The sequence below is a fragment of the Ascaphus truei genome, chromosome 13 (assembly GCF_040206685.1).
Source record: "Ascaphus truei isolate aAscTru1 chromosome 13, aAscTru1.hap1, whole genome shotgun sequence".
NCBI classification, from domain to species: domain Eukaryota; kingdom Metazoa; phylum Chordata; class Amphibia; order Anura; family Ascaphidae; genus Ascaphus; species Ascaphus truei.
The window spans coordinates 28,214,857-28,286,945 of record NC_134495.1 but is presented as its reverse complement, the minus strand read 5'-3'; the positions used below and the strand labels follow the sequence as shown (position 1 = coordinate 28,286,945).

General features: G+C 42.1%; 2 protein-coding genes and 2 non-coding genes across 4 annotated transcripts; 1 reads left to right on the top strand and 3 right to left on the bottom strand.

The window, feature by feature from the left end:
- The first annotated feature begins 54,643 nt into the window (after positions 1 to 54,643).
- Positions 54,644 to 54,727, top strand: TRNAL-UAA (transfer RNA leucine (anticodon UAA)). The gene has a single exon. It is a non-coding gene; the product is annotated as a tRNA-Leu (tRNA).
- Positions 54,728 to 60,947: 6,220 nt separating this feature from the next.
- On the bottom strand, positions 60,948 to 63,112 carry LOC142465094 (uncharacterized). Its single transcript, XM_075569003.1, has 5 exons — positions 62,911 to 63,112; positions 62,738 to 62,815; positions 62,535 to 62,633; positions 62,113 to 62,274; positions 60,948 to 61,960 (listed from the first exon to the last, which is right to left on the bottom strand). Exons 1-5 carry the CDS (start codon positions 62,981 to 62,983, stop codon positions 60,951 to 60,953), a joined length of 1,422 nt encoding a protein of 473 aa, XP_075425118.1. The 5' UTR covers positions 62,984 to 63,112; the 3' UTR covers positions 60,948 to 60,950.
- A 2,092-nt stretch (positions 63,113 to 65,204) lies between these two features.
- LOC142464621 (uncharacterized protein F54H12.2-like) lies at positions 65,205 to 66,512 on the bottom strand. Its single transcript, XM_075567990.1, has one exon. It carries the CDS (start codon positions 66,510 to 66,512, stop codon positions 65,205 to 65,207), a length of 1,308 nt encoding a protein of 435 aa, XP_075424105.1.
- A 3,148-nt stretch (positions 66,513 to 69,660) lies between these two features.
- On the bottom strand, positions 69,661 to 69,744 carry TRNAL-UAA (transfer RNA leucine (anticodon UAA)). Its single transcript has one exon. It is a non-coding gene; the product is annotated as a tRNA-Leu (tRNA).
- Between the last annotated feature and the right edge of the window lie 2,345 nt (positions 69,745 to 72,089).

The following is a 72,089-nucleotide window of genomic DNA, read 5'->3' as shown; positions in this document are numbered from 1 at the left end:
TCTCTCCCAAAAGAACAGAGGGAGAAGGTAAAGCCCTCGAGGGCCCAGGTCCCCCCTGGGACAGCAGAAGATGTCGCTGCCCCATCTCGGGCGGTGACATATGCACCTCTCCCAAAAGAAAAGAGGGAGAAGGTAAAGCCCAAGAGGGCCCAGGTCCCCCCTGGGACCGCAGAAGATGTCGCTGCCCCATCTCTGGCGGTGACATCTTCACCTCTCCCTAAAGATCAGAGGAAGAAGGTAAAAGCCACCCTGAAACAGCAACCCTCTGTTGTCACTGTCCCCCCCAAGAACACCTTACCCCCATTGTAAGCACCGTACAGGGTGCGGGGGAGCAGAGAAAGCTCCTGCTGTGGAGGCAGTGGCACCCTCTCCTGGGGAATCAATCCCGAGGAAGAGCAAATTTAAAACTAAAAACAAGAGGGCGTTTGAGGAGGTCGAGGTGGGTGAACCGGATTACGTTCACCCGCGGATGTCTCCAAAAGAGAACGCAACATCAGTTCCGCACGAGGTGGCTCCATCCGGCCCACCGGTTGGGATTAACCAGTGTGAGCCGGATCTCATAAATGTACAGCCCCCCACCCCCCCTCGAAGATCTGGAGGGAATGCAAGAGGAGGTACCCGACATCTCTGGGGTGGAAGGCCAAAGTGCTCAACAGCATGAGGCCTTACCCCTAGAAATAGATGTTGGGGAGCCTCCCAACGCCCCTCTGGGTGGAGAGAATCCCCCGGAGACTTGTGTTTCGGTGAATTTACCCCACCGGACACAAAAAAGATACCTGTCTTCGAGAACCCGGGGTTCGACCGGGATCCCCTTCCGGTTGTACCGCCTTCGGATGACGCACATAGGGATAAAAAGCCCCGGTTTGCGTCACCAGAGGAAGGAGATGGGCTAGGACTGACCCCCGTGGGTGGGGGTTTGGAGGGTGTTTTGGTGAGCACTTCCGATTACATCTGGGAGTTGTCTGACCTGAACCCTCTTAGTGCGGAGTTTTGGGCAGGCACTTTATTGGGAGTGAATGCTGGGATAGACCCTCCCTTTGAGGTCCTTGCTAATGAGTGCCCTCCCATGGTGGGTGAGTGCCCTCCCGCGGATGGTGAGGGCCCTCCCACGGATGGTGAGGGCCCTCCCGCGGATGGTGAGGGCCCTCCCGCGGTTGGTGAGTGCCCTCCCGCAGGTGATGCAAATACCCGTGGCATGTGTGCTTCTGTGGCCCCCGAGGACTCTCGGGAGACCACTGCTTCTGCCATGTTGTCACCAGCTGCCCCTTAACATCCTGACTCGGGGATGGAGGTGGAGAGCACAGTGGACCCCCTCGTGGAAACACTGAGGAGGGGATCCAATCTAGGACTGAGAGAGGCACCCGCTGAGAAGGACGGGGGTCTTGAATTCTCCAGCCAAGAGGAGCCTGGGGAGATGGGGCTCAGAGGGGAGTCCTCTGGCACTATGGAGTCGGTGGACTCCTCGATCCCCGTTATCCCTGCCCGGGAGATAGATAGTTTCCTGGATGATACCCTCTGTAGACACGGACATACGAAGGTGCAGTTGGCCCTTGAGAGGTGGAAGGATGCTTCGGTCATTCTCCACTCTCTCAGGGTATATATCAAGGCTAACCACAAGGCCAAACTTTCCGGGACTATCGAACATGCTCGGGTCCTAAAGTTTAACAAAGTGTTGCGAGAGCACGTAAAGGCTTCTCAGGGTATAGTACCCTGAGCGCCTATGGGAAGCAAGACTCTTTATTACCAATGGCTTTGAGCATCGGTACGCTAAACGTAAATGGATGTAAGGACAGGTTTCGCAGGTTCCAGGTACTCTCCTTTTTACAAGCAAACACAAGAAAAATTCGTGCGCCTGGTGATCTGTTCCTGAAACCACTCACCGTAAAATGGATTATTAAATAAATCCAAGTGTGATTAAAAAAAAAAAAAAAAAAAAAAAAAAAAAAGGGGGGGGGGGGAATTTTTTTTTTTTTTTTTTAAATAATAAATTGAATGGAAACGAAAATACACCTTGATGATGTGAGTAGTTAAATCCTATGAATACATATACTTTTATACCATTAATAGGTTATGTGACATGAACCATTAGGAGTGAGAGGGGTTAATTGTGGTCAGACAGGGGCATTAACTTGCACTTACATCACCTGGACAATCTCCAACTGGCAGAGACTTGTGTTACTCATTTTATATATTATATTTTTGTGTATTCATTCATGCTATTTTATGCTATTGTTTTATATGTGGTTAATACATAAAATTGGCTGCTGAGCCTGATCCCAACTAATATAGCGCTTCCCTGGTTGTTTTCTTTACTCTCCTTTTTACAAAAGGGAAAGTACTCTGTGAGTTTCCTGCAGGAAACCCATACCACTCCAGATGCTGAAGCCAGCTGGCATCTGGAGTGGCGAGGCAAGGTTGTTTTCAGCCACCTCACTTCGACATCTTGTAGGGTGGTTACCCTGTTCTCCGAATCCTTTCAACCTGAGCTGCTGTTTGCCAAAACTGTTGTTCCAGGTCACCTGTTGCATCTCAGGGTCCGGCACGAGGACTACACGTTTAATTTCTTGAACGTGTATGCTCCTGCCACCGGACCCCTGAGAAGGCAGTTCTTCGTCAGATTGTCCGAATACCTGGGGACAGTCGACGCGGACGAACATGTGGTGCTCGGGGGTGATTTTAACTGCACCCTCGAGGCTCTGAGGGACCAGAATGGTCTGGAGCCACACCCGAGTTCTGCGTCGGCCTTGCGGGAGGTCATCACCCGCTACTCCTTGGTAGACGTCTGGCGGGAACAACATCCCGGGGTATCCACTGAGTTCACCTTTGTTAGAGTGTTTAGAGGTGGACGGATATCCTGGTCCCGGATCGATAGGCTGTACATATCCAGCCACAGCCTGTCGCGAGCTCAGTCCAGTACCAATAGGCTAGCGCCGTTTTTGGACCACAATTGTGTGTCCGTGATGGTGGCGCTAATACCAGCAGCGCCCTCGGCCGCCTATTGGCATTTCAACAATACGTTGTTGGAGGACAAGGGGTTTGCGACATCGGTCCGAGACTTTTGGATGGCCTGGAGAGGTTGCAGGTCAGACTTTGCCACGTTAGAGCAGTGGTGGGACGTGGGCAAGGTTCATCTGCGCCTCGTTTGTCAAGAGCACACTAAAGGTGCCAGCAGGCGGCGCGATGCTGAGATCAAGACCCTTAGGGAAGAGGTGCTCGATCTTGAGAGGCAGCTGTCTGTGGCAGGAGACCAATTCCTGCATTGTGCGTACGTGGAGAGGAAGTGCGCTCTCCGGGACTTGGAAGATCGGAGAGCTCGAGGGGCGTATGTGCGATCCTGTATCCACTTCCTTCGGGAGGAGGGTCGCGGGTCGCACCTCTTCTACGCACTGGAGAAAAAGAGGGGAAACCGTAAACATATCACCTGCTTGATAGCAGAGGACGGTACCCCTCTGACTGACCCGGAGAGCATCCAGGACAGAACCCGGAGGTTTTATGTAGATCTTTTCTCTCCGGAGTCCATCCAGCCGGATGCATGCAGGGTCTTATGGGAGGGGCTTCCCACGGTCGGCGAGGGTGGAAGAGAGCGGCTTGAGTTACCTTTGACTCTGGCCGAGCTCTCTGAAGCTCTTAATCTCATGTCCCACGGAAAAGCGCCGGGCTAGACGGGCTGACTGTGGAGTTCTTCCGGTTTTTTTGGGAGATGCTGGGACCTGATTTCACCGAGGTCCTGGCCGAAGCCCTGGAGACTGGTGAGATGCCCCTTTCATGTCGGTGGGCAATACTGTCTCTGCTGCCGAAGAAGGGGGATCACCACCAGATCTCTAACTGGCGAACGGTCTCACTGCTCAGCACGGATTATAAGATCGTAGCCAAAGCGCTCTCGCTGAGGCTCAAGTCCGTGCTGGCAGAAGTGATTCACCCTGACCAGTCCTATACTGTCCCGGGCTGGAGCATTCATGACAAAAAATTTCTGGTCCGGGACCTGCTACACCACGCGCAGAGGACTGGTCTGTCACTCGCCCTCCTGTCCCTAGATCAGGAGAAGGCGTTTGACAGGGTGGATCACCGTTACCTCATGCAGACCCTGCGGAAGTTTGGCTTTGGCCCACAATTTGTGGGCTTTCTCCGGATGCTGTACGCCTCTGCAGAATGTCTGGTAAAAATTAATTGGTCCCTGACGGCACCTTTTGTGTTTGGTCGGGGAGTACGTCAGGGGTGTCCCCTGTCTGGGCAACTATACGCGCTGGCCATCGAGCCCTTCCTCTGCCTAATGAGGAGGAGGCTCACCGGGCTGGTGCTGCGGGAGCCCAGCATGCGGGTAGTCCTGTCGGCTTATGCCGATGACGTGCTCCTCGTGGCCCAGGACCTAGATGATCTGGAGCGGGCACAAGCATGCCAAGAGGTCTACACCGCGGCCTCTTCTGCTTGGATCAACTGGTCCAAGTGCTCCGGCATTTTGGTGGGTCCCCTACAGGTGGACTCTTTGCCCCCCGTGTTTCATAATATCTCGTGGGGGAGCCATACTCTCAAATATCTGGGAGTCTACCTGTCTGCTGCGGAGGACCCAGCCCCAGAAAACTTCAGTGAACTTGAAGAACGAGTCATTGCTCGTCTGGGGTCATGGGTGTATCTGTCGAGAATGCTTTCCCTTAGGGGAAGAACCCTGGTGATCAACCAGCTGGTGGCCAGTCAGCTTTGGCACTGGCTGATAGCCATGGGTCCGCCCCCCAAATTTATCAACAAGATCCAGAGGAGATTGATGCATTTTCTCTGGATGGGGAAGCATTGGGTCTCTGTGGGGGTTGCGTGCCTTCCTTTGGAGGAGGGTGGACAGGGAGTGGTGTGTGTCTGCTCCCAGTTACACACTTTCCGCCTCCAATACCTGCAGAGATACCTATTCGCGTATTCGTCTCCGCAGTGGTGCCAGCTGGCGACCAGTTTTTTTCACCAGCTGTGCAGTATGAGGTATGACCGGCAACTGTTTATCATCAGGCCCGAGGGTTTAGGAAGAAACCTCTCGGAGCTGCCGGCATACTACCGGGACTTATTAAAGGCCTGGAAACTGGTCTCCGCGACCAGGATGGGGCAGGCGGTGGGGGTTGATTACCTCGCCGAGCCCCTGCTGTGTAATCCGGCAGTGGGGGCTTGGATGTTGGATTCACCCTCTATTTGCCGCCAGCTAATCCTGGCGCAAGTGACCAGTCGGGGATCTCCTGGACTATGAGCGGCGAGACTGGGTAAGCGCAGAGGTGCTTGCGCCCCGTATGGGTATGCTTACTGCCCGTGTCCCTTGTCGTTTGATCCGGGAGATTAAAGATGCCATCCACCCCGACTCACGTACCTTCATCGAGGGGGTATTGCAGACCGGAGAGCCTTGTCAACCTTTCAATCCTAGCTCTCCGGATCTTTGCGTGGAACCCAAACCACGGCAACCCCCTCGGGCTCCTCTTTCCCCCAACCTCAGCAGGTATGTCCCCGGCATGTTTCCGCGGCATGCCGAGGAAAGTCCTGTATTCTCTAGTGCTCCATATAGTGAATTACCTCGCCCTTTTCACCCGCCCAGACACCATCTGGAGGCGGGTATTCCCTGCGAACGAGGACGAGAGACCCCGGTGGAAGGAACTCTATTCATCTTTGGTTCCCCGTCCCGCCGGGGATTTGAGTTGGAGGGTCCTCCACAGAGCACTGAGCACAGGAGAGTATTTGGCACACTTCACGGACTCCCCCGCCGCCTGTCCTTTCTGTGGCGAGCGGGAGTCCGTATTTCACATTTATTTGAGTTGCACCAGACTGCAGCCCCTCTTGTCCTTCTTGAGGAGCCTTCTCCTGCAGTTCTGGTTAAACTTCTCTCCTCATCTTTTTATTTTTGGGTGCCCAGTGTCCCGAGACAATAAGCCTAGGGATCTCCTAGTCAACCTGCTCCTGGCAGTGGCTAAGGTAGCCATTTACAAGACCAGGAAGCAGCAATTGGAGAGGGGGGTCCCAACGAACATCGTGGCAGTGTTCCGGGCGCTGGTGCACTCCCGTATTCGGGCAGAGTTCACGTACGCCGAGTCCGCTGGGACGGTTTCGGAGTTTGCCTCCCAGTGGGCGTTAGGCGGAGTGCTCTGCTCGGTATCCCCCATCATGGCTTCTTTTGAGTTAACCCTTCTGTTTTAAGTGCACTTTTTACAGTGCACTTGTTGGTTCCCTTATATATTTGTTTGACTGGTTTTTCTTTGTTCTACTTGGCAACAAGTAGAATTGCTGTTTAACTGAATTGGCCGGCTTCGCCGGCCAATCAGTATTAAACCAGATCAAAATAGGCTGCTTCCCTCACCTCAACCCTATCACCTACTGCTGATTCCCTTACCTCAGCACTATCCCCTGCTGCTGCTTCCCTCACCTCAGCACTATCACCTGCTGCTGCTTCCCTTACCTCAGACCGAAAACACTACATCTGTATGAAAGAGTAAAAAAAAAATCTGTCTGGTAGGATTCATTTATTGCGTACGGCAGATGGTACATTAAATACAGTACAGTAGTATCTCTATAGGCAGCAGTGTTTCTTATGTATGAAATACAATGAATATAAATATGCCTTCAAGAAAATCGATCGAAACCTTAGAAATAGAAATATCTTTCGGTTTGAATGTTCAAGTACATAAATGACCATATTTATTATGTACTGTTACTCCAAAAGACACCTTCTGAGCGGAAAACCCCTATACGGCCCCATTTAAGTAATAGGACCATAAAGGGTCATATTTACTAAATAGTGTTCCTCCATAAGTTGATTTCTGGTGTTGGAAGAAAGTTACATATTTACTAAGCTGCACGTATAGGTGTCTTATGGAGTAGCACTTTTTAGTAAATATGTCCCGATTTATGTGTAACAAGGTTACCGTTAACAGATCTTATTGCACAGACGAAATGCAGTTATAGCATAGTACACAGGTGCTTCATTTGATAATAGCACACCCCGATCATCACTGGGGTTTAATTGCCTGTAGATTCTAAGAGCACTTTGAGGAAGAACGGATGCAAAGTGTCCTGGCACCTGGCTCAACAGTCTGGCAGAATTAATATAATAAATCAAACCATATCAAATAATAATTATTAATATCCACTCCTACAAAACTTGTGCAAAAAAAATAAGAGGGATCAGAGAGAAATAATTGTGCTCCGTTGAAGCAAATGTAAGGCATTCTTTAAATCTGGCACACATTGTTATTTATAGAGATAATGTTACCCCTTCAGTCATAATCAATTATTCGGTCCAGAAAAAAATTAAGACGAATACTGCACATAAACGCAACATTTTATGCATCTCACTATAATATACTCATTGGTAAACTCTTGTCCAACTCTCTATTGACACTTAAAATAGCAAGCCGTTAATGACTCTATTTTAATACGTTGATGCAAGTTTAGTGCACCAGTTTTGATCCAAACTGCAGTCATACCACTGTACTTGATACCTGACCTGTGCTAGACGAATCCGAGATTGATGATATTTTTCAAACTGTTTTGCCAATGCTTGGAGGCAACTGCTGTTGATTGCTTCCAAATTGGGACATCATTGCTAATCTCGACTGATCATTCTCCCTTGGAGTTGTAAGAGTTGTTGACCAGGAAACTTCAGCTGTCTTTTCCCTGCCTCCTCCATGTCGGCTGATACTGGTGTAGGAGGTGTGAATCGACTGCAATACTACAACGTTTAATGTGCTCAATAAGGTTAAAATGTAAGATATTCTTATCTATTCCAAGCATCGTTTCTTTCACATTCCAGATTCCATGCTGCTGTTGTCCACTATGATTTAGGAGTGAATTGCCTGTGTGATTGTGAGGATTACTGCAATGTTTTCTTGTTTTGTGATTTAGTTGTTTTTTTAAGAACCCTTAATATTGTTTTTTATTATTAACAATATTATTATTAACATGATTATTATTAATACTGTTCTATCAATAATATTATTATCAATATTATTATTTTTAGTATTATTATTATTATTATTATTACTGTTCTATCAATATTATTATTATCATTAATACTAGTAGCAGTGGTAGTAGTATATTTGATAGTTTATTATCATATACAAGTTTTGGATAGAGCTACATATATATTCAAATATTAAAAATATATGTGATACACTATAGTTTATCTATGGGGGGTTGACTGTTTTATTAAATTAATGTTCAAGATACCCCATATTACTATATCTGAAGTTTCAACGAAACCTTCCACATGGAGTATGCACATGTACAATTGCGTTTAATTCCTTTTACAGAATCTGTATGAAATGAGTTTTTATAACTCAACAAATATCCTTCCCTTACACAGAATGATTCAATGAGCTGCAATGTCTTCAGTGCAGTCTGTCTTTGTTAATTTTTCTATCACATATGATTTTACTTATAAGAGAAAAGGCACATTAAGCTGCAACGCTATTATCTGTCAACAGCTGCATCACCTGAGGTTTTACAATGCCGTGTAATGCTGTGTACGTTTAGACACAAAAAGGAATTCATTTGAGATTTCTTCTTTGCTATATCTCAAAATATGTTATGTCATTTATAGTTTTATTGCCCGAAATACAATCTAAAAAAGATTAGTTGCTCAAAACTTGGAGTTGCCCCAAGTAGCTGTGAGAGCTATTGGAGCAGGAAAAAAAAAATAGATGTAGAAAAAAATGGCTGGGTTCACTCGCAGTAAAGAATAACTGATTCAAATTACTTATAGATAAAAACACTTTCCTTCTTTGCTACTTGGCGCGAGGTCTCTTGAAAAATTGTTTAATGGCCATGAAATAAATGTGAAACAAAATGCGTTTTACCATGCTACTCATTGCAAAGATTACCCTTATTACCTCCGTAGAAATAAAATGCATGGGGCTCTCATATAAAAGTGTCATAAAATATAGCAATGTGAGGAAAGTAGGGGATTTGGAAGCAATAAACAACAAAAAAAAGTGAAATGAAAAATACATATCTTTTTTTTTTATCAAATCTGATATAGGAAAAAAGGCTTTCCATTTCTGTTAATAAGAACTGGTTTGCCGTCTAACAGAATATTAAGCTGGTGAAGTTCAAGGTTTTGTAGATGCTCAGAAGTATTTAAACTGTACAAAAAGTTTTTGTACATAAGTTATTTCTTCTTGATTTAATATTAGTCATGGTCTTATATATTTAACCACCAGATAATGCATTGCAAAAATGTAGCGGCAGGTAAAAAAGAAATGTAAAAAAATCATATTACTAATAACATAAATAAAAACAAAACTTCTACTGTTAAATGGCTTTCTTGAATGTTGTGGAAGCGGACGCTTCACTTTTATAATTGGTAAACTAGGTTTTAAGAAAGAAAAAGAAAGAGAGAGCGCAACCGCCCGTAGTTAAAACGTAATTTAATCCTAAATCAGAGAACGGTTAAAAATCACTAACAAGATGTCAGTAGTAAACCGGCATATAAGTGTAGTGAGGTGAGCTGTGACATCCATGCCGCGAGGCTCGTAGTGTCCCTGGTCTCCAGCTTGGTAAGCGTTTCCAAACGCTATAACCTTCCCTCTGCTATCGGAGCAGTCCCACTTCCGCGTCACATGTCGGAAGATGTCACTATGTTCGGCTTCGTGCGTGCTCCATCATTCAGGAGGTTGGGTTTAGGCTGGTGCTGATTCCCACGTAGGATGCCTGATCCACACCACAAGTCCTCCAGCGTGACTGACAGCTAATAGTCCATGGAAGACACAGCCCCACGCGTTTCAAGGATGAAACTCCTCTTCGTCAGGGGCACTGTGTCTCCATGGATGTTAGATACGCTATATATAGAGATTTCTATCCTCCTATATACCAATGAGAAGTAATCTAGTTATCAACCAATCGTAATTGTTGATAAATTAAAAAAAAACATATTACTAATAATATAAATAAAAACAAAACTTCTACTGTTTAGTGGCATTCTTGAATGTTGTGGAAGCGGATGCTTCACTTTTATAATTGGTAAACTAGGTTTTAGACCAGCAATGGCCCCAATTCAAAATATCATGGACGGGAATGTTGCCGAGCAAGGGAAAAACTGCTTGAAAATATATTCAATTCTAACCAATGAGAGAGAACCTTTCAAGACAAATCGATCAGGTTTTTGGTAATGTGCCACAATAGTGATGTTATCACTGTGTGGTACAGTAGCTATCATGGAATCCACAACCGTAACACTGAAGGGGATGTTAAGTGATATTAAGTGATTTTTGTTCATTATTAATTTCCATTTTGGTAATTTGTTTATAACCAAAAGCCGTTAATCTGCCTGGTGATTGTTATCTAGAAAGTTTGACTTTTTCATATCTCTGATTATTGGGGGTTTGATTAGATAAACTGGGACTAGTCACCATAACCCAGATTTACTAAGCAGTGCTGAGGCAAGATGCCTTATTGTTAATTCAAAAGAATGGACTACAATGTTCTGTAAAGCATAGCACTCTTTTGTAAACATGTCTCTATATCTGAATAAGCTACAGTACTTCTGAGTATTAAAAAACTTGCAGCTGTGGTGGTCGGATGCCACGGGAGTCGGAGGTAGAGAGACCAGTCACACCCCTCTCACTTCCCCCAAAAATATTACTCTGAAGAGCAATAACAGATTCCTCATCATGAAAATAATTTCCAATACACATATGAAGTCAAATCCTTTCATACTTGTGTTTTAGTTGGCAACCTATAAGGTAGGGACTCTGGGATAGGAAAACAACTAAACTGAGACTGTCTTGTTCATGGTTAGTAATTGGCCATTGGCCTAAAAGCATAAAAATAAGACGTCATATCTTAAAAGGGAGTTTAAGATTTTGTTCTCTTACAACTACAGACCTTTTGCATTTTTCACTTGGATTTCACGTTGGTACATTTCTGAAAACTCACAGTGATCAAAATTCAGCAATGTTTGCCATTTCTTCTAAGTGAATAAATTTGCATTGTTTTCAAAGTTTGAATTGTCCTAAGCCAATTCCATACCTGAAATGTCTTTTAGATTTTGATTTTAAACAGAAACGTCTTTTAAATCTCGATTATTATGTGAAAGTTTCCCTTGCTTAATACACTTAACAAGATTCCCCAAGTATAGTCAAAATATCAAGTATCTTGGTTTGGTAAACTCAATGAAAATTAATTAACTATCAAGAATAATGTATTTGATCCATACCCTTGCTCTTGCCTACAAAGATATTACAGAATTACAAACCAACATTTTCTAGATTTTTTGCCACGGTACAAAAACCAACAATTATCCTGCTCATTTTGAACAATCCAACCCACACTGGGCGTTTCTTCCTACCTTGCCCCACGTCTTAGTACGAAGCTGCCCATGCGAGTCAAGAAGCAAATATAATTTCTCCAATTGGACTACTGTGTATTGTGTACATATATTGGGTACTAATGTACCTGAATCATTTTAGATTTATCTTTATTGATTAGTTGTTGAATTATCACTCACTCTTTTATGCTCTTGAAATCTATTTGCCTAAAGCATAATCTTACTCAATAAAAACCTAATGAACACTCTTTGGAGATCTGATTTCTGACTTTGGATAGGCTTGAAACAACAAATCTTAAAACTATGGTATTCCAGGAAGATTATGTCAAAATATCTCTTTTAACACAGTCCAAATCCGTTGAAACAATCTCTAAGGATTTGGGTCTACCGAAAAGCTAGTTTGTTTTGGTATTTAAAATTAAGAAACTTCTTTCACTCTCTTAATCCTAACTCTTTTCTAACTTTGTTCATAGGTTACTGTACGTAACAAATAATGCTACCCGCCAATTTATTATTTCCCGATTATATAGTTTCTTTATTTCCTCTGATTCACATGGTAGATTTAAATATACGAAGGAATGAAAACTAGATTTAAATAGCTCATTAAAAATAAAAGACTGAGAAAATATTACAGAAGCTTATCAAGAGCCCGATGTACAGTACTCAATGATAATGCAAAATAACTATTATTTAGGTGGTACAGTGCCTAATAGAGATGGACAAATCTGCCCAAATCTGTTTCCGAGTGTTTATGTAACGCTTGCTCTGCCCACGAGCAAGACAGGACCCCGGTACTGAAGTGGGGAAGTAGTAAACCACGCACCCACAGCAGCGGAAGCGTGCCTGGCAGGTGGATTGTCAAACGTAGCCAGGTCTGGGTTGGAGAGTGGGTAAGTCGATACTTGCCAAGGTCTTGGAATGGAGAGTTCAGAATAGTCAAGTCCGTTAGCTGTGGTCTGGGTTGGAGAGGTCAGAATCGTGGATGTCCGTATAGCCGTGGTCTGGGTTGGAGATATCCACAGAGTCGAGGGTAAGCCAGGGTCAGTATCCAGTATCCAGAGGGGTCCAAAGTCAAGCCAGGTCGGTACATGAAAGGTTAACTGCAAGAGAACACAGGACAGGGAGCAAGGCACAACGGACGCAGGAGCTCAAGGCTACAACAAGTTATGCTCAGCGTAGTGTGAAAGGAACTGCAGGGTAGTTAACAGGAACAGGAACCAATAGCAAAGGAGCCGGAACGGAGGCATGGCCTCCGCGTAGGCAAGGATTGGGCTAAACGAGTACTTGCCACGCAGCTGGGGAGCGGTGCACATCATCACATGTGCGCGCCGCGCGTGAGAGAAGCGCGGCGCATCCGAGGTGGCGGAGCTAAGCTCCATGGTACACTATAAGAGCTGCGCGTGCTGGTGCCAGAGCGGAGGTCTGAGATAAGTCAGGTAAGGAGGGAACACGTCGCAAAGTTTTGCAGTGTAAAATTCGCAAACGGATTTCATCGGTTTTAATCCGAGCAGATTCATCAAACACCACCATTGGATACAATCTGCAGATTTAGCAACGTGTTGGCCGATTCTTAAAAAGCCACGGTGTATACTGGCAATAATAATAAAAAATATGTAAACCATTAATCACCCTTTTTGAGATTGATCCTTTGAACTCTGCGGACCAAAGGAACTGGCTGATCAGCTGCGGATTCAAATTTGCCCCCAAAATGTACTCATCTCTAGCACCTAGCCCCCGTTAGGATATCCAAAATCTTCCCTTGACTCTTTATTGTTTAAGAGGCTGCAGCAAAAATAATGGTAATCCACATGTGGTTGGATTTCTCCACTTTGGAGTAAAATTCAAGACTGAATTAATACAATTCTAAAATTAATGTTACCATTGGAACTTAGTGTGCTTTAAGCAGACCCATTTAAGGAATTAGAAAATAAATGTATTGCCTATACTGTATTTATACAGCTACCAGAACTTTAGTTGCTGCTTTTTGGAACAGACAAAAAAAAAACCTAGTTCTAAGAAAGATACCCAAAAGATTTAATTTGGGAGTTAAACCATTGACTTTTAAGACATAATTTAAGAGATAACCTACATCACATTTAGAAACCATAATATACAGTATTAAAAAAATATATATGTTTATATTTAAACAAGAGGTAGATACAGGAACGAGTTGGTGATTTAACCTTCATTAAAAGCAATTGAATAGATAGTTATTTTTTTAAGGTAATCTTCCAGAAAATACTGAATTAAAATGGCAATAGACCACATGAATAACAATAGATTAACTGGGTAGACTATGTGGCAGATAATAACAATGTATAACTATTATAATAATATTGTAACAAATTGATTTTGTCCACAATAACCAGCCTAAGGCTTCGGACATGGTGACATTCACAGCGCTGAGCAGCGCTGGCGCTCATGCTCTCCTGCTCAAGCAGGAGCTTTCTTGTGTCCCTGCATAAGCGTCAGCGTGAGCGCTTGTGAGCCGGGTAGGAGCCGGGTGGGAGGTGGGTCGGGAGGCGGGGCTAGCGCGCCACGTCACGGCGCCGATGTCACGGACTGCCATTGGCTTTTGGCGGTCACTTGACCGGCCCTGCACTTCCCTCAGCGGGAAAAATTAAATTGTGCTGTCGGCTGCAATTCTACACACCTCCGCACGCCTGTGGAAGCGCCATCTAAAGCCGTGCTCAATGGGGATGATGTTTCCTCTCAGCGCGGAAACTAGAGTTTTGAGACATTGAATCCATTCTGATTCCATGCACAGAAGTGTTTTTTTTTTAAAGCAAGTTGCCCCCCTCTTATTGTGCCTTTGATTACCACTATTGTGACCATTCACATGCCATAGGAGTATTCATTTCATTTTTAACAGACTTTACAAGAACAGGTCTCCGAAACTGTTGAATCATTGTACCCGTGTACTGTATCTTAGTCCACAGGTTCATATAATCATATATGGAAAACAAAAGAACATTTCCTGCGCTCCTACCAATTTGGGCTAAAATATACTAGTGACATGTTAACATTTAGAACCTAAGTTTGTGTAACAAAGGAGCCTTTTGGTTGCATCTTTTGATCAAAATATGATTTAAGCCTGTCAACCTCGTCAAGGTAGACTCCATTTAGCAGGTACCTACACTAAATATATTTCATTTTTTAATGTCCTGTGTTAGGACCAGTAGGTAAGCCAGAATCTGCACTTGTGTTAAGCCATCCATTTAGTCTAGAAAAGAAAAAGATGGCGCTAAATGAGCTTGCAACAATGTAAGTAATGGTATTATTATCACTATACAAAAGGAATGACGCCTGCTGCTGAATTATATTGGAAGGGAGTCTTCAATTCCAATACGAATATAAAGAATAGATGACAGGAAAATATATTTCAGCGCATGGGATCAAATTAAGGAGAGAACTTTATGTCTCAGAGGCCAGCAACACTCCAGGTGAAGGGTTAACACCTGCACATACTTAACCTGTCTATGCACAGTAACCCATTCTTTCACTCTGTGAGAGCTGCAAACAGTGTACAAGATATCTCTTTAAGGGATCTGTGTTTCCACTGCTCTCCTACCTCTTCCCTCTTACCCAGCCATATATACTACAAGTACAGAAATATAAAGATTGACTATCCTTACCACCACTTACACCAACTTATCTCTTATTTTTATATTTTTATAGCATGCTCTAAACGAAGAAGCTCATTAGTACTACTTTTTTCACCAACAAATTTGACTGCTATATACTATCAGTTAGACTTCATTGGTTTCATTGACAAGATATGTTAATATGATTTTTCCTTGGAGGCAAATATTTAGTGATCATCTGTTTTGGGTTCTGTCTGCAACACCTAGGGGGTTTACAAGGAGGATTTAATAGTCTTCATTGTTCCCCCAGGAAGGAAGTACAGGCTCACCACAGACATCACTAATATTGCAGACATTTTAAATGGTTATACACAGTGTTCGACAAATCACCCAAAAATCTACTCGCCCAACCAAAAAATCTACTCGCCACCTAGTCCCGCCCCCCAACCCCGCCCCTAGTCCCGCCCCCAACCCCGCCCCTAGTCCCGCCCCCAACCCCGCTTTAAAATAAAATATATAAATAAAATACATTTAATAAATTCCTAGTCAGAACAACATTCGTTTTTGACATAAATGTATTTATTGTATTACATTATACTACAATTAGTCCTTGTTACATGTGTGTGTGTAAATGTCGGATCTAGAAATAAAAGCCAGGTGTGAATGACTAGTTTCCTGAACCCCTTAACCAATGTCTGGATGTCCCCGCTTCACAATATCTAAAGCAGCAATCCCACCTGGGATCTTACCTGATCCGCAGTCCCTCAATGTCCAGGTACGCTCATTCCCGCAATGTTATACATTGGGGAGGTGTTCATTACCTGTCTTCTGGGTTAGGGGGGGGTTCCGATGTCTTCCGTGTGAAGCTTGAGCCAGATCTGGAAGAAAGCAGTATAGGGTAGTTAAGATTTCGGTGTAGTATAGGTCAGTTAAGATATATAGGGTAAACAGGAGATCCAGAGTGTGAGTGACAGAGAGAGAGAGTGTGGTAGTGACAGAGAGAGAGAGTGTGGGGGAGAGAGAGAGCGAGAGTGTGGGGGAGAGAGAGAGAGAGAGTGTGGGGAAGAGGGAGAGAGCGTGTGGGGGAGAGGGAGAGAGAGTGTTGGGGAGAGGGAGAGACAGTGTTGGGGAGAGAGGGAGAGAGAGTGTGGGGGAGAGAGAGAGAGTGTGGGGGAGAGAGAGAGAGAGTGGGGGGGGAGAGAGAGTGGGGGGGAGAGAGAGAGTGTGGGGGAGAGAGAGAGTGTGGGGGAGAGGGAGAGAGAGTGTGGGGGAGAGAGAGAGAGTGTGGGGGAGAGAGAGAGAGTGGGGGGGGAGAGAGAGTGGGGGGGAGAGAGAGAGTGTGGGGGAGAGGGAGAGAGAGTGTGGGGGAGAGAGAGTGTGGGGGAGAGAGTGTGGGGGAGAGAGGGAGAGAGAGTGTGGGGGAGAGAGAGAGAGAGTGTGGGGGAGAGAGAGAGAGAGTGGGGGAGAGAGAGAGTGGGGGGGGGAGAGAGAGAGAGAGTGGGGGGGGGGGAGAGAGAGTGGGGGGGAGAGAGAGAGTGTGGGGGAGAGGGAGAGAGAGTGTGGGGGAGAGAGAGTGTGGGGGAGAGAGAGTGTGGGGGAGAGAGGGAGAGAGAGTGTGGGGGAGAGAGGGAGAGAGAGTGTGGGGGAGAGAGAGTGTGGGGGAGAGAGGGAGAGAGAGTGTGGGGGAGAGAGGGAGAGAGAGTGTGGGGGAGAGAGAGAGTGTGGGGGGGAGAGAGAGAGAGTGGGGGGGAGAGAGAGAGTGTGGGGGAGAGAGAGAGAGAGTGTGTGGGGGAGAGAGGGAGAGAGAGGGAGGGAGAGTGTTGGGGAAAGAGAGAGTGTGGGGGGGAGAGAGAGAGAGTGGGGGGGAGAGAGAGATAGTGGGGGAGAGAGAGAGAGAGAGTGTGGGGGAGAGAGAGAGTGTGGGGGAGAGAGAGAGAGAGAGTGTGTGGGAGAGAGAGAGTGTGGGGGGGAGAGAGAGCATGTGGGGGGGAGAGAGAGCGTGTGGGGGGGAGAGAGAGTGTGGGGGGGAGAGAGAGAGTGTGGGGGAGAGAGAGAGAGTGTGGGGGGGAGAGAGAGAGTGTGGGGGGGAGAGAGAGTGTGGGGGAGACAGAGGAGAGAAACGGTGGGTGACACACACAGAGGGTGGGTGATACACAGAGAGAGAGGCTGGGTGAGTGACTGGCTGGTTGAGTGGTTTGCTGGGTGAGTGGCTGGGTGGGGCAGGGGTGACTGGGTGGGTGAGTGACTGACACTGACTGGGGGTGGGGGTGACTGACACTGACTGGGGGTGGGGGGGTGATTGACACTGACTGGGGGTGGGGGGGTGACTGACACTGACTGGGGGTGGGGGGGTGACTGACACTGACTGGGGGTGGGGGGGTGACTGACACTGACTGGGGGTGGGGGGGTGACTGACACTGACTGGGGGTGGGGGGGTGACTGACACTGACTGGGGGTGGGGGGGGTGACTGACACTGACTGGGGGTGGGGGGGTGACTGACACTGACTGGGGGTGGGGGGGTGACTGACACTGACTGGGGGTGGGGGGTGACTGACACTGACTGGGGGTGGGGGGTGACTGACACTGACTGGGGGTGGGGGGTGACTGACACTGACTGGGGTTGGGGGGTGACTGATACTGACTGGGGGGTGACTGACAGGGGGGGGGTGACTGACTGACTGGGGGGAAGGTTACTGACTGGGGGGGGGGTGACTGACTGGGGGGGGGTTACTGACTGGGGGGGACCTCTGGTGTCACATACTCCCATACACACATACATTCATTCACACACACACACATTCTCCCACACACACACACATACACATTCTCACACACACACAGGGGAGGAAAGGCCGCGACCAGCACCACGCAAATCCCCCACCCACCCGTGCCCATCTCCCGCTCGTGTGGGGGGCAGGCCGACATCCCCCCTCCACCCCCCAATCAGCAGGGTGGGTGGGAGGCACGTGGCGAGGTATCCCCCACTGGGCGCCCCAGGTGACAGTCAGCCCCGCCGTGGCCGCCACTGCCCTGCTCCCCTCGCCGGCATGTCACAGTGCCTGGCCAAGCTGCAGGCTGCTTCTTCCCCCCCAGCCCGCGGCGGCATGATGCTCGTGGCGGGGGGGGGGGGCCAGGCCGACATCCCCCCACCTCATGAGGCGGCTGCGCCATCATGAAGGTAGGGGACGCATGGGAGGCACGTGGTGAGGGCCGAGCCCCCCCCCCCCCCCGCAAGCCAACTGGGCCGCAGCAGCGGGGACCTCCCGCCCCTGACATCGATCAGTGGATCGAGGGGAAGGGGACAGGAGGAGGGGAAGGGGACAGGAGCAGGAAGAGGGGAAGGGAGCAGGAGGAGGGGACAGGGGACAGGAGCAGGAGGAGGGGACAGGAGCAGGGGACAGGAGGAGGGGAATGGGACAGGAGCAGGGGACAGGAGAGCTTCCGCGGTGGGGAGTAGGGAGCCATGTGGGGACCAGGGTGATCGCAGGGAAGGAGCAGAGGGGCCGCAGCATGGAGAGTACTTACCCTCCAACAGAGCTCCAGGCAGAATGGCCGCTCGTTGGGGGCGGGCTCATATAGAGCCTGGCCGCGCGCCCACAAAGCCTGGAGCGCGCGCCAATCAGGAGTCAGGTAGGGGAGTTTTTTTTTTTTTTTTTTTTCAGCGCGAGCAGGGAAATTTCAGCGCGAACGGGGGAATTTAAAAAAAAAACACGTGTGCTGCTTGGGCCAATAGTTACTCGCCCGGGGGTTAAATCCACCCGCCCCGGGCGAGTAAATGTATACAATTGTCGAACACTGGTTATACATATGCATGCAAATGTATGTACTGTATATAAGGGGTGCTTTTCAGAGTAACAAACGCCTGTTCTTTTAGAAGCTTAGTATAAGATGAATGTTTAATTTTAATTTAATATCCATTTTTGTGTTGGTGTAATTTTTTGCACCAAGCTGGGATAATTGTTTTATCAAGTTTTTGTTTTGTTTTATTTTATTAAGATTACTGTTTGTACCACACACATCTAGAGTGAGATCTCATTTGGAATCCCTTGGCCTTTGAGACATAAAGTTCTCTCCTTAATTTGATCCCATGCGCTGAAATATATTTTCCTGTCATCCATTTTGTCTGTTCATAACCAGTTAAGATTCTGTAGTCAGCCTTTTGCTGAAATATAATTTCTAATACACTCAGTATTCTGCCAAGTTACATTTCCTTTTAAAATAGACAAATGATTTTGTATAGGACTCCATACTAATTTCTTGTAACTCTTTGCGAAGTTTGCAGATTCTGGCCTACTGGTCCTAACAATTCCCTTCTATTTGAACTAAAGTTTTTGAGATATGTGAAAATGCCCTGATGGGGTTAAATAAATGAAGCATTTGCTTTTGTGATTTAGTTCAATTAAAAGCTGGCCAAAGCCAGTATCAGAGTTCAGAGTTGTGTGCACCCACAGTTCACCTTAATTATAAGGTAATAAGGTAATTGTAACATTTGTATTCTGTATATGATAATAAACTATCAAATATACTACTACCACTGCTACTAGTATTAATGATAATAATAATATTGATAGAACAGTAATAATAATAATAATAATAATAATAATAACAATAATAATATTGATAATAATATTATTGATAGAACAGTATTAATAATAATAATAATGTTATTAATAGTAATATTGTTAATAATAAAAAACAATATATTAAGGGTTCTTAAAAAAACAACTAAATCACAAAACAAGAAAACATTGCAGTAATCCTCACAATCACACAGGCAATTCACTCCTAAATCATAGTGGACAACAGCAGCATGGACAAGTAAGCAGGAGGAAAAGACTTGGAGCACAACTATAACAGAACGAGAACTGGAGGCTAATAGAAAAATAACAAAATATTTATTGGGACATAGCTAATTAAAAAGAGAAACCTCTAACGCGTTTCTCGCATGGTGCGCTTTATCAATTCTGTAATTAAGCACTGTACTTCTTTTGTATAGTAATTTAACTTTGCACGCTGTGAAGAGAGACACTGTATTTTCAGCCACATTTTGCTACAATAGATTGTTGTGTGTTAATCATATTTTTTCCTAGTAAACAGAGAATCCATTAACTTATTATTGATTGTTGCAGCGATTTAAGATATCGAGGCCTATTCTAGTACAGTAGCTTCGATAAGCAACTCATCGAGGATTTTGAGCAGTTCTCGCAACATTTTGCGAGGTTGCTATTCAGAAAGCCACGATGAGTTGGTCAAATCGTATGGGAAAGGCATTTTTTCCCTATTTCTCGCTCTTGCACAAACTCGCCAAGTAGGAGCTGCAAAACAGCTCCAACTCACATTTTTTCTGAAATCACGCTATTATAGTAGCTCCAATGAGATCATCGGAGCTCTGGAATTGCGAGTTTTTCAAAGATTCATCTCGCCAGGCCAAGGGTGCAGATGCATTTTTCCTGCATCAGATTGATGACGGGGGTCTCTGGATCTGATTCACATTAATATCAGCTCCAGAGACCCCCGGCTTCCATCCGATGCAATAAAAATACATTTACAAGCAGCTTCATTACCTTAGCGGCTAACCACTACGGCAAATAAGGGGCTAACTAACAGTACCCGGTTTATTGTGGGTAGTGGAGGTGGGTGAAGGTGGTATTTGGCCCACAATGGGTGTTTAGGCCTTGCGGGGGGGGGTGGTGTTGCAGGAGGAGTTAACCCTTCATTACCTTAGCGGTTACTATTGCTCCTGCTACCCACCCGGTAGGCATAAATACACACCGCGGGCCAAATGCCACCTTAACCCACCCCTGCTACCCACAATAAACATAAACATTACAACACAATACTAGTCAATACACACATTCATTGCCAGTGTGGTTATCTATGCCCTCAATGGGAGCAAATATAATCCCAATGGGAATGAATGGGCACCCCCTTTACCCCTAATAACCAGTGTTCGACAAACCTATACATTTGCACGCCCCGGGCGAATGGATTTAACTTCGTGGCGAACTCCTATTGGCCCAAGCAGCACACGTGTGGTACTAGGTGGCGAGTTTTTTGTTCGGCGAGTAGATTTTTTGGTGATTTGTCGGCCACTGCTAATAACCATAACATTACAGTAATGGGCAAAATTACTATTATTCAGATCTGGATAATAGTGCATTTTCCCATTCAAAATAAAACATTATTCAGACAGAATAAAGTAAATTAAACTTCTACTTACCTCTGCCATGATGAAGGCCGTCCTCGCCCTCCTCCCCATCCTTGTCCTCCGTTGGCAGGAACACAATAATCAAAAATACAATCTAATACAATCTAATGGCCCCTAACCCCTTAATCACCTTAGCGGTTAGTAACCACTGTAGTATTTAAGGCATTAACAACCCCCCCTCCCCGCTACCCAGCCGGATGGCCTAACCACCCACTCCAGGGCAACTAACCTCACCCTTTACACATTGATTGGCACAGAGGTATGTCATGCCCATATAATATGGGCATGATAAGCCACTATAGCAGTCAATGGGAAAACTAAAAAAAACAACAACACCTAAACAAAACAACAATAACAAAACCCAAGCACCTAAACAACACAACAATAAAATAAATCAAACGCTTAAGCAACACAACAAAAGAAATCAAACGCCTAAATAACACAACAATTTAAGAAATCAAACACTTAAACAACACAACAATTAAAGAAATCATACGCCTAAACAAACCAAAAAGTTATTAAAACAAGACAACAAATACCATAATAATTAACTCAAAATAAGAAACACAAATATAAAACATAACAATTAATTAAAAACAAACATTTGCCTAAAAATGCATTGCCGTAATGGGCATTGATACATACATTGGCAGTCAATAGACAAACAAAAAAATCAAATGTAAAAAATCCAATCAAAAAAACCTGAAAAATTAAAATTACATACAGTACATTCAATGTTTTTCTAACCTTTAGATGTCTTCACCCTCCGATTCCAGATGTATCAGGTAACTCTCGAACCACAACAAAATCCTCAGCATCAGGTAAATTCTTCTTTCTTCAATCTTCAATCTTCTTTACTTGTAATTCATAGAAATCCATAGGTAGATGTTGTCTCATCATCTTCTTAAGCTAAAATAAGATGGGACAGGCCTTATGTAAGGCTTTTGTCATGGATCGAGAGTTTCCTGATACATCTGGAATCGGAGGGTGAAGACATCTAAAGGTTAGAAAAACATTGAATGTACAGATGCAGCCACGAGTATCTGACCACTTGCCTTGGAAAATCTGGGGCTATCCCACAGTAATGCTGCAACATTTCTGTGAGATTTCTGCAGCCAGACTAATGACCCATCGGATTAACACAGCAGGGGTCCCTGCAGTCACATTTTAGGGTCAGATGGTACAGCTCCAATCCAATTGGATGCTGTACCATGTGACAGACTTAAAAAAAATTTTTTTATGGATCTGACGTGATCTTCAAGGGAGGTAGGTCACATCCTTAAAAATACATGGCTGCCATCACATGGCACAACAACCAATCGGATTGTCAGCAACTACCCCATCTGCCCCCAATAAACAGGCTATTCAGGTTTAACACCTTCATTGTCTTAGCGGCTAGCTGCTAAGGTAATTAAGCTGTTTTTATTTTAAATTTGTACACTAGTGTGCGGGAGCAGGGGGTCTCTGGAGCTGAACCACTTCGATTTCAGGTCAAGGGACCCCTGCTTCCTGATGTACAGGAACCATGTACCTTCCACATGTACCATGTGCATTATATTCCATGTTAACTGTGAAAGATTTGATTCATCAATTGAGAACAGGGTTGAAACTTTGTATATATTGGATCATTTTGTTTTCATGTTGCTGCAGTTCCACCAGGGTTTGCTCTAATGACATTGTTGCAGCTTGTATATATACATATATTGATATGTTCCGCTTTTGTGAGGCAAATTGATATTACAGCTAGCTACGCAGATATATCCCTTCTTTGGGAGGGCATATAAGGTTTTGCCCCCTCTCTAATTATTGGGATTACTGTGAGGTTCACTTACATTGTAGTGTCTTCAGTTGTACTAGAGCTTAAAATAGGATTTTTGTCCATCATCTGTTATACAAACAGGAGCTTCTAATATCACTTTATTGTTATTTGCACATTCCTGCATTTACAATGTTTAAAGGAGACGGTTCACTATATGTTTTTAGTGTTTTTATTATAGTACTTTAAGTCTGTTTTGACCAATTATTTTTATACCCATTTTTGAGTGCCCCATTTTGGAGTTCCAGTAATTCCTGTTCTATGGGACTTACAACTTTCTCTTTTTGAATACAGTGTTTTCATTGACTCCAGGAAGCTTCACCTGTAATATACAGGTTTACTATATGGGTGCTTTAATTATATTGGTAGAAGTGCTCTTTCAGCCCCTTTTGTATTGGTCACATTTTAGGATCAGATGGTACAGCTCCAATCCGATTGGATGCTGTACCATGTAACATACTTTTTTTTAATATAAAATGTTAAGGATCTGACATCATCTCCAAGGGAGGTACTTTTTAATGTCAATTTGTATACTAGTGTGCGGGAGCAGGGGGTCTCCGGAGCTGAACAACATTGATTTCAGGTCCAGGGACCCCCTGCTTCCTGAGGTACAGGCCTCGGTATGGGGTGCTGGTATACGCATGCAATGTTTACATGTCCCGCGTCATGTAACAGGGACATTTAAATGCATAGGAGATACCGGCACCCCATATCGGGGCCTGTAAATCGAGAAGCAGGGGTCCCCGGACCTGAAACTAATGCGATGTATGTAACATACATAATTTACATCAGGCTTGCACAACTCCAGTCATCGAGAGCCAGATTTTCAGGATACTGAGAATCAGTCATACTGAGCCACAAATTGAGCCAGCCACGAGTATCTGACCACTTGCCTTGGAAAATCTGGGGCTATCCCACAGTAATGCTGCAACATTTCTGTGAGATTTCTGCAGCCAGACTAATGACCCATCGGATTAACACAGCAGGGGTCCCTGCAGTCACATTTTAGGGTCAGATGGTACAGCTCCAATCCAATTGGATGCTGTACCATGTGACAGACTTAAAAAAAAATTTTTTATGGATCTGACGTGATCTTCAAGGGAGGTAGGTCACATCCTTAAAAATACATGGCTGCCATCACATGGCACAACAACCAATCGGATTGTCAGCAACTACCCCATCTGCCCCCAATAAACAGGCTATTCAGGTTTAACACCTTCATTGTCTTAGCGGCTAGCTGCTAAGGTAATTAAGCTGTTTTTATTTTAAATTTGTACACTAGTGTGCGGGAGCAGGGGGTCTCTGGAGCTGAACCACTTCGATTTCAGGTCAAGGGACCCCTGCTTCCTGATGTACAGGCCTTGGTATGGGGTGCCGGTATACGCATGCAATGTTTACATGTCCCGTGTCTCGTGAACGGGACATTTAAATGCATAGGAGATATCGGGCCTGTAAATCGAGAAGCAGGGTGACCTGAAATGAATGCTGTTCTGCTCCGGAGACACCCTGCTCCCGCATTCTAGTATACAAATTAAAATAAAATCAGCTTTTATTACCTTAAAATTACCTTTTATAACAACAAGAAACAATAAATAGATGTGGTGTTAAATATACTGTAAATAGGTTCTCACACCCATACCCTCTGCTCTCTTCAATTTAGCATTAAACTGCTTTATGTGCATGCTGCTTTTTAATTTTAATTTGTGCTATTTTTATGTCTCTGGTATTAATATCTCCATCTCTTATGTGTCTCCCACTATGTTTGAACACATACCCACCATTGCTAGTGGCGTCATTCGTTCACGTATATAGCCTATTGAATGGGGACAAGCAAACACACCCCTGACGAAGCGATTCCTGGTGAAACGCCGAGTTGGGTGTCTTCGCTCACCATCTCCACACTACCTTCACCTCCACCTTCACTTCAGTATCCAGTTTTGCCCCTCTATCAGACGCAAGCTAAAAAAGCAGACGCAAGCTAAACAGCAGCAGTAGTAGTCAGCAGTCACCGGCAGTGCAACCTTCCATAAAGGACTACGCATTTGTTATCTGACTGCTTCAGCAAAAAGCTGATGCCGCTTGGCTGCACTAAAGGATTCCGTGTATGCTATTGGAGTGCCCCGGATGTATACCACTGATGTTGTTTGGCACTAATAGTGTAACTCATGCACTGGGCTAGCCACCGATCTTTCTCAGCAGATCACAGGCTTGAACTTGTAGTTTAAATTATTTCTGTTTACCTGCAGCCCTCATATTCATTCACAGGCACTGCATGGACTGTACAAATGTACCTACAGAGCTAGCCCTAGGTTTCTATTCACTTTAGAGATTTGGTTATGTGTCCTTAGTGCCTTAGTATCTGATTTACTAAGAAGGTACTGTATCACTTACATACAGTATTGCTATATCATCCTTTATATGCTCCACATGTACCATGTGCATTATATTCCATGTTAACTGTGAAAGATTTGATTCATCAATTGAGAACAGGGTTGAAACTTTGTATATATTGGATCATTTTGTTTTCATGTTGCTGCAGTTCCACCAGGGTTTGCTCTAATGACATTGTTGCAGCTTGTATATATACATATATTGATATGTTCCGCTTTTGTGAGGCAAATTGATATTACAGCTAGCTACGCAGATATATCCCTTCTTTGGGAGGGCATATAAGGTTTTGCCCCCTCTCTAATTATTGGGATTACTGTGAGGTTCACTTACATTGTAGTGTCTTCAGTTGTACTAGAGCTTAAAATAGGATTTTTGTCCATCATCTGTTATACAAACAGGAGCTTCTAATATCACTTTATTGTTATTTGCACATTCCTGCATTTACAATGTTTAAAGGAGACGGTTCACTATATGTTTTTAGTGTTTTTATTATAGTACTTTAAGTCTGTTTTGACCAATTATTTTTATACCCATTTTTGAGTGCCCCATTTTGGAGTTCCAGTAATTCCTGTTCTATGGGACTTACAACTTTCTCTTTTTGAATACAGTGTTTTCATTGACTCCAGGAAGCTTCACCTGTAATATACAGGTTTACTATATGGGTGCTTTAATTATATTGGTAGAAGTGCTCTTTCAGCCCCTTTTGTATTGGTCACATTTTAGGATCAGATGGTACAGCTCCAATCCGATTGGATGCTGTACCATGTAACATACTTTTTTTTAATATAAAATGTTAAGGATCTGACATCATCTCCAAGGGAGGTACTTTTTAATGTCAATTTGTATACTAGTGTGCGGGAGCAGGGGGTCTCCGGAGCTGAACAACATTGATTTCAGGTCCAGGGACCCCCTGCTTCCTGAGGTACAGGCCTCGGTATGGGGTGCTGGTATACGCATGCAATGTTTACATGTCCCGCGTCATGTAACAGGGACATTTAAATGCATAGGAGATACCGGCACCCCATATCGGGGCCTGTAAATCGAGAAGCAGGGGTCCCCGGACCTGAAACTAATGCGATGTATGTAACATACATAATTTACATCAGGCTTGCACAACTCCAGTCATCGAGAGCCAGATTTTCAGGATACTGAGAATCAGTCATACTGAGCCACAAATTGAGCCAGCTGAAGTAGGGATATCCTGAAAACATTGCCAGTTTGCGGCCCTCAAGTACTGGAGTTGTGCAGGCCTGATTTACATGCTCAGAGGTGCCATTCGTGACAGTGACAGGGAAAAGTCTACAGAAATATCCTATAGACCAAAAGTGATACATTTAGCTACTCATGCTCAGAGGCTGAGAATATTTGGGAATGAAAATCTAGAGACAATATACAGACTAGGGATGGACGGGTAGTCCAAATCTGTTCCTCGGAATTCGCTGGAATGTTTCCCAAAATCTGTCCAACCCAGTAAATTGAGAGAGAGATTTCTAATTTTTATTAGTGGCCACCAGTTGTGTATATACTGTATAAACTCTCAAACGTCCCTCCAAAAAAATTAGAGAGACATGCCTGTGCTGAAAAAGGAGCACACCTGGGGTTCGTGGCAGTGAGATATGCTATGGATAGGCATATTATTTTTAAATGCATCCCATCCCACCCCACACTTCCTAAAAGGATTTCCATACCAACTATATAGACTTGATAGGCCTAAGGTACCAACATAATGTCTGGAATGGTCATATCCAACAGTACTGGAACCCACAACCACTTCTTTCCTAGGCCACATCTCTAGTATTGTGAGCTAAACTATCTGATAGTATCAATGTCAACCTTTGAGCTGCTCGCTACGCACACATGTAGCAAATCTAGCTATTAGCGTATCTCACAGGTATGTCAGGTGTGTCCCACAAGGAATAAGGTATTACAGAATAAGGACACAAATATTCACTGTGCCATCTCCAGAGTGCCAGGCACATACTGAATTGAAATACTTTGTTACAATAAATAAAAACTCTACAAACTACAGGCTTTCCACAGCACACAAAGTGTTATTGGGTTGACAAGTCTATGGTAACATAGGAATGGGGAATGATGTCAGACCCAACATGATCAAATATTGAACCCACACAATCTCTGTTGTTCAGAACAACAGCTCTAGCAGTGTGAGCTAAAACAGCTGATAGCTAGCACCATTGTCACAGTATACTTAGTTTTGAGCTCTACTTCTCATTATGGGCTCATACATCTACAAAGCAATTTACCCTCTTCAGGGATAGAGAAGCATATATAATAAACAATAGATGGGAGGAACGGGCACAGGCACCGCACCCATCAAGTTCCGGTCGCCTGATTGACTCCAGCCTGATTCCTGTCTACTGTGCAGCCCTGCGTTTGATGACCCTGCTATTTAGGTTCAGACCTTCTACCAGGAAGTTGGGTGAACATAATCACTTGTGACGTCATGCTGGTCACAAGCACTCTGTCTCGCCTTGCTTTGTTTGTGCCCTGCCTTGTCTTACCTTGTTCTGTCAGACTTTGCTGACTTCTCCTACCCTCGACCCGGCTAGTGACCCTTACGATCCGCAGCTCTCATACTCCGACCCGGCTACCCACAACTATGAAACCCGCAATCCGGATGTGGCATTGTGGTTGATGTATTCTATCCCTGCCTCGGCCTCGCAAAGTCATCCTGTTTGTGGCGAGCACCCATTACAGTAGAAATAGAATAAACTATTCATAGCACCCTAATACCTACTAAAAATAAAATCTAGTATAAAAATGTGCACAAATGAGTGATACAAATACAAGTGATTACTCAAAATACAGGTGATAATAAGCAGCGACAATATCAGCTCACCTGGTGCAACACTAATACCTTTCACAATAGCCAATTCTAAAAAGTCCAAAGAGTTTCAAAATTAGTGCGCTACCCAGGATTGCTAGATATAGGACAGGCCAGACAAAGACAATATAAACACAAAACAAACAAATAGAGACAACATATTTTAAAAAGGGGATGAAAAGAAGAGAGGAGAAAAATAAAATAAATAAAAAATATATATGCTGTATAATTATTTCAATTCTTTAAAGCAAGGAACAGGTAAGTCTCCCGGGTATAGGATCCCAGCATTGGTAATCAAAGCATGCAGAACAGGTTCCAGGTCGAGCTGCAGACACAATCCCCTCATGGTCTTGGTCCCGGTCAGCATTTTCCTGCAAGCTGTGTCTAATATCCTTGCCCTCTCATACCAGTAGCATCAAACGGCGCAGCCTGTGCATGAGTGTCCAGTAATAAGAAACTTCCTCCTTAAAGCACACACTCTGTATCTTGAGTCTAGTGTTGATAGAGCACTCCGGTAGGACCTGACTACACAATCCTTTGTGTTTTGCTAGTTAGATTAGCGACATCAGAGATTATATTAGCTTCATCATTGTCTCTATTTCTTTGTTTTGTGTTTGTCTATTTTTATCTGATCTATCCTATTTCTATCAGTCCTTGGTAGTGCACTAATTTTGGAACTCTTTAGACTTTTTAGACATATCTAATAAGCAATCTTCTTCCATGAGACACCTTCTGGCATGGGAAGACACCTATATGTTACTAGCATACTGTGGAATTTAGTTTCCTCCATAAAGAGATCTTTGGAGTTTTGAAATTGAGAACTCACAATTCTTCTTGGCATAAACACCCCTTGTTGAATTCTAAATCCCAAATGCATGGATTTTAACCTAAATGCCCTTGATTTGGAAAATGAATAAATCCACCTTATGGGGCATGTCCATCTTTCCCCTTAATCCCTCTCTGACATTGGTAAGTGTTGAGGAGAGAAAATTGTTTTTTTTTTAATTAAAAAATTCCCCATAACTGTCTTTCTATAAGGCCCAACAGAATGGGATCCAACTTATTGCATTCAGATGAGTTTGTCACAGGTGAAGAGATTTGTTTTGACAGAGCTACTCCTTATTATTAGGGGAAAACAAATATCTGACCTTATCACCCTCACCATTGTGGATTGTTATAATTTGCATAATTTAATCCATTCTATTTCAAATATCCCAAAGATATATTTGCTATTTTTGTGAATCATATTAGATCAAAGATATATTTTATTTTTAGTAAAGAGATTAGACTGGATGGTGGCCCCTTTTTCACCTTTCTCTGCTACTCAAAGGGTGGGGTGGAATTTAGGAATGTACAGTCCCCGTTGAGGATGTACCCAGGGACACCAGACACCAGACCCCCATAATATACACATAATTTTAGTGGGCCATCAATGATAACCCGATGTTAAGCTCTGGTACTCTCTGTACTTTTATCTGTTGCCCTCATCTAAACATCTACTTGTTTTATAGACCAATAAAAACCTATGCCTGTTTGACTTTATATAGAAGACAAATAGGTGTTTTAAAAATAAAATGTCTGTTGACCCTTCATGTACCAGATTATTAAAATACTGAATATTTTAATTGTATTCTAATGACATTAAAATCACATTTTTTTATTTTCTGTGTTTTCTATCTTTTAATTCGGTTTTAACTTTTTCAATATCCCTATACAATTTTGTCTCCAAATCCATGCATTTTTGTGAATGTATGTATGTTTTTTAGTTGTTGATCAAGTTCTAAATTGACTTGCTCCAAACAATTTATTTCATAATCAATTGAAAGTAATATAATTTTTTTTGAGCACTGTTAGAGGATAGATTCCCATCTTTGAACAAAATCTGTCAATGTGATATGGCGTGCTGCTGATATATTCCGTCTTAGACCTCTGGGAAACATATGACTCTTTATGTAATTTGGAGGGCTTGTCACCTCACACCATATATGTGTCAGTGATCTGAGAAGTTTAGAGACTGTTCAACAATATTCACCAATACTATCAGACTCAGTACGTAAAGTAAATGTACTATCTGTAGAAAATACATCACTGGCCTCATCTTGCCAGAGATTTACAGTAGGTCCCATTTATTGAATAAAAATCCTTCCATAGGAAACAATATTTAGCAGAGTTGGGCTGGTTTGGCAATGGGCATATCGAAGTACCCAACATTGCATAAATAACACACACACAAATAGCTCAAAACACTTAACTGATTTTAATAGTGTATAACTAGTATACAGTATAACTGTGGTGATGTACAACAGTAGAGTTACTGCTCTATAACATGGTCTTCTATTTAGATGTGGCAAAGATGTAAAAATTATGACAATGCCCTCATTGTAGTCCTATTGTCAACATACACGTAGATAGATTGTTATTCTGGGAATTGCAATAGTTAGGAGTAGGCTCTACTAATATGAGTTTCCATTAGATAGACACTCCTGTTGATTTCTTATAAGACTGTATCTAGGATCAATGTTAGGATAGTGGCAATCACATTAGTGTAACAACCTGGCACAATATATTGGTATTAGACATCTACTTTAAGCTGGTTGCTACTCTGTATAAGAATGAAGATGGACATTTTGTTACCAGCTACTGTTAGCTGTTATCAGGGCTGTTACCTGCTTCAGCAGCTACTGTTGCCTATTCCGTATCAGAATCAAGCTCAATGAGAGCAGGGTTCCCCCCACCCAACAAAATATAAAGTTGAGCTCTTCTTACAATAGCTTTTTAAATCAGATTTCATTTAATCCATTAGATTTACCCTCACAGTGCAATGCCAAGAAGTACATTTTTTAGACGTTACTGTTTCCAAAGTGGATAATGTGTTACAAACTGGCATACAGTATTTAATATCCAAAAGTTTGGGGTGTGCTTGCAAATCATGTGAACATATGTGAAAGATAAAAAACAAAAATATAGTGTAACCAGTAACAGGTGAAAAATTGGATATGTGAAAAAAGTGTAAGTCCACTCACAAATGAGAATAATAATTCCAGCAGATCAGAGATACACTCTCTCTGAGGGGAGCTCAGTGGCAGATGCACCTCTGTGTATTTTATCCTTGTGTATCGTGTGCCTCCAGTATTGTCCGTCAGTGGGAATTGTAATCATCAATAAGAGAGAGATATATGAACATAGGGTAGTATGTCCATGTATATATGTACTGTATTGGGTATCAATTTGCACAGAAGACCGAGGGGAATACCAATTTGTATTTATGTCGAGCAAATTAAAATATCACTTGTGAGCACATTCACATGTCTCGGACAGGTCTTCAACCCTGATCTCTTAGCATACAGTGCTGACACTGCAGCCAGGGATTCTGGGAAATGACATGCAAATGAGCAAGATTACAATGGGTAGGTTTGGGAAATTCTTCTCATAAATTTACATTGTGTTTAACAAACATTAGCGGCCAAAAGGCTAATTTGGTCTAGTTAAAGATGATGCCCACCTTTTTACATTCAGGCCTGAACATTTTAGATGTGAAAAGTCTTGCCCATTTGGGGTCTTTATTGGCCAAATAATATGTAAACCAATACATAACTAGTATCAGTGTAATGAGGAGGACAAAGGGCAATAATATTTAGTATTCATTTTAATTTAATTAATTAATTAATTTGTTTGCGATATCTCGGCCAATATTAATTCCAGATTTGTTTGACTTTTTTTCATATATTGATGACATCATATATTTGTCACAAGATATGCAATACACCCAAGAGATACTGTATCGAGCTATAAATGCAGCAATAAAACCGACAGGAGTACGTTCCCAAAATAAAAAGCTATTTAATGGGTCAGAACAAGGTTACAAAACACACCAACGCGTTTTGGACCTCTACAGTCCTTTATCAAGGTGATAAAAGACTGTTGAGGTCCGAAACACGTTGGTGTGTTTTGTAACCTTGTTCTGACCCATTAAATAGCTTTTTATTTTGGGAACGTACTCCTGTCGGTTTTATTGCTGCATTCACAGCTGGATATAGTGCTTCATTTTTTCCTCCTTCATTTCTGTATCAAGACCCTCTACTAACGGATGCACATTCAACCCTGGGACACTGGATACATTGGACTTGCTGTTTATGGTGGATGAAGATTCCCAAGTGAGTTTATTCCATGTTGTCCATGCCTTTATGTCTTTTCTAAGGATGTTTCATCTACCGGTCACCTGCAGGTGTCATTAATATTGTCCTTACTACCTGGCTTTGTGGGATAGTATTTCTACCGGGCTGCATCCTAGAGACATTTTATTATATTATATACAAAGTGTTGTTTTCCATTTCAATCATATATATTTTTTGCAATACGGATTGTCTTGAGAGCACCACACACATTCCCACCCAAGAGATACAAATGGAGCGTAACTTGTGCTTAACAAAACAACATATTGTTTTCATACAGTAGGTACATATGAAACTGATCACAGGAATCCTACTTAAATAAATGGATACCAAACGTTTGTAAATGGGTGTGGCAACACAGGTGGCAAACATTCTCAGCACTGAAGGGGTTAAAGGGACATTACTACACAACAGACAACTTTTTAATATAACTAGCTTCCTTTAAAATATATATTTCCCCCTCCAGTATTTTTTTTTTGTTGAGATGTTTCTTAGAAGAAAGGAATAATTTAGTGCCTGTAGGGGAATAAGCCAGGTTTGCATATAACCATTAATAGAGGTTCATGAGTAGGGGTTTAGTATGCTAGAGGCTTATTTGCATATGATTTGCATATTGTTTTTCTTATATTTAACCTGTTACACATGCCACTGTCACTGCTCACTGGTTCCAGGAGCTATGGTTCTCTCAATTCAAGCTCAGCTGCAGAAACTACTGTACATAATGCAGCTGGCTAGAGTTTTATGAATATCTGTGAATGAACACTTGTATGAAATCGTCAACAAATCAGGATACACCCTGTGTCAATATGAAATCCTTTTATTATTTTGTTAGTAAGATGGATTTTTTACATTCATTGTATGTCATTTAAATTTTTTTTTTATAGTGGCTACTTCTTGGCTTTCAGCATACCATCCAACACTATGCATGTAAAAAGAGCTAGACATACTATAAGAGGAATAACATACTTAACTGATCTATTTTTTTTTAAAGTAATATGTTATCAATTCCCCAGCTAATGTAATTAGTTGAAGGTTTTGGGCATTGATCAATGTACCCATATATTGGAGCTCTATTCAGCTTAGCTATCGTACTTGGGGAAAAATGAGTATAATAGTGAATATATTTATAAGGTACGAGATCTCAAAAACAGGTATGGTGATGTACTATATGTGCAAAATAGATAGAATAGGAGGTTACTGTATGTATTTGAATTATGCCCTTTAATACATTGTTGACTTTTTTGTATATACTAACACACACATTCCCAGATGTGTGTTAATTCAATTTATAACTGGCAACAGTTATTTTGAGGTAGGTGGCCCCTCCTCCCGGAGCTCACCCCTCCCCACCTTTTTAAATTGGGAGGTTTTCAATTTTGCTGTATAGACAGGACCTACTATGGTTGTTCCCTCTCATACAGAGGTAAAAGGGAAGGTTCACAGTGCAGTGATAGGACCTGCAAATTTGGTTATGCCTTGACGTTGACATGCAGGCTTATAGCGCTTTGGCCAAAGGGTTTAACTAACTGACCAAGAAAATATTATTATTGGAGTATTTAACTTTATACTTATTACCATATATATTTTTTCAAATTGGATGCAGCATTGGGCTTCCCTGTCTTTTGTTATATACTTTTTTATATACGGTCAGTTGCTAATTAGGAAATGTGTCTGCTATTAGTGTTATGTTGAACCATCAAAAGCTTACCCTGACCAGGAAATGCAGATTAATATAGAATTTCCGTTTGTTATTAGTTTCATTGATAATTCTAAAACATCTTTTCCCACTTTCTTTAGGAAATAATAAAATCCTGTGGACCATGTATGGTATAGTGTACATTTGCAAATTATCATTTAGAAATGAATTACCTTGACAATATTTAATGCTTTGTGACATAGCACAAATACTCATTTAATTCTTGAGAAGAGCAAAAAGGCGCTCACTGCAAATATTAAATTAAGCAATCTAACAGCTGAGAATAATTCAGTTTTCTGCCTTGTTGCTTGTGATTTGGTACAGAGTATGAGGTGACAGAGAAGTGACTGTTTACAACAAAGTGAAGCTATAATTCAGTTGTATTTGGAAAGAATGCTATTTCAATTGAAAACATTATCTTAACCCTTTGTCTGAAACACAATACAAAGCTGTAGGATTAATCCCATAATACATATACAATTGGTATTACAGATGCAGTGGCCGTTATTCGAACAAATCACACAGCTGTTTTTGTGTGCGCTGCTGTACACCACGCGGCATTAACGTGGCCAATCGTCCCAGGCACACGTGTCTATCGCGGTTGCTTTGCTTGAATTTCATGGATTGTGTGCAATGAAATTAAATGAATGAATTGTAATGTGATCAGTACTGTGCTACTGTGTCAATTTCAGGTGTTTAAAAAACAGAACACTAAAGTGCCATTTTCTGCACTCGCGTCTTAAGGCGGTACGGTTGGAAGAAATCCCACGCCATGACATGGGTACTCCGAGGTATACAACGCGTGAAGTGTTCGAATAACGTCCGCTGCATCTGTATATAGATATACTTTTTTATTGTGTGTGTGTGTGTGTGTGTGTGTGTATACATACACATACACATACACTCCACTAGGTTCAAAGGAGCAAGGAAGAAGATGACACAGCACTCAGGTTGCAAAAAATATAAATACATTTAAAGTGCAAAAGTAGAATCCAACGTTTCTGGGTTACCCCGAAACGCTGGATTCTATTTTTTGCACTTTAAATGAATGTATATTTTTTGCAACCTGTGTGCTGTAACATCTTCTTCCTTTCTCCTTGGAACCTGGTGGAGTATATTTTCTATATGCCTTATGTGACGCAAGCACCTACCAATTTTGGCTTTATCTTACATTCTGTACATTTCTCCATGTGCTCTGTGTGTGTCTGTGTGTATATATATATATATATATATATATATATATATATATATATATATATATATAATTGAAATATATATAAAAATAATTGACAGCGCCCCTATTAGCCCACACCTATACTATTGCAAATCAAATCTCACACAGCAGAATGATGCACCCAGCACAGATGTCTAACAATACAATACAATTAAATAGTGATAGGAACTATGGGTAAGTATCAATAAAAAATGAAATTAAATAAAAATATATAAAAAATGTAAAAAAATGTAAGATGGCAAAAAATAAACAATAAAAAGAAAAAATGTAAATATAAAAAATTGTGTAAGTCTCTTTGTCAATGTTCACAAAAAAGGACCAAAGATGAATGTCCATACAAATCCTTAAAAATGAGATTGTAGTCCTGGGCAGCTTTATTCATGGGCTCACCAACCTCCCAACGATACCTATTAGAAAAAAAGAAGAAAGAAAAAGCGCCCGATCCTTGTGTAAAATCAAATATAAAAGGTTTTAATTTGCCATGAACAGACGATTGCCAACTCCCACTTTGTAAGATAAAAATAAGCAATTTATGGGACTAGCCCATGCACCACGCTGATGACCAGATCTCATTGCTGTCCTCCGTCTGCATACGGGTGTGACTGCTGTAAATCAGCTTTGCTGTTAGATGTGCTGCCGTTCTGACCTCTCTCCGTCACCTCGGATGGGATAATGGGTCGTTTTGGCTGCACTCAAACTTCCACCGCTCGTGCTGCAGGATACTCCTGGACTGACGTCTTTGCTCTGGTGTCTGGGCTAATCGGCCGCCGTAGTTCCTGTACCACGTGACCCTACGCGTTTCATCCGTCTCAGCGGATTTCATCAGGGGATCTGAGTTTGCTTATTGCTTATTTTTATCTTACAAAGTGTGAGTTGGCAATCGTCTGTTCATGGCAAATTAAAACCTTATATATTTGATTTTACACAAGGATCGGGCTCTTTTTCTTTCTTCTTTTTTTCTAATATATATATATATATATATATATATATATATATATATATATATATTTATTTATTTATTTATTTATATATATATTTTGTTGATAGAAGGTCACTGGTAATCAGTAGTGGGTTGGTGCATGTCCCATAGAAATGATAAAAGCATACTGCTTCAAACTGTCTGAGTGCTGTCACCTCTTTGCCGCTTCATGGTAATGTATGCTTTTATATATATATATATAATATACTATATATACTATATATATATGAAGCACCTTCCCCCCCCCACCCCATACCCCCTTCCCTATAATATACTATATATATATGAAGCACCTTCCCCCCCCCACCCCATTTGGTATCTACAGGGTGGGCTCTGATGCTGTATAGCTCACCTGCGGACTTCCAGGAGGTCTGAGGGCTCCGCATGATGGGTTTGGGAGAAGCAACAGGGCAGTTTTTCTTCTGGTGCAGCGCCTCCATCCTGTGAGGGTTCTGGCAGAGACAGGATATGTGTAACGAGTGCCCGCCACAAACTGGACTGGACCGTGAGGCCGAGGTGGGGATATAGAAACACTGTAGTATAACTTGCCGTGGTTGAGGATAGGAGAAGGTATGGATCATTGGGGTCCCTAGCCATTGTCAAGGTTGGAGAGAGTCAGGATTGTTGTAGAGAAAATCCTAGGTTCTGTTGAATTGCAAGATAAAACACAGCAAAGCAGGCAAGGCAAGGCAGGACAGGCGATATAAAGTGCTTGCGACCAGCACGTCGTCACAAGAAAAGAATATCTACAGTATGCTCAGCCAAATTGCAACAGCAATAGCTGAGCATATAAAGAGAGAGCAGCCAATAGCTGAGGAGTACATCAGCAGAAGCTGCTGCAAGAATCTGCCCCGTGATTCGTTGCTGAGTGAGATCAGCACAGCAGGCACGGACAAAGAACAGCAGCAATCAGTTAGTGTTAAACTCTGGAGCGGAGTCTGCTGCTGATGCTGCCATCTCGGGGGCCAAGCCTGTGCCCGATCCTCACAATAGGTCCCCGGAGGCACATACTTCCCCACCCCTCCACCCCCCACTTCCCCACAGTAACAGACTCACACCAGCTGCTGTATAACTGGGTCTTTATTGATGGTATTCAGTCATCTTCCATAGTCCCTGGAGCAGACCCAAGAGCTCCTCCTTAGCTCCCTTACCCCTGATGGGGCAAGGGGAATCACTCTCACTCCCCCGAGGGAGGGAAGACACACACAGCCACAATTTGGTTGAGTGCCAGCTTTTATACCCAGGGAAGGGGCTTGTAACCCTGCCCCATAGCAGGGAAGGTCCAGGTACGGACACGCATCACACCGTCTGCAGCAATACTGTTAAAAATAGCCTCTGCCCTGTGAGACCGATTGGAAATGTTCTTTCTCCTGCACATATTGCTTTTTTTATTAGATAGCATTACATTTTCACTCACACACAATTACTTTCTTTTTGATCAGCAGTTCTATCTCCAAACATGTGGGGACCTCCTTTGCCCCCTCCTACGCCAATCTCTTCATGGGTTGGTGGGAGACCTCCCACGTGTTTGAAGATTCCAACCCCTTCAGGCATCATATAGCATTTTACAAGCGCTATATAGATGACCTGCTCATGATCTGGAGTGGTGGGGAAGATGACTTGATTAAGTTCTTTGAGTATTTGGCAGATAACAAACTTAATCTCAGATTTACGCATACTTTTGATATGCATCAAATACAATTTCTAGATCTCAATCTCTATATAGATATTGAGAATAAGATACAATCTGATATCTTTAGAAAAGAAAATGCCAGAAACTCATTACTTCATGCAAAAAGTTGTCATTCCCGCCCTCTGATCAAGGGTATCCCAAAGGGACAGTTTCTGCGTTTACGTCGGAACTGTTCCTCTTTGGAGGACTTTGTTCATAGGGCGGATGAGATGAGGGGTAGATTTCTGTCAAAGGGCTATGCTAAAACGGATCTCGATCAAGCCTTTGATCTAGCTCTAAATACAGAGAGAGATTCCTTAATCAATATGGATAAGAGCCAATCCAGACAGGTTTGCCCTACCGAGAGTACCGATGCACCCTATTTTATTACTGGATACAGTGAGCAAGCCAGTGCGATTAAATCCATAATTTGGAAACATTGGGGTACATTATCTTTGGACCCGTTGATACATAAAATGGTTTGCACTGGCCCTCGCGTTGTTTTCCGTAAAGCGGACACACTAGGAAATTCCTTATCACTGAGTATGCTACAGCCCAATAAGCCAATGAAGAGTATGTTATCCCTGTTTCCTAAACTACTAGGTTCATACAAATGTGGTTGTTGCAAGATATGTCCAAATATGAGTAAATCCACACATTTCTCTAACCGTGATGAGACACGCAGATTTAAGATCAAATCATTCATTTCTTGTCAGACAGATTTTGTTGTTTATTTGTTGATATGCAAGTGCAGCAAACAATATGTTGGCCTAACTAGTAGAGTCCTCAATATTCGTATCCTAGAGCACTTGAGGCTGATACGTAATCAAGATATGCTGCACCCTGTATCAATGCATTTCAACACCTGTCCACTGGGTTCAGTGGGTTCTCTTCAATGTATAGCTCTTGAGCATATTCCATTACCTCCACGTGGAGGAGATCGGATTAAAATCTTTCATCAGCGAGAAGCTCATTGGATCTTTGCAATGAATACACTGCAACCGAATGGACTTAATGAAGAATTTATTTATTTATAAAATATTTTACCAGGAAGTAATACATTGAGAGTTACCTCTCGTTTTCAATTATGTCCTGGACACAGAGTTAAGACAAATAATACATGGTTACAAATACAGTTACATAAATGAACAGGGTATATATTATATACAAGACATTGCATGCACAGTTAAAGAAAATATATATTATGGGAGTATGAAACAGTTACAGACCAGATTAAAATGTGAGACAGCCTTAGATTTGAAAGAACTTAAACTGGTGGTGGATGCGAGAGTCTCTGGTAGGTTTTTCCAGTTTTGGGGTGTACGGTATGAGAAGGAGGAACGGCTGCATACTTTGTTGAGCCTTGGGACCATGAACAGTCTTTTGGAGTCTGATCTTGGGTGATAAGTGCTGCATGTGGTAGGGGTGAGGAGCTTGTTCAGATAGCTGAGTAGCTTGCCCATAAAGATTTTAAAGGCAAGACAGGAAAGGTGAACTTTGCGCCTAGACTCTAGTGATGACCAATCTAGTTCTTTGAGCATTTCGCAGTGATGTGTGTTGTAGTTGCATTGAAGAATAAAACGACAAATTGAATTGTAGAGGGTGTCAAGTTTGCTAAGGTGGGTTTGAGGTGCCGAGCCATATACTATGTCTCCATAGTCAATAATTGGCATGAGCATCTGCTGTGCGATACGCTTTCTGACCAGGAAACTTAGGGAGGATTTGTTCCTGTAAAGTACCCCTAGTTTGGCATAGGTCTTCGTTGTCAGGGTATCAATGTGCATTCCGAATGTTAAGTGGGAGTCAAACCATAAGCCCAGGTATTTAAAACTAGTGACAGGGGTTAGGGTGGTATTAGCGTTGGTTCTAATCAGGAGCTCAGTCGCTGGAAGCTTTAAAAGTGTAGTCTTGGTCCCAAATACCATTGTTACTGTCTTGTCAGTGTTTAAAAACAGTTTGTTTTGGGAAATCCAGTTTTCGAGTCTCAAAAAGTCAGACTGAAGTATGTGTTGAAGGTCAGAGAGGCTATCGCTGTGTGCATATAGGATTGTGTCATCTACATACATGTGTATTTTAGCTTCCTTACAAGCTGTGGGAAGATCATTAATGAACACTGAGAAGAGTAGGGGCCCCAGAACAGAGCCTTGCGGGACACCACAGGTAATATCCAGGGGGTTGGAGTTAGAGCCTGAAATGGACACATGGGATCGGCGTTGTTTCTTATAATATCATATGTATCATTTTATATTTTATATTGCAATCTATTTGCTGTATTCATGCATTATACTAATTTTTCTATTCATTTATAGTTTTATTGTAATATTTATCCTCTGCCCCTGTCTTTACTTTTCTTTCCTTCCTGTCTTCCGTTTTCCCCCTTCCCCTCCCCCTTCCCCCCCCCCCCTTCCCCCTCCCCCCTCTTCCCCCACCTTCCCCCCTCTTCCCCTTCCCCCCTCCTCCCCCCTCCTCCCCCCCTCCCCTTTCTTTCCCTCTTCCCTTTTCCCTTCCCCCCTCCCCCTCTCACCCTCCCCCTCTCCCCCTCTTTTCTTCTTTTCCTTCCTTGCTGACTTTCTTTGACGTAATATACTATGATCTAGTTCCTTAGTCTTCATATTCTTAATATGATATGTTGTTGAGGTTGAGTTGACATAGTTACCCTTTAACTATGCTTAGGTTCTATATTATATTTCTTAGAGGTTAAAGTTGTCAGCACTCTTGTTAATGTTGTAACCAGGTTTGTTATATACCCCAGTTATCACAGTACCTTGCAATAGCTTAAGCATTAGGGATGTTGTTCATTATCTAAGGATCTGTGGATCCTCTATGCAAACAACAAGTGTGTATTATAAACTGATTACTATTGCTGCTAGTTTTTCAAAAGGCATTGATATGAAGGGGTTAACAATGAATCCGTTTTGCGCGGGCTATTTAATTTAAATGATTAGGCTCAGACCACGTCTCCCCACTCCAAGACGAAGCGCTGTTCCATAGCGTGAAACGCGTTGAGGGGGAGATTGTAGTGTAGCCTTGTGTGTGGTATGTGCCAATAAAGTTTTGTCAATCTACCCGGAAGTAGCTTGGATGTTTGTCACGCGCAGTGGCGCCGGATCTTCTCTCTTGCTATTCATCTCTACAGAAGGCTGTACGCGGGATTTTAAGGAGCAGAGGAGAGCAGGACCCAGACCAGAGTATCTTTATAGGTAAGGGTTTTCCCCTCCAACTCTGGTCACAGCAGAGGTCACCAATTGCACCCTCACTCCCTATCCCTTAGTGACTTTATTGACACCCACGGTGCTGAGACCAACTACCGAAGTGCAAGACAGTTTCATTTCATTCATCACACCGTCTGCATGTGACCCAGTCAGTACTCTCCCCAGGCATGACACTCCAAACTGCTGATAGGCCTGCTCCTGGATATGACAACATTGCAGCTAACCAGGGTGCAACTGCAGGCTAGGCCCTGTGCAGGAGTTTAACCTCAACACTGCCTGTTCCTATCAGGACTTATAGTGTTGAGGCCAGTGGAAAAGCTATAGCCAGGGACACTAGGCTACATATATATATGTATGTCCCATACAACGCTTTTATTATACTGGCAAAGTGTGAGTGTGCATTTGTCTTTGTTCGTTTTAATTAAACCATTATTATTGGATTTTATACATGGATCGGGCACTTTTCCTTTCTCTTTTTTTTCTAATAGGTATCTGCTGGGAGATTGTTGACCCCAAGGAAGATGCAGCCTAGACCACAATTTTCCTTTAAGGTTTTTTATGATTTTACAGACACAGGACATTTTATTTCTTTTGTTCATCTGGACTATTGTTTTTCGAACAGATTATTTTTTCACTACTTATACATTTTTGAATTTTTATTATTTTTATGTAATCATTTTTTCTATTGTAATTTTATATTTTCGCACATTCACAATCAATTTGGTATTATATATGTTATATTTACCTCCATCATCCTAGTTCATACCATTTAATATAATTATATATGGTTTGTTTATAGGCATCTGTGCGGGGTGTGGCATTATGACAATCAGTTTCAGAGTTGCAGCAATTTAGGTGTATGCTATCACAGGCGCTGTCCATAATTTCCTTTCTCATTATATATATATAGATATATATATATATATATATATATGTATAACTATTGTTTATTTGTATAGCGCCATCATGGTACAATGTGGGAGGTACAGAAATGTGATGATTATATAAACAGAGTTACATGCAAATACAAATAGAAATAAGGACAAATATTCACAAAATGATACAAAGAGGATATGTGTGTAATACATATATATTATGAAAAAAGTGAGCACACAATTACTCATAGTGTAGTATGTAGATAAATTGTATTAACAATGTGAGAAGGTAAGTAATGCACGTACAGAAATGCAAAATGAATTGCGCATTTGAAATAGGCATTCAGCCTGTCCATTGCGTTGTCAGGAAAACACAGCTCTGCAGCAATTACCTGGATAAGCAGTTCTGTATAGGCTCATCTGGCATGTAGACCGAAAGGATAATCTCATCAACCCGTTGAGTTCTGGGGGCAACATCTACTCACAGTGGAGAGGTGCTCGTGCACCTCTCTGACGTCAGTCAGAAAGAATGTTCTCCCACTTAAATAATCTCAATTACTTCTTTGGTCCTCAGCAGAGTATTTAGAAAACACAGAGTGCGTGTTCTCAGGTTGCTCATAGTTCACACGACACTTGTCGCCAAGAGTAAAGTCCAACATAACACTTGGGTGTGTGAGATAAAAAAAATCTAAGCTTTTCAGGTGACGCCTCAGGCCACTTCATCCTGTCTCTTCCTGTAATACCCAACATATATTTCTTCCTATAATACTTATTTGAGTTGTCTGAAGGTTTTTAATTATCTTCATATCTAGGGTCCAAGTTTCACATCCATACGTGAGCACAGGCATGATACACTGGTCAAATACTTTCCTTTTGAGGCAGATTCGAAGGTTCCATTGCAAGATTGTCTTCTTTCTTCTAAAAGCTCTTCATCCCATATTAATTCTCAGATACATTACATTTTAGCTGCCAATTGCAGATTTTCCCAGTCCAGCTAAAATTTGGAAAATAATTGATTTTATATTGAAATAAGCAGTTTATATTTTCCCCATAAAATTCTGTGTGAATGTCTTTATGATACTTGGTTACAAAGTAATGAACGAGAAATTAATATCTGATTGCACTTAACTAAGTAACCATTATTCAAAAAAAAGGTAACTGTACTTGTAACCATGTATTATTTGTTTTACTCTGTGCCCAGGACATACTTGAAAACGAGAGGTAACTCTCAATGTATTAATTCCTGGTAAAATATTTTATAAATAAATATTTTATAAATAAATAAATAAATAATAAATAAATTATTCAAAAAAAGGTGTTTATTTATTAATCTATTTAAGATTATCAACAGATATAAATTGTCAATACTGCCTCTTTTCTAATTGCATTTCATCTCTTAATATTTACAACATTCCTATCTGTCCTCTGATGTATTGATCGAGTGCTGGGGAGAAGGGCTGAGGTGCTGAGTGAAATGAGGGGCTACCAGTTGTGCAGGGAGGGGGCCTGTGGCCCCAGCATTATGCAGACCACAGAAGTTTGGCGACATTCCTGGTACAGCAGATCCTGTGGTTAATATCAAGATGTCAGCCACGTATAATCTTCATATACATGTGACTGAATGAGTGCATGACATGCTGAGAAGCTCCAACTGGCTACCCCCAGCAACCAGTACCACCAGGTTGCCCTTTTTATTTGCCTGAATCTTAGCGACTGCGTCATCTTGACAGCATAAAAGAACTAGACTAACATTAGAACTAAAAATCTGTTTAAAGGGCCACTGCACCCATGATGAACAACCAGCAATATATCCCAGTTGTCTGTAATAATTGTGATGGGGTGGAGATTCAAAAATAGTCAAATACCATTTGGTATGACTGACTTACTACCTATATGTCAAGATTCCCTCCCACAATGCTCTCCGTAGACCTATATGGGTGCACAGAGGAGTAAAATTCAGGCCCAGTAGGAACTAGAATCTCCCATGAGGCCACCGACTATATATGTGTAACATGGCCTCCGGCAGTTACTTCTTTGTCTGGGCTTTTCCTCTGTCAGTCCTGTTAGATCAGGCAGTGGAAAGGTTAATTCCTTCAAAAGGTCTGTATGTGTATTCAGCCTTGAATGTGTAGCAATATTCAAGGGCAGGCCTTGCAACATGAGGTTGTCAATCAAAGGGGTGGATAATGGTTGGAACGCCCCCTGCTGTGTGTGGGCCAATCTGTATCCGGCTTTGTCTTGTAATGATTCAAAGTTAGAGACACTCCCCTGAGATGTTCAAATTGGGACATACCTCCAAAATTAAGAGTCAGTTAGCCAGTTAGTTAGTTAGTGTTGATGAGGAGCTGAGAGGAGACAACACAGAAGAAAGCTGTCTCTTCCCTTCCACCCATGCTGAGTTGAAGGGGGGGGGGGAGAAAAGAAGAACATGATCCTAGCCAGGGCTCTGAGCTAGAGAAAGAGTAATATGCTATTACAGACTGATGCTGCGCTGCTGTGATGCTGTGATGCTGTGCTGATATGCTGCAATAAAACTCCAGAAAGACACTGCTGTGTGGAACTCTCTCTCTGGTATGTGAAGAGTGTCAGTGAGGGTCCCTCCTCTGAAGACCCCAGAGGATCCCTACTGGCTGGAGGCGCTGCACCACCCAGAGATGACTAGAACAAGGTAACCTGTCCCACCCTCTGTCCCTGTCCTGGCTCTCCCCACACCATCGCAGAGCCCTCAGCCCTCCTGTTACCAGCAGGTTGCAGCACCATTACACCTGAGTAACCAGAGAAGGAGAGTACCCCTCCCCCATCTCACTTAGGGAGGATGGGAAAAAAGGGTTACAGTTGGAGGCGCTGCTGAGATGAACTTCTCCCCAGGACAGGACAAGTTTACTTAATGGGGCAGGTTTCCAGAGACAGGAACCACGCAGCGGTGTCAGAGACTTTGGCAGCAGCTTGCAGACCTTGCAGAGAGGGGATCTCTCCCTGAAGCTTCCCCAGGGAGGGGGTCACCCTGAAAAAGACATTTTTCTATGTGGGGCGACTCCTTGGGGGCTTTGGCCAGGGAGAGTGGTTACCCACATACGCGCCCGCCTGGCATAATAGGATTTAGGGTGACTCAAGGAGAGTGGATACCCTGCCTACCCTGAGTAAACTGGAAAAAGATGGGGAAGAATGGGTCCTTGAAGCTCCACCAGGGAGCCTGCAGGCCCATCCTGGCACTGCAGTGGGGGCGACCCCCTGGGGGCTATGGACCAGGGGGTGTGGATACACTTATGTACTCCCCAACGAAGTATCGGTGAGGGGACAGGGCCTCTGCGGTGAGATCTGAGAACCCTGTGCACCCAGGCAATAACAGGACTATTGCTGTAAATGTTCGGGAGGTGTTCCCTGAAGCTACCACAGAGTGCGTGGTACTCTGCAAAAAGGAATTTGTGCTTTACTTTGCGTGGCCCCTTATGGAAGAAAGTGTGTCACGCCTGTCTCATAAGTCCTCACAAGATAGCGGTTTTGCTCTGAAGGGGACCGCGTGGTGATGGACTTTGTGTGTTAAAATGGCGGCTCCAGATCACTGGGGGCCGCATGGACTCTTATGCTACCTCAAAATGGTGCTTCCCACCTTACCAGGGAAGCCATGTGCTCTTCTGCAAAAGTTGCTTTCACTTGCAAGCTTTTGCTGCTCTACAGTTTGCAGAAAACAGCGGGAACCACTGAAATCCCTCCCCTTTGCTTGCTCTGGATTGGACTATACTGTTTACCAGGGGGAGGAGCTAGGTGTGCCTTGAAGGAGCACACAGGAAGTGAGGAGCCAGATTCACGTGCACTCCAGAGACAACAGTTGTGCCTTTACTGTTGTCTGCTTGCATATACCTATGGAGAACCAAGGACAGATCTATGAACTGATCGGAGGAGTCCTAGTCATCAGGGACTCCACTGAGAACCAACTGCTCGGGATCTGCCTGTTATGTGACTACCCAGGCGGCTCGCTTCATCTGCTGGGAAGTTGCTCCGCTTGTGGTGTGCCTTATCTGCGGGCTAGGATAGATGGCCCCGCTGAACCACACCTTGCGATGAGCACTGGGGAGCTGCGCACCTTATACACCCTGGTGCGTAAGTTGTACCATTTGGCTCAAGTCTCTGCCGACGACGCTGCACGCCATTATATCGCTATGGTATACGAACTATTCTATCCAGACCTGCAAGTGGTGTCTACTTACCCTTCATCCAGGTCCAGCATGGACCTCTGATGTACAGAAAAGCCCGGGTGCTACCTCAAATGGATGACTTGTGGGGTGATACAATTCTAGTGATAGAACAATACAACCTTAAAGAGTACTTTAAGGTCCCCTCTACTTCCGAATCTCTTACCGCTGCTCAAACCCCAAAGAGGACCTATCCAGGATCCTTGGTTATATGGGAAAACAGACAAAAAATGGGGGAGCACAGGTTGAGGGACTATACAGACGTTTGGAAAACTGCACGGTATAGAGCTGTGAGGTGAAATAAGGTGTACAATAACGTAAACACTTACACGGCCTTGTGTAAATGCTTTCACATCAAGGTATCTTTACTTTAGGTGTCTTCTCTTCTGTGTTCTTTCCGCTTATAATTTTCTTCTCCTCTGTTGTGAAGTTGAGCGTTTCTGGTCTTCTCCACAGGAATGGTTTGCGATGTCGTCCTCAGGATTAAATGAAACGAGAACAAATTGCGTAACGGACAATACAGAAAATATAAAATATATCTGGGGTAGACAACTGTATTAAAATCAGAAAAGCAGAGGAATACTGCATCCACTCACACGGACAAGCGTGAGTGATCTCTGGAGGGAGGTGTCTTTGATGGCACCTCACTGCAGTGCTGTCACGTACCCCACCTGCTCTTTGCACCAAACAAATGGGGAAAGAAGGGGTGAAGGGGCGGAGGTGGATTTAAAATGTAACCGTGTTAGGTTAACAATAGACTCACACGGCCATGTGTGAGTATGAACTCAAATTGGTATCTCCCCTCTCTGAAAAGACGTGAAATTTATTGACATATTGGCACTTGGCATATTGGCACTTGAGTATCCTGCACAAACATTTTCCGATAGACTGGCTGTTTCTATGCACACCTAGCTCTTCAGTCATTTTGACTAAGTGCTTTTTAATGTTTTGTTAGGACTCTGTCCTGTTGTTGTCAATAAATTTCACGTCTTTTCACCCTTGCACCCTTGTGTACCATCGTGTGATCCAGGCACTATTTGAGTGATTTAACAAACTCAGTTGAAGGTTTGGATTTGAAGCTCCAGAGAGGGGAGAAGAGATACCAATTTGAGTTCATACTCACACATGGCCGTGTGAGTCTATTGTTAACCTAACGCGGTTACATTTTAAACCCACCTCCGCCCCTTCACCCCTTCTTTCCCCATTTGTTTGGTGCAAAGAGCAGGTGGGGTGCATGACAGCACTACAGTGAGGTGCCATCAAAGACACCTCCCTCCAGAGATCACTCACGCTTGTCCGTGTGAGTGGATGCAGTATTCCTCTGCTTTTCTGATTTTAATACAGTTGTCTACCCCAGATATATTTTATATTTTCTGTATTGTCCCTTACGCAATTTGTTCTCGTTTCATTTAATCCTGAGGACGACATCGCAAACCATTCCTGTGGAGAAGACCAGAAACGCTCAACTTCACAACAGAGGAGAAGAAAATTATAAGCGGAAAGAGCACAGAAGAGAAGACACCTAAAGTAAAGATACCTTGATGTGAAAGCATTTACACAAGGCCGTGTAAGTGTTTACGTTATTGTACACCTTATTTCACCTCACAGCTCTATACCGTGCAGTTTTCCAAACGTCTGTATAGTCCCTCAATCTGTGCTCCCCAATTTTTTGTCCGTTTTCCCAGCATGGACCTCCCCAACGTCCGGCATGCGGCCAGAAGGAAGGCTCCATGCTTGGGCCCACTGCCTGGGTAAACGCCTTCAACCGAGTACCTGATCCTCCTCCATCTCCGGAGCCGTCCTCGTCTGCGCCTGTGCCAGCGGCGCTGAGTGGTCTGCCGGCCGAGACATGCGGTACCGCCTCACTCCCATACTGTAAGGTGCGTTCTACTGCCGCTCCGGTAAGCCGCTCCGACAGGGAGGATCCCTCCGTCGAGCCTGCTGTTCCAGCCACCCCAGAGGTATCGGCAGATACCTCCCACATACCCGATGTTGCTGTGACCAGACTTGCTGCTGCCGATGGCGGCGAGTCACTTGTCCTCTCTTCAGATCCCCGCTGGGATCATGCTCAGAAAGCTGTGGACCTGTACCTGCGGCGTCAGCAGGGATGTACAAGGCCCGCCTCGCGCACTCTCCTACATGCGAGCTGCAGAATGCCACTACGACGAGATACTGTTGCAGGGTCCACTGACGGGAGAAGTGCCAGCCAGCACCACCCCTTATGACTGCATTCACACTTCCACCGTTGCTGCTCCACCACCGGGAGACGAGAAGGCCGCCGAGTTGCCCGGCCGGGTGAGCTCAAGTGATATCCAGGCCGCTATGGTGAGTGCTAAAGATTCAAACTATCCTTTCCTCCTACGCTGTAGGGAGAGGAAGGAAGCCCAAGACGCTCGCCAGGCCCAAGAGCTTGCTGTAGCCCGCTACATTAAGGCAAAGGGAGGGGCAAATTGAACTTGACTCAGGATTGTGCAATTGCTCCTCCCAGGGAGAGTTCACTGAATGTGCCCCCTCGAGACTTTGGTGAGGCCCCCTTGCCACCGGCGGCCTCAGTCCCTTTGTCATCTGCCCCTTCTGCCCGGCTCTCCCTGTCCATCACCAGTCCCAGGATACGACCCCTGACCCCCAGGACTTTAACACCAGTGAGTCCCGTGGCTCCAAATGAACACTATGATTTATTGTCCAATATGCTTGTGTCACTTTTGGAGGGTTCTGTTCAGTGGGGGGGATTGTGATGATGAGGGGATGTGCTTATCAAAATGTATTGTCTCCAGTTAGTGAGGAGGCAGAAGGAATCCCTATGTGGGACGGTCCTATTTTCTGGGTGCTACCTGGCACCGCAACTGATAGAAACCTGGTAATGTTTAGCTGTGCAGCTCGAGTAATAGTGCACAGGTTCAGGAAGATGGAATATGAGTTTCCATAGCTTCCTGAGAAATTGATGCGCAGTGTTGAAACTCGTCGCCTAGAGTGGGTGAAAGCTTGAGACCTATGCTAAAGACCCTGCTTATGTGGATCTAGATAGAGCTCCACAACTATTAAAATTATGGATGGTAGGCCGAGATATCTACCTAGACAGAGTGGAGTATATCTCAGAGTATGGCAATCGCAGGTGCTACTCTGTAAAAGCACCTGATGGTAATGGCAAAATGGGCAGGAAGCCTGACCCAGCTCATTATTATTAACGTGTTTCTCTGTACTAGAGTGGTTGCAAATGGTCTGTTCTTTTCACTCACTTTGTTCCCATGATATGTCATGTATCTGTGTTATGCAGTGTTTATGCGGTCCTGTAAGCTGAAGTGTACCGTGATACATTTCAGCTCATGTTGAATTTACAAGTGTTGCACAGCAAGGTAAGGTTATACCAGCTGTAGTCCAAGTCGGGACTGTTGGAGTTTTACCAGAGGGAGAATGTAACATGGCCTCCCGGCAGTTACTTCTTTGTCTGGGCTTTCCCTCTGTCAGCCCTGTTAGAACAGGCAGTGGAAAGGTTAATTCCTTCAAAAGGTCTGTATGTGTATTCAGCCTTGAATGTGTAGCAATATTCAAGGGCAGGCCTTGCAACATGAGGTTGTCAATCAAAGGGGTAGATATTGGTTGGAACGCCCCCTGCTGTGTGTGGGCCAATCTGTATCCGGCTTTGTCTTGTAATGATTCAAAGTTAGAGACACTCCCCTGAGAGGTTCAAATTGGGACATACCTCCAAAATTAAGAGTCAGTTAGCCAGTTAGTTAGTTAGTGTTGATGAGGAGCTGAGAGAGGAGACAACACAGAAGAAAGCTGTCTCTTCCCTTCCCCCCATGATGAGGGGAAGGGGGATGAGGAGAAAAGAAGAACATGATGCTAGCCAGGGCTCTGAGCTTGAGAGAGAGGAATATGCTATTACAGACTGTGATGCTGCGCTGATATGCTGCAATAAAACTCCAGAAAGACACTGCTGTGTGGAACTCTGTCTCTGGTCTGGAATGTGAAGAGTGTCAGTGGGGGTCCCTCCTCTAAAGACCCCAGAGGATCCCTACTGGCTGGTGGCACTTCACCACCCAGAGATGACCAGAACAAGGTAACCTGTCCCACCCTCTGTCCCTGTCCTGGCTCTCCCCACACCACAGCGGAGCCCTCAGACCTCCTATTACCAGCAGGTTTCAGCACCAATACACCTGAGTAACCAGATAAGGAGAGTACCTCCCCAGCCCACCCCCCATCTCACTTAGGGGGGATGGGATAAAAGGGTTACATTAGCTTAGAGTATAAAAACCCCACCCTGTCTGCTAGTTATTGCTTGTCATCTTTTTGTTCCTGAGCAGCAGTCTGGCTTGCCCTGTGCTCTGTCTTTTACTTGCTACCATTACCTTGCATCTAGCTCTGCAGAGTTTACAGGTACTTTTTGTTTTGTCTTGTATTCCCCTTGCAGTTCTAGTCCCCTGCTCTTATTTTTCCCTGGCAACCTCACTTTTTGGAACCAACTCTGCAGACTTTAATTAAGTTTTGCCTTTTTTCATTAGTTGCCTTGGTTTGAGCATTAAATATATATTTCTTTTATATTGGTTTCTTGTTGTTTTGGGGGTTCTGTGTTACCACTGAGGGTTCCATACTCCTTATACTATGACACCATTAAAAAAATGATACAAAACTAATGCAACAACATACAGTATACACTATTTTGTACTCCCTAAACTGGACTACAAGAGATTTTCACATTAAATCAAATAAATATAATTTTCTCTAAATGGGGACCATTAAAAATCTTTTTATATTGTAATAGAAGTGAAACAATATGAGTTATTGTTATGTACTATATATCACTACTATATGCCCTATTGTTGTATTTTTATAACTTGAAAAGTTACATAAAAAATAGAGAGTTCAATTAAACTTAGGACAGTGAATAAATGACAAATTTAGACTAAAATCACATACATAAGATAATATAATGTAAAGTGAAATGTGCAACTTGATAGATGAAGCACTGGCCATGCAATTTCCGAGATCCAATTTTCTAAAGAGCATGCTTATGGGAAAAAGCTGCGTACACTTTGTGTCTAATTGGTTACTGAAGAATAAGGTATTTATTATGACATTGACAGGGAGCACATTTAAAATGAGATAATTCCTTGAAATGACAAAGTCTCGTATACAGGAAAGGGACCAAAATATGACTGGTGAAATCCTTGAATTTCATATATATTCATGGAGACAGCATTTGTACAGATGTAGCAAACCTTATTGTTTCCGGCACAGGTGAATGATGTGGTCACTTGACCTGGGTAAGATGGTCACTCGACTATGGTGGTTCCTGCTCTGGTGGATTAACACTGTGCAAGTTCTAATCTTTAAGTATTGACGCCTTGCTACGAAACCATGGCAGATACTTTCTCCGGGGGTTCAGATTTTTGCTTTCTTAGCTGTGACACTAGAGAAGGTAAGTCTTGCTACATCTGTATCTACTTGTAGAACAACAGTTTTTGTGTAACAGAAATACAAGTTCTGAGCACCAGTAGATAAATCCAGTATTTTTGGATTATACAAAGCGGTGTAATTCTGGGGCAACCGATGTGGACTACATGTATCAAAGAAAAATATCATATTTAAATAAATAGGATTTTTTTTCTTGGATACATCTGTTTTTACCATTAATTGCACCACTTTTACCAATGACTACCCAAGAGGGCTGACAAAGAAAGCATATGAATAAACTAGACAGCATGTACTGTAGCAGCAACACTATTAAATGTATGTAACAAGATCAAGTTTGTCTCCTGAAGAGTATTGATAAGGAGTCAGGAATCTGGTTAATGTTGAAAGCTTTAGGGAACTTTCAACTGTGGTTGACGTCTGCACTCTTGCCAAAATCTTGGAAAGAGTTCTATTCCCCAGTATACAGATTCTGCATTTATTAAATTAACGAGAGTATGTACAATGGAGGTTTGGTAGATAGGCTTGCATTGAATAAATATTTGAGTATTGAAGTAAATATACAGAGGCCACAGGCTTTAGTATCTCTAGTGACAGCAAACCAATCGGCCAACAGTATTGGCTTTGACATCATTTGATTGGAAGAGGTCAAATTGTGTTATAGAAGCAGTAGAAAGAGTTTCAGGAACTTGTGTGGTGCATCTAATTGTGACCTTAAAGTGATAGCAGACCATCTGGACCTTCATCAGCTCTAATATACAAATGAGAAATGTCATTGTTATACAACAGTAAATGTCAATGATGTGCAGATGAACTAGTATCATCCAAGATCCAAGACATCAAATTAATTTCTTGTGTACATGGATAGGTTACTGATGCACGTACAATAGCAACGGTACAGTTTCAAAAGTGCAACAGTGTATACTCAATGTACATAAGATCAGCTGGGAGTAATCAGGAAATTAGCATCATATCATTAACAGCACTAAAATAAGAGTACAAATAAAAACTGAGCGTAATAAATAGTGAGAAATCAAGAGAAGAATTACTATTTTATTTAAAAAAATCATGCATTAATACAGAGTGTCTGATGCATATGGTACTAAAAATATGTAATGTGTGCTAATTCAAGTGTATTCCCATTTTAATACAAGGTAAGAAAAATGCACAGATGCGCACCAGGGATTAAGTAAATGTTATTTATTAAAAATACACAAATAATACTGAGAGGATCCAACCCCACCTCAGCTAAAATAGTTATACAGCTCAGATATAGGGACCATAAAGATGACCTCTAAAATATCTAAACCCTAAACAGCATAACACATAGAACACAATAAAAACGAATATAATTAATGAAAGAAAACAATCCCAACGATTTAAAGTGAAACCGCCATAAGGACTATCAACAAAACTTTCATTGATTTATATTCGTTTTTATTGTGTTCTATGTGTTATGCTGTTTAGGGTTTAGATATTTTAGAGGTCATCTTTATGGTCCCTATATCTGAGCTGTATAACTATTTTAGCTGAGGTGGGGTTGGATCCTCTCAGTATTATTTGTGTATTTTTAATAAATAACATTTACTTAATCCCTGGTGCGCATCTGTGCATTTTTCTTACCTTGTTTTTCAGGGTGCCCTCCCCCCTTTCATTAGGGGGGGATCACCTTGAGGTTGGAGCTATTGGGGAGACGCTCCTTGCACGTGCAGCAAAGGGATTTTCCATATCTATCAGCTACAGCACGAGCGCTGAATATCCTTCACATTCTGCTCCCATTTTAATACATTTATTATTTATTGAGGAAGTCGGAATAGGACAGAGCAAGACTATATAATAATAATAATAAAATAATAATAATAATAATAATAATAATAATAATAATAATGTATTATAATAGATAATGGCTTGGAAATGTTGATACAGTTGTGATAGGAGAATGTTCTTGCCATTTTTGGGTTAAGAGAAGAACTTAGGCAGAAATGATAACCCCAAAGTCTTGTGAAAGTAAAAACCAAAAGATTGGATTTGGATAGGTATTGCCATGATACCAGGTCAGATAGTGTCAGATCTCACAGTGTCGATTTAATTGTCATTTACCAAAAATGTGTCCTACCTATCTGATAAAGCACAAAAACGTGTGCTAATGTGCTACAAGATATTACAAATTGCCCAGTTTATACAGTTAATATCTTTGTATCTTACATCACAAGACAGCACAAGATAATATTCCAATCTTGTCAATTGCACCACACTTATTTTGTATATCATGGGGTGATCTTTTGTTTTATGTACTTTTGATTATGTATTTGTATGGTTTCCACAAAATTACTGGAATGTTTTTGCATACAATCTTATTTTTCCTAAATCTGAAATATAACCACAATTCTGGAAATGGGGAAGTTATGATTTTATATGTTTCATTTACATAATGAGCACAATATTCTTCCTGATGCAGAAGTCTTTTATAAACACAGTGCTCAGTAGTAGGGAGGCATACATTATGTCAAACTTTTTTTGACAGGTACCACGCCCCCTTTTCCCCTAAGCCCCGCCCCTTTTGGCCTTAAACCCGCCCTATGTCCCGCCCCTTCCGTATCCGGTCCCGCCCCATCCGTATCCGGCCCCGCCCCCTGCGCATTTTTAGGTTGCCGCCCCCTGCGCCAAAAAAACGCGGTTGACGCCCCCTACGCCAAAAAAACGCAGTTGACGCCCCCTACGCCAAAAAAACGCAGTTGACGCCCCCTAAGCCAAAAAACCGCGGTTGACATCCCCCAGACTCCATTTTTTATTATGATGTGCATTTTTTATTCTTTTTTGTGATTGGTGCGTACTGTTGACGTAGATTGGAGGGGGCGTATACATACGCGGGGCATGTCCGGGCATGTTTATAGGCTTTTGGGGGCATGCCCGAACATGTTTTTTTCATACTGGGGCATGTCTGGACATGTTTATTCTGAAATAACGCCGTGCGCATGTCAGAAAAGTTCAAATGACGTTGAAAAGAGGGCGTAGCATTTTTTTTTAAATTCAGACAGAATACGGCTTTAAGAGGCTAAACCCTCAAGTGTCAGGGTGGCCGAGTGGTTTAAGGCGTTGGACTTAAGATCCAATGGACGTATGTCCACGTGGGTTCGAATCCCACCCCAGACATAATATTTTTATATATTTTTTTTTTTATTTGTATATATATTTTTTATTTGTATAGAGACGGTACAGGGATTAGCCGCAACAGTCGGGGGTTACATATAAATAAAAAGCACAATTGTATGAGTCAAAAATTGCTTATTTTATTTTTTAAAAGATAACACAGTTTTCACCAGGAAATAATTACAAGACGTATTTACAAGTAAAAAAGTAAAACGGCTGTTAAGGCCTTAATAGACTAAAATCATCTAGAGGCGTTGAGTTAGTACGATACATAGTATAGAGGGACAGCAATACAATGTCTTATTTTACAGAGGGAAAAAAAATTAAACAGCTTATTTACAGTTTCAACCAGTCAGCCGACGGCAATAATAGACTACCCCTCCTCTTGTTTAGTAAATAACCCGGCGGGGATGTTAAGCCAGGGGCACTTAAAGAACTGTAACGCAAATCAGAGGTTCTTTTCTGCGGAGTTAAAAGGGATGATGAAGGAGGGTTCGTTGTATCGGGGGGCAGTATTTTTAAGCGATCCAGGCTTTCTCTATTTGTTGAATTACCCACAACCGATGAGGGGATATTCAGTTCAGCCATCGCAGCCAGAAAAGGGCTCCAACCCTGTGGTATTTTACGCTTTGTAACAGTGTGACTTTGTGTAACACCGCGTACCAAATCCAGTAAATTAGAGCCCGGTATAACCTGTTTTTTATAAATAAACTCCCCTTTGTCATTCCAGCTTGTAATATGTTTAGCCTGAAACATTTTACTGAGCAATAACTCTGCATTTTTCTTGAAGCGGACATTCACATTAGTAACAACCTCACGAATCAAATTGTCAGGCGTATCTGATGATGCAATATCCTGGAAATGTAAAGGGTGAGAGGCTGTTTCATCAGTGGGCATTAAAAGGGTTAGGCGGTTCTTCTCCCCGTCGCTCTGTTTAGCATGCACCAAGTATTTCTGCAGTACAGTAGTGTATCTTTTTATCTTTTCATCCTCTGATAAATTATGGCTATTTAAGATCGCATTAATGTCTGTATCTAGGCGATGCATGGCAACTTCACGTATGTCGCCCACTCGTTGTGGGGGGCGCTGTAAACGATCCATATCTTGTTTGGGGACCAGGTACATTTTCTCAGCATATTCCATTAGCGGTTAGTGAGAAGGCCAGTCAGCAGCGGTATAGCAAAACCCAAAAGAGAGCCAATAAAGCCGCCGGACTGCTTCACCAGGCGTTTCTTTTTTACAATTGTAAATTTTTTGTCGCTCAGCTTTTTTATAATTTTACGCCACTTTTTAAGTATGCCAATTTGCCGTTTTGATAAAGGTATTTTACCTTTTAGAGCATTGAGGGCTATCTCGCATATGGCGGTGACTAAATCATTAGATGCTGAACACAGAATAACTTTTCTTTGCTTTGGTGAAGCCCTTATTAATGCTTTTAAAGTATGCCAATTGCGGCGTAGTCGGTTAGACATGTTTACAACGGCGGAGCGACTACAAGTAATGACAATTTACAGATAGTTATCTCTTTTTAGAACCGCTTTTTTTTTTTAAAACATAAACTGTGGGGTTGTCAGGCGGAAAGATACCGGTTCTTAAGCGGTACTCATCAGGGGTCGTGGCTCTTAAATCTACTAACAAAAAACCATAGGGGGACCGTGTGGCATCTTCAAATGCCTCTAAAAAGAATTGTGATTTACCAGGATACATTTGACGAGCTAAGGTGTTAATTTGTAATTTATCCCTTGGATTTTTAAAAAGAACCATATATTTAGTGTTTAAATTTATGGTTCTGCTTTTTTTACCCTGGCAAAAAACATTTTGTACGAGGTACATGATACTGAGGTTTCTGTGATGCACATACTTGGTGAATGCTTTTTCAATTTCAGAGCTCTCACTGGCTGCTTCCATCAAGTCATCAACGATTGTCAAATTCACTTTACCAGGGGGAAAAAGAGCATCGTCATTAAATGTAGCGGGTATACCCTCAATAAATCTAATGTGGGGCATAGTGCTTAACAGTTCATCATAAAGATATTGCCAGCATGCATAAAACCATACGATATTATCAGGTCGGTGCGACAAGTGAGTGCTAGAATGTTGCAAAAGCTGTTTAACAAAATAGCTTTTCCCTGAATTTGACGGCCCGGCTAAAATACACGAGAAAGGATGTTGAAGCCTGATATCCATTACAGATTTATAATTAGTAACCAAAGGGTAGGGTTGTGAAGTCGTTGGTCAGCTGTCGTTTCGTGTACACACACTTTTGTGTTTTCTGTAGAGGACGAGTCTCAATCTGCCAGTAACGTTTATTTCGGACAATCCCAGCCTGTTGTACCACAATCTTTTTCTGATCTTCAGGATCAGAGTGTAAGGGGTAGTCCAGGACAATATCTTTTAAAGTGTCAAAGTTAATCAATTCAGCGTTTGCAGCGTTCAGTGTTATACCTTTAACTTTTAGACACGTTTTACCAGTAGAAAGCTTGTAACCGTAAGTCTTGGGACCGGCGGAAACAAATTCTGTAATGTGTGTACCATTCGGTAGTTCACTAGTCAGCTCCCCTAAGTAGTCACCCAGAGGCGGATTCCAGTCACCTGTTTTGCTAACAAAAATGACAGAGTCAGTGTCATGGTAGAGACACCGCTCTTGTAGCTTGTCCAAAACATTGTACAGTTCAAGACGGGCATAGGCCGTCGTAAAACAGGCAATAAAAATATTGACATTACGACCTACAGTGTATCCCTCCTTTGTATACTTCCAGCTAACCATGGCCGTGTCATCATCTAGGAAGTCTAAAGATGACACATCGTATTGCGTTGAAAAGGCGTAACCAAAAAGTTCATCAGGGCTTGTTACAATGCTTGTATTTTGTAAATTAGTCTTTTGACCGAATTTACCCCACAAAGAATTTAGAAACAGTTTAGAAATTTGTCTTTTTGCCGGGTTAATGTCTATTTTATCAGCGCGTAAACGTATACCCTCTTTTGAAAAATACTCGCTGATGTATTTTTGTTTTTTGACCTCGTCTGTACACCAGCTGGGGTATCCAGATGCCTCCTGTTTGTCCCTGAGGTGCACCTTAATGTATTTAGCAAACAATTTTTTTGTATAACATGCAAAGTGCCAAATTTCAAAAATTTTACACAGCCGGTACCCTTTCTTCAACGCTGCCTGGATTTCAACGGTACACCACGTACCGGTCAATGAGCGCTCCTCATCCGTATGACAGCAAGGCGTCGTCTGATTGGTGACGGCGCATGTGCTGCATAGCGGAAACATGAGCTTGCCATTCATTTTAACAGGAAGGATGGGGAAAAATAAGCCTCTAGGCGGATAGACTTTTACTTTAGCAATCCCAAAGTACCTGTCAAAAGAGAGAAAATTCTCATAGATGATCTTAGGGTGACCGGTGGGGTACATTTTGGTTTTGTTGATAAAAGGATACAAGCTGGTAAAATCATAGTAATGTATACTCTCACCGGGCGCCGTTTTGTGGTACAGCTTAATAGCGTTTGTGCGGCCGCCGTAAAGTGCATCACGGGGGTTCATGGGTTGTGGAAAATCACTTTTAAGTAGAAACGACTTTAGATCCGTATCGGTCTCTAACATGTGTTTCCACTCGTGCTCCCACAGCTCACGCACCGCATAGCCACATTTGTTTTTTAGAAAATGTGTTTTGATGGCTGTTTTGTGGTACAATTGACCATATGTGAGAGATGTAACAGTGTTTGTATCTTTTTCATTGTAACACATGGGACAGCCGTGGTAAAAGCAGCCGTTGAATTCAAAGGCTGTTTGAACACCATTAATCACCGCATAACCATCCAGAAAATAGTTACCCACCATCTTTTCACCGCCCCTTAAAGCGTGTTGTATGACTATATTCTCCTTGTAGGCCACATACAGTAGCCACTGTGTGGCGGGCGTAGAGAAGCGTTTTTTTGTGATGTTGTAATTGTCAGGGGGTACAATGGCGATGGTGTTACTGGGTAAAAATTTGAGCCGATACATAGCCATGCACACAGAGGCGAGGGTTGTCAGCTGAAAGGGGTCCACATTATAGACATCTTCCTCACCAATCTGAGACTCACGGTCGCTCATTACCGTATGCTCTGTCATTTCTATGACACTGGTTCTAAAGCAGATACAGGCTTTCTTCAAAATTTTTACATCCTCAATGCAATAGCTTTTAAGCTCAGCCTGAAAATTGAAATCACAATGTTTGTTCGCTTCATACCATGTCATGAACCCCGTTTTCTCGTCGGCCATCATGTACTGGGGGCCGTAATGCTCTATAGAGGGCATAGAACCGCTGTAATTTTGATTCTGTACTGTGTTAAAAAAGTGTGGGAAATATCCTTTACTGCCTGTAAAACCCAGGGCCTGTGGCAGCTTACTGAGCTTCATGGGGAGGAAATTTAAAGAGTCGATAAATCTGATATTCAGATCAGGTATTGTTACACATAATAATTTACCGCCTTGTGCTAGTAATTCTATTTTTATCTTCTCTTTAAGCAGCTGTTGCACCACAAAATAGGAATCGTAACGGCCGGCATTATGTGCGATGAAAGTGTACTCCCTAAAGGGCCTGTCTATGAATTTTTTTACAAAATCAGCCAAACACTCTGGACCCTGGAACTCTAAAGACTGGGCACAACCTTTTTCTTCATCATCCCTTAAAGGCATGGCGTAGACATAATTTGGTATGTGTACGCCCGTCTCCTGCATGCACTCAAAGTCATAAAAAATGTAGTTGTCAGTGAGGACCGGTGGTTTGTATGGGCGCATGTAGCACAGGTGATTGTCAAAACTGGCGATGTAAGCATAACAGACTCTACACTGCAAACCTCTGCATTCATCATGATCGTCATCTGTGTAGCGACCGCAACGGTCGCAGTATTTCTTGCGTTTACAATCTATTTTAGCAGCTTGGGCTAGTTTCTTGTGTTCACTCAAACAATCCTGTGAACGACAAAATGCCCGACACATAGGACACCTAGGCATGTCTGCTATGACCTCAACACAATTCCGTCTGTGGCACGATCGGCAAAAATAGCGGCATGAATGGTTATTTTTGTGAGCGAATGGAGTATGACAAAAATCGCAAAAGTAATTGGCCCCGATGAAAGCGTTTATTTTTTTTACGCCAAAGTAATGTGTGTCTTCATGGTATATAAATAAAACCCTCTCTTTGCAGGGCTCACTTGTATTAAAAAACTGCCATTCTCCCCGATTGTGGTAGAACACTTTAATGGTTACATTCAAGTGCTTTTCAAAGTCGGGTATGTCGCTAAAACTGACTAGACGATCATCAGGAATACCCAGGGTGCGATGTATCAAACGTGCTTTCTCCAGTAACACAGCGTCAGCCGTATCTCTCTTTTCTAACAGGGCACAAAGACTGGCTGCTAGACACAAGTTATGGCTGTCGTTATTTAAGTCAAAGAGTAATTGTCTTTTTTTGTTTACGATGCGACTGTAAGGCGTTGAATTAATGCGTCTACGGTGCATCACACCACCAACTCTGTTCTTAACAATTATGACCAATAGTCTTAAAGTACCGTCACCAAGAACCTCCGCGTTGCTTTGTAACATGTTTGCCACATGTTCCAAAAACGTCTCAGCGCTTAAGGCGTCCTTAGAGCGTTTAATAGAGTATAAAGCTCTATTTAACGTGTCACCGTCTAGACGTAATTGCACCATGTCATGGGGTCCTATGTCGGGCAGTAGTCTATTCAATGTACACTGTATAGAATCATGTACCGCCTGTAATGCCACTGAAAATGATGTTATACGATCAAGATTTACAAATTGAAAATGTTCAAAATGTTCCACAGCATTAAAATTTTGTCGTACTCTTTGGTACTGCGCTACACGTTCCAAAAATACAGACTGATCCGCCGCATCGTTAGGGGGCTGTATTATCAGTGGTGTATGTATTTCAACACTATTTTCAACCGGCAGTACAGACCTTTCAACATTAATTTCATTTACAGATGGCTCTGACTGTACAGAAATTAATGGCATTATACCCCTCTGGGGATGTTCGACCGCAATTAAGTTGGGGCTCATAACGGGGGTCGATAAATCACCTGTACTAACGGGCATTAATGAGCATTCTGGCGTGTGTTCTGAGTTGTTGTCTACAACATAATTTATCTGCTGGCTGCTCTGCGTGCTTCTGTTTAACGTGGGGTGTTGATCTAAGCCCCTGCCCACCATATTTAGTCATGAATTGGTTAGTAATTGGGCCCCGTTGCTAAATACAGTCGTTAAACGATCAAGTTTTAGTTTGAACGCCGGCTCCATACACATGTTGCGTTCGACATGAGGCACCCAACAATGTGAATACAGTTCACGCATGAATGCGTTGATAGACCTCTTTACATCCACCCAGAAAAGGTATTCAGTACAACCCCGGCTCTCAATGTCAGATTCGTCCTCTATACACAGCGCTGTTGTGGCTTTTGGGTGTGTATTGTCAGTACACGGTGTTGTTATTATTACGTCGTGTATTATGTTTTGGTTGTTGGCCCCTGAATCCCCCTTTAGATGCATTACACCCTTGTGAAATATATCGCTTGAACGGCGAAGCCTTAATAACAAGGCTTTCATGCGCTCTAAATCGCGTTCATGCTCTTTCACAAAAATCAATGTTTTCAAGTCGCTTATTACATTTTCTATAAGCCGATTTAAATCTATCCAAAAAACAAAATGATTATAGAACCATCGCCAATAATGCGGTGTATCAATGTCATTAATCGTCGTACAGTTACCTGACTGACCTTTCTGCGCCCCATGATCATTGTTTGTGACAATCGTGATGTCCTGTAAAGGAAACCCTTGACTTTTACTGTTTGTGACCGGTGTGATGTCCTGTAAAGGCACCCTTCGTCTTTTAATTGTTGGCTGTGCAACAGCAGGGTCATTTACACGTGGGCGTCTGCCAAAGTCAATTCTACGCAATATATTTTCCAACTGGGCTTGTTGCAGGCCTGATACAGGTGTTGTGTTTATGCGTGCTGACTCACCGCCGGTGGCACGCGAAATGCTATCCGCCTTTGCTGTTGGGGAGTTCAACATTGTAGCTGGTGGTGGTTCGATTGTAACCGTAACCGTTGTTGTTGGTCGCTTTACACCGTACAAAGCTTTTGATGTGCTGGGCTGCTCATTGTCGTGTGCAGGGGTACATTTATCAGGAACACGTCTAGTGGCATGCCTTACGGTCGTCTTTGAGGCTAAAAACATCAACAACAAAAAAAAAAAAAAAGAATACTGTCAGCTCATTTCATTAATAGATTAAAGTCCAGACAGCTTGAGGAACTATGTTAGTACTACATTACGCAACACCACGTATATAGATGCTTGAATTACAGCACAATAGACTCACCATGCTTTTCAGGTTGCGGGGCCCGTGGTTTCTTGTTCTGGGTTTGCATTTCAGCGTTGACTTTCTTTTCAGGTTGCGGGGCCCGTGGTTTCTTGTTCTGGATTTGCATTTCAGCGGCGACTTTTGGGCTTCTAACGCTTTGGTGCCGGTGCATTTTTGAAGCTGTGAACAATGACCTCATTATTAAAAAGTTTTATAATAGACAGCAGCATTTAAAAATAAAAAAAATAACTACACAATTATTGTGGCTGCATGACCCCTAATGTCGGCTATAAAAAAAAAGTGTAATAAAATGAATAGAAACACTATCTTAGTCCACTTAGATATATAATTACAGCCGTAATCTATAAAGTTTTAAATAAGTTCAAAACATGTCTATAGTGTTAGTTTTAAATATAACAGCGATACATTGTCATACATACCCCGTTTTTGATTTGTCATTATGGACGGATCAGGGTTGTGCTGTTTGATCGTACGTTTGACAGATCGTACACCGTTTTCCGTACCCCCCTTGGTTTGTTCTGTACGGCATAAAAGACCGCATAGGCGGTTATTCATGTACACAGGTAACTTTAAAAGTAAAAAAAAAAAAAGTATATGCAACCGCTTTTATATAAATACGCACCATCGGTAACCTGTTTTCCAAATCGACAGTCTAGAGCGTCATTAGCCAACCGCTCAGCTTGAAGTGCAGCAGCCAAAACTACATGAAAGAAAATTACAAAAATAAATAAATAATAATAAAGAAATAAAAATAAAAAAAAAGAGCTGTCTTAAGCGGCCTCTGTCGATTCTTACATTCTTGGTCTGCCTCTGTGGAACTCCCCTGTGTATTTTCGGCAATATATGTTTGGAAGCGGTCAGCCTGCATGTATTATAAAGTACAATCAATTCTAGGCCTTTAAATATTATCATTAAAAGTCCTTCAATATAGTCTGATAAAAAAACGGACAAAAAACAAAACAATCAATGCTATTAAAATACACTAAATATCATGATATAAAATAGATGATACTATATTATCACGGGGGCCCCCTTTTTAGAAAAATAAAGTACATTAAATGTTACTTTGAAAAGACATATATGAATAAAACAATACACTTGCCCCTTTTTAGAAAAATAAAGTACATTAAATGTTACTTTGAAAAGACATATATGAATAAAACAATACACTCAATATACGCTAATAAAAAAAAGGCCCTGTATATTACATAAAGTTTACATAAAAATACATTCAATGCCCTTAAAATACAGTAATTAGCAGTCTATAAAATAATATATCAATGTTTTAGGTATATTATATCACATTTTTAGGTCTAATATATTATGGCCTTAGGTTCTACAGTATGTACTATATTATCAACGGGGCCACTTTTTAGAAAAACATTAAATGCTACTTTGAAAAGACCTATATGAATAAAACAATACACTCAATATACGCTAATAAAAAAAAAGGTCCTGTATATTACATAAAGTTTACATAAAAATACATTCAATGCCCTTAAAATACAGTAATTAGCAGTCTATAAAATAATATATCAAGGGTTTAGGTATATTATATCACATTTTTAGGTCTAATATATTATGGCCTTAGGTTCTACAGTATGTACTATATTATCAACGGGGCCACTTTTTAGAAAAACATTAAATGCTACTTTGAAAAGACATATATGAATAAAACAATACACTCAATATACGCTAATAAAAAAAAAGGTCCTGTATATTACATAAAGTTTACATAAAAATACATTCAATGCCCTTAAAATACAGTAATTAGCAGTCTATAAAATAATATATCAAGGGTTTAGGTATATTATATCACATTTTTAGGTCTAATATATTATGGCCTTAGGTTCTACAGTATGTACTATATTATCAACGGGGCCACTTTTTAGAAAAACATTAAATGCTACTTTGAAAAGACATATATGAATAAAACAATACACTCAATATACGCTAATTAAAAAAAAGGTCCTGTATATTACATAAAGTTTACATAAAAATACATTCAATGCCATTAAAATACAGTAATTATCATTCTATAAAATAATATATCAGGGTTTAGGTATATTATATCACAGTTTTGAAAAAAAGACAGACATGAATAAAACAATACAGTCAATATTATGTTTACTCACCATGCCGTTATATTGAGAGCACTGCTAGGCACAGACTGGATGTAAGGGCACTCACGATCAATGAGGCTAGAGACAGAAGTATTTCAAAAGCCCCCTCTTAAATAGTTTTTTCTTGAGGCTCTAACAATTTGTAGCTCCACCTTCAATGGCTAGTGGGGGTGTGAACAATCCTCTTGAGGCTGTCTTGTTCTTTGTTTAATAGCTTTAATTATTATAAGGTCTGTTCTTAACCCTTCTGATTTATTATATATATATTTATTTATTTTTTACTAACTTATCTATATTATCAAAGTGCTGCAAAAGACCATAAAAATAAAACAAAACAAGACATTGTTGGCAGTGTATAATATAATTAGTCTTTTATTAAACATTACACATCAGACACATGTTTTTAAAAAAATGGCCTTATATATTTTTATAACAGGCCACACATTTTTGTGTACAGTCAATGTGTACATATCGCCGCTTAAAATGGCTCATATGCTTTCTCACAAAATTAGCGACTATGCGGTCATTTTTTTTTAAATCATTAGTGAAACTTTTTAAGATCTCTTCAAATGTTAAACCTTTACACATGTGATGAATGAAAAAAATACAAAATTCACCGCAGACAGAAGACAAAGTATCTTGCAACTGTGCGTTCTGAAACGTTATACGATTCACGTTCGTATTTAAAAACTGTAAAATTTCTTTAGGAAAGAGTTCACTTTTTGGTGATAATCCGTATGAGTCGAAAAAATGTCCAGCACCATCTGTATCAAAAAAAATCGCCAACCAGTGCTCACCAGGACCGTTATGAGGATGTGTATTTATGATGAAACATGTGGGTGCATTTGTCAGCGCGCGACGGGGTAATAAATCGCAGGGGTAAACTCCTTGAAACAATCCACGGGTGAATCGATCGGCGCTTAAAAACTGTGTTATTTGCACGGTATTCATTCTTTTTTTTTTTATTCAGAGAAAGTCATATAACACTTCTCTTCTCTGATTTATCTCAATAACGTTATCAAAAACGCCGTACACAATAATATTAACGGTTCTATCCAGAGCCCTTGAAAAGCGTATTTCAGCCCTCAGGTTTCCATTGCGAATTAGTGAGAAGTGACCACCGCGTTCCTGATCGGGTGACAAATCAAACGCAAATAGCGTGTACCCCTCAACATACTCTTCACGATTAATGAGAAATCCAGCGTCTGCATTTTGTTTACCGGCAATTTGTACCAGGGCCATGTATTCTCTAATAGAATTAGCATTCTCAAAGTCTGGTTGAAACGGTTTTGTCGGTATTTGTTCGCCGTCTAAATACAGCGCTGCAAAATTCACATGGTTGTGTTTGAAACAAAGGGGGTTTTTATCGTAAGCACCAGAAAAAGCGTCATTATCAACGAATCCTATAATGACCAGTTTGGGTAATTGACCCAAAAACAGGTTTTCTAGATTGCATACGCGACTTCCGACCGCGATGCTATAAATTTTCATCCCCACACGGTCGATAGTGTATTTTGCGTTGCCGCTTAAAAGCCCCTGCGCATGACCTATGCGCACTGCCGGCGCAATTTGCACCCTTTTGACAAACAGCGACGCGTTTAGAATTTGAATCTTAAACGGCTCAGCCTCAGCAGACATTAAACAAAATGTATCTTTATTTCTAGTGAGTTTAATTTTTAAGTCCAGACCGTTCAGTATAAGTTTCTCTTGAAAAAATATATCGCTATGTAGATGTCCCAGTAATTCTACGGCTTTACCACGTTCTGTCATTTGGGAACGCTTTGTAAAACCATGGTTATCACCACCCACTGTGCGGGTTTGGTGTTGCCCCGCTGTATCCTTGTAAAATAAACCGGTGGTAAACTGCGTGGATAATGCATCAGCGCTATAGTTCAGAATTGTTTCAATATACGCCCGATATGCGTACAGGTTATTGGATTGCGATATGAGTCTGTCCCCCAAAGTTACATCTAACTGATTGAAAAGCGTTGCTATCGGATAATTGATTAGACTCACGCGTGCTCCATCAGCAATCGGTGTATTGTCCTGTTTGACGATTTTACACGTAATGTAAATCAAAGTATTATTGAGGTCGAAATAATGTTCCCCGTTGCCAGCGATATAAAACTCCAACGGTGCCGTTTCTGAAAGGGCGGCCAACGGTTGTATTTCCACATACAGACTTTTTTCTATGCTCGTCTGTGTAGGCTGTATTTCAAAGATATCCAGTTCAGATTTAGCGCATTCTATGGAGTTGGTGTGAATAAACGCCATGCTGAAATAACTTTTATTTATTTTTTGTCTTGTCAAATGAATCAAAAGATGTCGTTTAAGTTCTGTCGCGAGGTTTTTTTCTTCTTTCTGACGTTGCGACTGTTCTTTTTGTTTTGATAACGGGTTGTGCTGGGTGGGAATGCAACGCTGCGCTTGCGTTTGCCTTTAGCACTGCTTCTACTGATGTACACGAGTCCTGATCCGTCTTGTGCTGCACCACCCATTTTATTCGTCACAGCGGTTGAAACACGACCCACAACGTCTCTAGCGATATTTAGTGCTGCAGTTTTTACATGAGGTTTTACAATATCAAAGCCGCGCCTGAATAAAGGCACCGCCCGTCTAAAGAGACTGCGGAAAACGCCTGCTAATCCACGGCCGTACATATAAGGGCTCCCATGAAAGCCCTGTAAGCCATTTCCCGCTTGTGCTCTATAGTACATACTGTAAACCTGTGGTTCTCCATAGTTTTTAACAGCCACCATGTTGCCGGACCCTCAATACAGAGAGCCTTTGCGCGGGCGAAAGTGCAGTTTTACAATGGCCTTCCCGTACTTGAATGAGACGTTCTTATTTTGGTCGTTCTTTATCTCGATTGTAATGCAATCGATGTGATATTTACTGACGGGTATGTAATCAGGCTTTATGTAGCGCTGCGTAATGATATCATTATTATTGCCGGTGATTTCAACAGTCCGCAGTAGGGGGACAAAACTGTGACCTACGCGTTGATGCATAATGATATCGGTATAAACAAATATTGTATAAAAGCCGTTTTTTATATCTGCACATATTTTATCACATTTTTCAATTTTATCGATATTATTAGAATCCATGCCTAGAATGTTCATCATACGCTCTGAGGCTGTAAAGCGATGTGAACCCGGAACAGATACTGTTCTTTCAAAGTCGTCATATTTCAATTTCACTTTACTGATGGCCATCGCCTCGTTAATAGACCTAACCAATTCATTAATATCACTATAATACCCCGCTTTTACCATGAAGTTTGATTTAATGGCGTTTAGCGTTGATACATGTAATGTGCTGTCTGGCGCAGCATTCCGTAACGGCGGTCTTAGTTGTGTTACAGATACGTTACCGTCCACGTTTTCAAATGTATTCCAAGTATGCGGATACTGTATTTCTGTTAAAGCAACCTCCCATTCACCTTTTAAAATAATGGGCTTGGCTAGTTTTGTCGTATAATTAGAAATGTCATTTTGGGGGAACGTTTCGTATGACGCATTACTAGGCAGCGTTACATAAAAGGCAATATCCTCCATGGTGACGTCTTTTTACAAACGAGTTAGTTGTGCTTTTTCTATCCAGCTGTTGAATTTTGTAGGGTATCCACACCATTTAACGTAGTAGACGATTTTACGCCTTACGCTTTTTTGTTTTAATATCTTCTCAATTCTGTAAACGCGATTTAAATTCTTTGGTATTTTTTGTATCTCTTCAGCGTAGAATGAGCCTTCTATGGCCTCACCAGCACTATCTGTGATCTTATACAGCGGTTTTACGCCTTTCGTGCGTACATCAGCAATAATAAATATTTCATCTGTAAAGCACTGTTCATAACCCTTTGTAAAAACTCCTTTATATTTTGATATCCGAACGTGGTCTCCAATTTTTAAAAGTGGCTTAAGTTTCTTAGAACACACATGTGACCTATAAATAGTATTCCAAACGGTGAGAGAATTCGCTTGTGTTACATCCTTTGGCGCACACTTAATGGTGCGATGTGGCGTGTGGTTATAGCTGTATATTAAGTCTGATAACACATCGCTGTACCTGTGCGTATTATGTGCTGTGAAAAAACGCCACATTTTCGTTTTTAATGTCCTATTAAAGCGTTCAATAATGGCTGCCTTAACGGCGTTGCCGGCGATGAACCTGTTAACGCCATATTTTTGGAGCAGTAAATTAACATTCTTATTCAAGAATTCTTTACCCCCATCAGTTTGTAACTTTTGAGGCACCCTTCCCTCTAAAAAAATCTCTTGTAACGCATTAGCGACGCTTAACCCTTTTTTATTTTGCAACAATTTTGCCCAGGCGTATTTTGACAAAATATCGATAACGGTCAAAATATAACGATTTCCGTCGTTACACTTGGCAAAATCAATCATTGATACGAGGTCGGCTTGCCACTGCGAATCGATATTGGACACTAAAATCATATTCCTTTTGAAATTTTTTCGCGCCGGTTTGTATAACGTATAGACATCTTGCTCTGAAAGATAATTTTTGACCGTTGCGTTTGAAATACCGTATTTTTGTGCTGCATTATTTAAACTCTGTATGCCGCCAAAGGAACCAGGCGTTTTCGGCGTGTAATATATTTTTCGTAATTGTGCATCCGCTTTTTTTGAGCTTGTATGGCTATGCATTCTTTAATAGTATTTCATAAAACAATATAATGCTTCTATGGTGTTTTCAGCTTCTGTTTAAAACAATCTCCCGCAGTTCAAGGCTCTTCCAAGTCTTTTGAAATGCCTTATTTACCGCTGTTAATGAGGCTGTTCCCACGACACCTCTGCTCTCAGTTAACAACCATGGTGTTTGTCTAGCTTCTTGTCATTATGACCCCACACCATCTGCTAATGAGGTTATTGCGTCAATTGCTATGACACGCTTTTCAAAGACTTTTGAAATGACTTATTTACTTTTTTTACTATGGCCCCACAACATCTGCTAATGAGGTTATTGCATCAATTGCTATGAAAAGCTTTTCAAAGACTTTTGAAATGACTCACTTACTTTTTTACTTGTAAATACGAATTGTAATTATTGCCTGGTTGAAACTGTAAATAAGCTGTTTAATTTTTTTTCCCTCTGTAAAATAAGACATTGTATTGCTGTCCCTCTATACTATGTATCGTACTAACTCAACGCCTCTAGATGATTTTAGTCTATTAAGGCCTTAACAGCCGTTTTACTTTTTTACTTGTAAATACGTCTTGTAATTATTTCCTGGTGAAAACTGTGTTATCTTTTAAAAAATAAAATAAGCAATTTTTGACTCATACAATTGTGCTTTTTATTTATATGTAACCCCCGACTGTTGCGGCTAATCCCTGTACCGTCTCTATACAAATAAAAAATATATATACAAATAAAAAAAAAATATATAAAAATATTATGTCTGGGGTGGGATTCGAACCCACGTGGACATACGTCCATTGGATCTTAAGTCCAACGCCTTAAACCACTCGGCCACCCTGACACTTGAGGGTTTAGCCTCTTAAAGCCGTATTCTGTCTGAATTTTAAAAAAAATGCTACGCCCTCTTTTCAACGTCATTTGAACTTTTCTGACATGCGCACGGCGTTATTTCAGAATAAACATGTCCAGACATGCCCCAGTATGAAAAAAACATGTTCGGGCATGCCCCCAAAAGCCTATAAACATGCCCGGACATGCCCCGCGTATGTATACGCCCCCTCCAATCTACGTCAACAGTACGCACCAATCACAAAAAAGAATAAAAAATGCACATCATAATAAAAAATGGAGTCTGGGGGATGTCAACCGCGGTTTTTTGGCTTAGGGGGCGTCAACTGCGTTTTTTTGGCGTAGGGGGCGTCAACTGCGTTTTTTTGGCGTAGGGGGCGTCAACCGCGTTTTTTTGGCGCAGGGGGCGGCAACCTAAAAATGCGCAGGGGGCGGGGCCGGATACGGATGGGGCGGGACCGGATACGGAAGGGGCGGGACATAGGGCGGGTTTAAGGCCAAAAGGGGCGGGGCTTAGGGGAAAAGGGGGCGTGGTACCTGTCAAAAAAAGTTTGACATAATGTATGCCTCCCTACTACTGTGCTCATTATAAAACAATGTCTAAATAATAACCACCCACAGGTCACCACCATACTGTGCACTAAGCACCAACTCACTATATATTTAATATAAGTGCTTCACATTTGTGTTCTACTGTATGTCTATGTGTACCTGATAAATATATCTTGTCCTGAGGACTCTCTACACTACTGCTGGATGTTGGCAGGGTTTGTATACCGCTGCACACCGCAGCATTAGAGTCTAACAGGCAACAGGACGCACAGGCAGGTTACTCTAGGGCACAGGAGGCTGTTTACGAGCGCTTGCACCTGATATTGTCAGATCGGGAGTACAGCAGCACACTTGGGGTTATTATAGCTTACTCCCATTAAATAACACCGCTTCTGTACACCAGCCTGCAATATATATGTCTTTATATACAGATTTAGGCACCATCTAGCAAAAGCTTGTAACTATTGACCGTCACATTAGGTTACTCCCAGGCAACCACCATACTGTACAATAAGCACCAGCTCATTACATATTTAATATAGGTGCTTTACACTTGTAACTTTGGGTATGTGTACCTGGTAGACATATCTCGTCCTGATCATATGTGGGTCGCCACACCATATGGTGCTAACCCTAAATTTTACCATTGAAGGTTCCAGTTAGGTAGACCTGGCAAAGGTTCCCTGAATGGAATCCACCTACTTTCATTTTGAACATGCTGCAATAGTTGGGTACTGGCTAAGGTATCATATTGTGTTCTTATTAAAAGAACAGTGAACATTTAGTACCACTTTACGAGGTTCTGGTACAATTTCCAGACACAGCAAGTGAAGGGATTTACTTACCCCTTCATCCTTCGAGGTATTCTGGACTCTTTGTCTAAGGTCTCCACTACAGGATACAGATTTATGTTTAATTATCGTTTTAACAACCTTTATTTTAAGTGGATATTAATAAAGTGATTTGTTTTTAAAAATGATCCCGATAAATCCAGGTAATGATTGAGTGCCCTTACTAGGTTACATTTTCTGTGTCCGTACTAAATAATAACTCTATTTTTTAAATATCATGAGCTAAAACTGTTTAGTAATTACAGAGTTTACTTTAAGATGTGATATACAATTATATGTTGCTTTATTTAAAACCGCGAACCTTCATTTGTCTCTATATACAAAGTGATATGGGGGTCACGCATAGCAGAACCATTGTTTTTTTTCTCTGGATACCCCCCAGTTCATGAGAAATTTGACGGGGAGTAGAGATCTGTGAAACTTTCCTAAACCAGGCAAAATATATTGTTTTTCAGCAGTGAAAACAAACAGTGGCTGAGTCAGAGTTCGCAAACGATTCACCAGGCATTACACCAACAGACTTGGCCAATGTGCATTGCAATTTCACCCAATTTTGCTATTTTGCTCAATTCCCTAAAATCTAAGATTTTGCTTACAGCTGAGACTATAAATCTGCCGCACACTGCAGACAAATCCAGATTTCCTACTTTCGGTGCTTCCTCTCTGGGACTCATCTGTGCAGCTCTTACAGGCGTGTGGCTGGCCTTGGTATGATTACTGCTGCGGGGGTTCCATTCAGAAGCAGGGTCCCCCGCTGAGTTAATGGTCCAGGTTAATGCACCACGGTCCGGTGGCACCAAACATTTGCGGCACCGAAAACGATAAGTATCGAATGTGCTAGTGCATGTGGGAGGGAGTGGGAGTGTTATACACAGAGTAGATAGTGATCTGGCGAGGAATCGCACTGTGCCTTATAATAAAACAATATCCAGTT

Coding starts and splice junctions, on each gene's coding strand:
- LOC142465094 (XM_075569003.1), bottom strand. CDS start 62,983: ATGCAGGCTGACCGCTTCCAAACATATATTGCCGAAAATACACAGGGG. Junction 62,634..62,737: donor TGGAAAACAGGTTACCGATG/GTGCGTATTTAT, acceptor TATGCCGTACAG/AACAAACCAAGGGGGGTACG. Junction 61,961..62,112: donor CCCGCAACCTGAAAAGCATG/GTGAGTCTATTG, acceptor TGATGTTTTTAG/CCTCAAAGACGACCGTAAGG.
- LOC142464621 (XM_075567990.1), bottom strand. CDS start 66,512: ATGGCGTTTATTCACACCAACTCCATAGAATGCGCTAAATCTGAACTG.